This window comes from Ovis aries, chromosome 14, assembly GCF_016772045.2.
Source record: "Ovis aries strain OAR_USU_Benz2616 breed Rambouillet chromosome 14, ARS-UI_Ramb_v3.0, whole genome shotgun sequence".
In the NCBI taxonomy this organism is placed as follows: domain Eukaryota; kingdom Metazoa; phylum Chordata; class Mammalia; order Artiodactyla; family Bovidae; genus Ovis; species Ovis aries.
In genome coordinates, this window is record NC_056067.1 from 39,185,519 (window position 1) to 39,256,827 (window position 71,309).

At 47.3% G+C, this 71,309-nt stretch overlaps 1 protein-coding gene across 1 annotated transcript; it reads right to left on the reverse strand.

The window, feature by feature from the left end:
* Positions 1-353: 353 nt before the first annotated feature.
* Positions 354-28,555, reverse strand: CALB2 (calbindin 2). The gene is made up of 11 exons (XM_004015126.6): positions 28,395-28,555; positions 18,162-18,238; positions 15,283-15,372; positions 12,562-12,642; positions 7,358-7,414; positions 6,687-6,764; positions 6,135-6,190; positions 5,779-5,818; positions 5,568-5,621; positions 4,730-4,801; positions 354-1,035 (listed from the first exon to the last, which is right to left on the reverse strand). The coding sequence occupies exons 1-11, from the start codon at positions 28,486-28,488 to the stop codon at positions 919-921; spliced, it is 816 nt and encodes a 271-aa protein (XP_004015175.1). The 5' UTR covers positions 28,489-28,555; the 3' UTR covers positions 354-918.
* Between the last annotated feature and the right edge of the window lie 42,754 nt (positions 28,556-71,309).

Below are 71,309 nucleotides of genomic sequence, written 5' to 3' on the forward strand. Positions count from 1 at the left end.
TTTTCCTCATCTGTTCATGGAGACAGTCACAGCACCCCTCTCCAGGGACTGAGAGACACTGCAGGTGAGCTGTTTTTCACAATACCTGGCATTTAGTGAATTTGCAGTGAACTGATAACTGCTGTTATGATCTCAGAAACCTAGAAGCAAACACGGAGCAGAAAAACGACAGGTTGATGGAGAGCAGGTGGTGCGTGGCAAGGGTGAGCCAGAGCCCCGGGGTCCTGTGCCCTTGCTTCCAGTGCTTACACCCCGGTTGGGTGGTTCCCCCCAGCATCCCCACTCACTTGAGAACAGGCTCTCTCTTTGTCAAGAGTTGGCTCTAGAGAGAAAGTTGACCACTTGGCCAGAACTGGGAGAGCTTCCACAGGAGAACATTTTATTGTCTGTAAACTCTTCTTTGGTAAACAAGAAACCCAAAGGGAAAAGGTGCACACTGCATCAAGAAAAGGACAAGGCTGACGCCCACCACGAACAAGGAGCTTGGAGAGACAGCTACACCATTAGCGAGGTGGGGCAATGGGGCCTGGGGGGTCGGGGTGGCCGGTGGCATGGGGGAGAGGCGGAGGAGAGGGTCCACTCTGTTGGACATAGACGTCTAAATCATACAGCGAGTGAGCTCATGCATCACAGCAAAGAGAACCAGGGACCCCCGTCCGTGCCCCCGCCCACCTCCCATGAGGTTGGTGCCCCCCTGCACAGAGTGCTGTGCCCGGTCAGCCAGGGTGGGGTTGCAGGGGGCTCCAGGGGGCCTGGCAGCAGCCCCTTCTCCATTCTCCTTTCCTGCTCTGCAGGCTGGCATGTGCAGGTGGCAGGGACAGTCACAGGGATGCTCAGGATCTCTGGGTCTGGGTGGCAGCGGCAGGGCAGCAGGGGCAGGTTTGAGGGGGAGGTGGAGAAGCAGCCCCCACCCCTGTTTTACAGGGGGGGCTCACTGCAGAGGACAATCTCCAAGTCCTTGCGGTAGAGCTTTCCTGCCTCAGCCAAGGACATGACGCTCTTTCTGTAGCTGGTGAGCTGCTGGATGTTCATTTCCTGGGAGACAGAGGGAGAGGTTATGAGCAGGTTCAGAGGAAGGTGCCCCCACCCCCCCTCCCCAAATGGCCCTCCTGTTCATTCACCAGAACCTTTCCCTTATCCCATCTCAGTGCAAGTAGCTGAGAGGCATACCGAGCATGGGCTTTGGGGTCAGAAAGCCCTGGGTTAAAATGCTCTCCCTTTCACTTACTAGCTGCATTGCCTTGGGGAAAGTATTCAGCTTTTTCTAAGTCTCAGCTGCCTCATCTGTAATAAGGAATAAGTCTGCCTCACTGAGGTGTTATGATGATTAGATGAGAAATGAATGTAAATAGCATCGAGCGCAGTCCCTGACACTCAGCATGCTCGCCAAACAGCAGCTATTGACACCAGTCAGTATCTACATACAGCTTCGCTAAATTCCTCTACCTCACTGGGCTTCCATTCACTCAGTCTGCTGGGTCCCTTTGGGTAAGAAAGAGAATGCCAGGGAAACTCCATGGTTTTGTCTTTGCGCTAAGCCTCACCCAGCGGAACAAGGAATTCTAATTCCTCTCTCCTCCAGGGGCAAAGCCTACTAGCCTACTCCTTGTTCACGGACACCTTGAGGCCTTCAGAGGCTCTAAGACAGGTGACTCATGGTCTCATATAAAATGGAAAACTGAAAGTGATAGTCATCCAGTCATGTCCGACTCTTTGAGGCCCTATGGACTGTAGCCTGCCAGGCTCCTCTGTCCGTGGGATTTTGGAGGCCAGCACTAGGCAGAACACCAGCATCTGATACGCCTTGTGTTGCTTTGGATGCAAAGAGCCAGTAGTACTGAAATACAGCAAAGTCATCATCATTGGAAAATCACTTAAGCAATTTTCTTTTTCTTTCCCTTCTTCTTCCCCTCTACACCTCTTTCCTTCATCCTCCCCTCCCTCTTTCCTTCCTTTCCCCTTCTCCTCCTCTTGTATTGAACCTGTTGGCAGATCTTATTATTATTTTTTTTAATACTTCTACATTAATGGGTCATTATCCCCATGAGAAAACTGAGGTGTGAAGACTGAGGTATTGGCTAAAGGAGGGAACCAACCCTACAGCCACAGACAGTCTCAGGCCCCTGAGTCCTGAAGGCTGTGTAATTCTTTACCTGGCTCACCGGTACTCAGTGCTGGAGGGTCAGTCTTTTATTGTGTTCTTTGGTGACATCTCCTCACATGACTGATCTCTGGGTTTGTGCTACCAGCCAGTCCCAAGGCACTTTGCAAACATCTCTAACTTCCCTAAAGTTGTGAAGTTCCTGGAAATGTCACCTAGTCCATAACACTGAGGTGTGCCTGAGTGACCTATCCCTCAATCAGGAGCCAAGGAAGGGACCCCATATATCAACCACAAGCCTGAGAAAATCCTCTCATTCAGCATGGCCTGCGAAGTTCAAGCAGAATGAAGGGAAGAGGCTGCTTCCTTTCTGTGTCTAGAAGCACTGTGTGAAGCTGGGGAAGGCTTTAGCAGTTGCAGTTGTCTTAGGAATGCTAAGAACATGTCAACGTTTGAGCCCATCAGCCTGTCCTGCAGGAGCCTCAGACATTAATCTGCTTCGAAACCGATTCACTGTCCATGTTCTGCTGCTGCTGCTAGGTTACTTCAGTTGTGTCCGACTCTCGGAGACCCCATAGATGGCAGCCCACCAGGCTCCCCCGTCCCTGGGATTCTCCAGGCAAGAACATTGGAGTGGGTTGCCATTTCCTTCTCCAATGCATGAAAGTGAAAAGTGAAAGTGAAGTCACTCAGTCGTGTCCGACTCATAACGACCCCACAGACTGCAGCCCACCAGGCTCCTCCACCCCTGGGATTTTCGAGGCGAGAGTGCTGGAGTGGGGTGCCACCGCCTTCTCCACACGGCCCATGGAGGCACCACCAAAATGGCACGTGCCTCTGCCATGTGGGGTCACCTAAAAGCGGTCGTTCCCTTCCCAGCTCAGGCTATTTACAGGCATGTAGCTCTCTCTACTGATTCCTTTTTCTTGACCTCCATGTGCTAAGTCTGGTGGTTAGTGCTGGTGGAAGGTTCCCAGGTAAACCACTTTATTAATATCCTTGTTCTCTAACTTTCAGAATTTTTCTTAACCACAACACCTGACTTTTTGTTTGTTTGCACATCTCAGAAAGTCAAGCTGTGTAGCCATATGAGTTGTCTTTTGTGGGAATCAGGGAAGAGCCTAGTTAGGTGATGACCACGGAATTCAGGTCTCTCCCAAGATTTAATGCCTGCCCTCAAGGCCCATCAGCCTCAGGCGTAACGTAGGGTCATATGGAGAAAAACTATACCTCATTATTCCAATTACAGTTAAGCATATTTTTCATTATGATGCCCAACATCCCTTGAACACATAAGGATACACAAACGATTTTCTCCTAGAGTTTGGTAGCAGGAAAAAGTTTGCCAAGTTCAGGCACGTGATGAGTAATTCCTTCTTCCTAGGAAGTATTTGCATATGATTTATTTTCTGCCTCCTTCAAAAAGCTATTATAGGTAACATTAAAAAAAAATAAACAGGGTGAAAGAAAAGGATGATATTCAGGATAAAGATAAAGAGGTCAGAAGACACTTGGAAAGGGAGACAGATTGATTCAGCAGCCACGATGGATTTTTTTCCCTGAAATTAGGAGTTAAATTTAGTTCTTGCCTGACTGCCCAGGCAGTTAGACAACGTGGGGAATTATAGATCACTCATCATCTAATTAAAGAAAGCAGCAAAAAAGCTATTTGCTCAGAGAAAGACATTTTCCAGGAGGTGGAGGAAGATGCTGCCAAGACTTGTCTCCTGGTTCCTCTTTGGCCTGTGTCCTCCCATCCTGGGAACCGAGATGAGCCGCTGGGGACTGCCCAAGAGGCAACATGACCAAAGTAATGGAGTCCAGTTCCCAGCCTTTCCTTCCAGGGAACAAATTTGTCAGGGACTTCTGTTAGCCCCTTCCCCAGCTCAAGATTCTAGAGTCAATTCAGAATACCCTCAACTCCCACTGGCCCTGCTCCTCCAAATCTCTCCTAGTGTAAAAGTCTTTTTTTTTTGGGCCACATAACTGACACTTCTAAGAAGTGTGCCACGTCGAAGCTGCCATGGCCTCATAGCTGCGTTGTTGACATCAGTCAGCAGGTGGGGGCAACCCACGTGTCTGTCTGTGGACGAACAGATAAAATGTGGGAGAGACACTACGTTATTCAGCCTTAAAAAGGAAGGAAATTCTGACATATACTATAACATGGATGAACCTTGAGGAAGTCACATGAAGTGAAATAAGCCAGACACGGAAGACAAATGCTGTATGACTCCACTTGTATGAAGTGTCTAGAGCGGTGAGATTCACAAAGACAGAATGTAGAATGGTGAGTGCCCGTGGCTGGGGGCAGGCAGCAAGTGGGAGTTACCATTTACTGGGTACAGACTTTAATTCTGGGGAGACAGAAAGAGTGCTGGCCGGTGGGGATGGTTGCAGAATGCTGTGAATGTACTTGATGCCACTGAGCTGAACACTTAAAAGTGGTTAAGGTGGCAAACTTTGGTACGTGTATTGAAAAAAAAATCAACCATGAAAAGAACCCCAAAAAACTGCTGTTGCCTTGTTAGGGGTAATCAGAGGGGAGCAAGATAGACTCCTTGGCCAGCCTTCCCACTTCCACACCACCTGCGTGACAGCACCCCACCTCTGGGCTCAGCCCCTCACCTTCTTGTTTTTCTCATACAGATCCTTCAGGAGGGCGTCCAGTTCATTCTCATCAATGTAGCCACTTCCGTCCTGGAAGGGAGCCAAGGGTCAGCACAGAGCCTCAAAACTCATGCTAACCCCTGACCAGAGTCTAGCTTTGCTAAGGGTCTTTACTCCGAGCAAAAGAGGTGCCCAAATAACATGTCACTTCTGACTTTGCCAGTCACTGCAGCAACGTGAGGGCGCAGGGCAAACTGCTGGCAACCTTCCCTTCTGGTATTTTACATTTGCGTTGAAAATGTAAATGAGGTTCAAGAAGCATTTTGCTAACTCCCTGGGTGTTGAATCCCGCAATAGTATGTCAGGATAACATGGGGCTATTTACCCCAAACCTGTAGTTCTAAGGAAAACCACTGGAGTCATGAGGCAAGGGCAGCTAAGAGAGGGGTGACAGTGGTACAGAGGGCCTCTCACTCCCCACTTCCTAGAAGGACAGCAAGGTGATGGCCTGGCACCAGGGGGGCAGTACTAAGCACCTCCTGCCTTTGGGCCCCAACAGTGTAATTGCATCCTAGTCCTGGGCATGACCCTCTTCCCTTCCACGAGCTATTCTTTCCTGTACTTTGAAGGAACCAAAACCTTGGGTCCCACAAGCCACACGTTCTTAAGGACATTTATCTTCTCGTACAGCAGAAGGTGCTGCAGGGAATCCAAAGGGACAGGAAGGAACTGCATGGCCCAGACTGTGGCTCCAACAGCTTGTTTACTTCTAAGGACCAAGGTGAGCATTCTGGTGGTGGGGGGGTGACTGGGATGGGCCTCCTGCTTTTCCATCCACACTGCCCTCTTATCTTACCTTGTCATAAAATGTGAAGATCGCGTTGAACTCCTCCGAGGTCAGCTTCATGCCCTAGAAGGCCCAAGGTATTAAAGACGGAAGCCAAGCTCTGCAGAGTGTGTGTGTGTGTGTGTGTGTGTGTGTGTGTGTGTGTGTGTTTTGAGGAAGGGTGAGCTTAGCGGGATGAGGGGAAGGGAGGAATCGAGGAAAAGCAAAGTCGCTCGTTTACCTGAAATTTAAGCAGGAAGTTTTCCTGTACAGGCAAGAGTCTGGAAAGATAATGTTAGAGCAGTAATTAGGAGCTAGAGCAGAGGCAGGGACAATGAGGACCTGGGGGGATGCAGAGGTAGTATCTGTAGTTACAGAAACGATTTCTGAGCACTTCAGAGGAAAGTTCAAAAGAGAGGGAGATGGGACATTGAGGTGATGCTGATCACTATTTGATCTAACTTTGATTTGAGCTTTGGGACACCTGACCTGTCACTTTCCCCACTGGTTGATCTTGGTGATGAAATGGTAGCCCAGGGATTATCTGCCAGGGTCTTGTGAAAAGTGATGCTGGGGTGAGTGAGGTCGGGCACTTACCGGGACATCTCCGAGAGGCCCAGTTTGCCATCCCCATTCAAGTCAAACATCCGTAGCTGTTGGGGACAGAAAGTGGTGCTTGGATTACTTGCTCTGACCTTCTCTCATGTGAGACCTTGACCCGCCATCCCCTGTACTGGAGAGGGAGGAACATGGCAGAGCATGCTCATGTGTCCTCTGAGGCCGCCTGGAGGCAGGGAGCAGCATGGGTTAAATCAGCAGGGCCTTGGGCATGGCTCTCCTCTCCCCTTTCTGAGGGACAGGGCGGCAGAGGACAGAGGCCAACACTGAAGGCCCCCCTCTCCAAGTTTACCCTCCCCTGGAGCTGTGGAGGCTGTCACACAAACAGATGCTCTGGTCTTACTGTGGCCCAGGAGCATCTGGCTGAGTGGGAACCTCAGAGAGAAGGTGCTGGGGCCATGAACTGGCATCTCTCTTGCCAGCTGCCACTGGGAGTCACTTTTCCCCGGCTGAAGAATCAGCCAACTAATGACCCCGCAAACCCCAAATCCCACCGATTTGGGTCCCATGTCCTGTGCCCTGGCCACTCACTATGGTTTGGGTGTACTCTTGGAGCTTGGGTTCATCATATGGTCGGTTCGCCTTCTTCAGCAGATCAGACAGGAATCCCTGGAATAGGAAAGGCCTCTTCAGAGCTCCTGACCCAGTCTCTCTGCCCCTGACTCACTTACTTGTTCCTTCAGTCACTTGATCTTGCTTTCTGAAGCTCATCATTTGCGTAGCTTGCAGCCCTCATAATCCCCTCACCCCCTAATGCTCGTGGAGTAATCCCAAAGGAGGCAGGAGCTGCTAAATGCAACCTCATCCCATAGGACAGGTGGTAGAAACCGGCTCTGGCTCCTCAGAGAGCTCAGAACACATGCTAAGTCATGCCTGGAGATCCCTGGGTCTCGAGTTTGGTAGACATACAAGCCAGAAGGCCAAACTGCTGGAAGACTTTGAGGATGCCTGTTCTGGGCACTGATGTGCTGAGGAGTGTGAACTGGTTGTACTCTGTGACCTGGCAGCTCCAGGTTGCTGATTTCACATGGCCGAATACGTCCAACCATTCAGAGCCAGGCCTGGGTATCCCTGATCAGGCCACACACCCAACTTCCTCACCCAACATCTCCTCCCTCCCCAGGTTCCTTAAGCCCACCACCACGTGGGCCTCAGGCCCATTCTCCATCTTTCTACACCTTCCCTGACAAGGCCCATCCTACCTTGAGCTCATTGGCTTCAATGTAGCCGCTTCTGTCTGTGTCATACTTCCGCCAGGCCTGCAACGGGAATGTCAACCTATTCACAAAGGTTTATCCACACCTATAAGCTTCCCTCCATCTCTGTCTAGCGGGCCAGGCTGGGTCTCCATATTCAAGAATATCACAGTGGGATGGGGACATTGAGATAGTTTAGCCCAGTGCCTTCCATTTTGCAGATGAAGAAATGAGGGCAAGTGTCTTGGCCAAGGTCACATAGAGGAGAAAAACAGCCTTGCTGGGACAGGGTCTGCCTACTCTAACCGGCTTCACGATCATCTTGTAGCCAGGGTTAGTTTCCTTAGATCCCAGCCAGGCGGATTTTACTAGGACTAGCACTAGGATCTGTGGACCCTGTTTTTGTTGTGGGTGTATTGAGTGTTCTTTCACGGTTCTGGAAGCCTCATTCTCTGTGCGGGCCCTGGGGGCAAGGGTAAGACCCCTCTGGAGGGGCAGAAACAGATTCCGGTTACTCCTCACTGTACTGTGTCCTCTGCCCCTTGTCGCGAGGCCTGTGGCAGCCATGTCTGAGGATGGAACAGAATTGGTAGTGTAATCAGTTTGTTTAGACTATCCCAAGGCCACTCTGCCATCTTTCTGATAAAAATCATCCCCTCTTCCTTCGTTTTTTAGGAAGCTACCCCTCTCTCGTGCTCAGTACACATGGTTCAAGAAGGGCTGACCAGTCTCCAGAGGTAGACATGTGACCTACGCCTGGCCATCAGTCCCTCCCTGGAGTTTGCTCCGTTACTGGTTCTGGGCTCTGATCTGAGACCCAGTTAGTTGCTGCATGCATTGGGTCCCTGTGAGAAACCAGGGAACTGCCTGCTGACCACAGCATCTGGAGGATCAGAGAGAAACAGAGCTTCAGCAGGTGATGTGGTTCTGACCACCTCTTTCCTCTCCGTACTATCCATCTGAGCAGGTGCAGACATTACGCAGGAGAAACAGGAGAAACAGTTGGAAAGGTTAAACTGTCCATGAACTCTCCACCTCCCTAATTCCCTTCTCCTTGAAGGTGGCCTGAACTCGGCGACTCACTTCTAATGAATAGAATATGGCAGATGTGGCCATTACGGCTTCCCAGACGAAGTCATAACGGCAGTGAGGCTGCCTTCTTGTTCTCCCCCTTGGGTCACTCACTCTGGAGGAAGCCAGGTGCCATGGTGTAAGGACACTCAAGCAGCACCATAGAAAGATACATGGAGGGAGCACCTGAGGCCCCTTGCCAACAGCCACAGGTGACTGCCATCCCGGAGGGGCAGCTTCCAGCCCCAGTCGAGCCTTCAGATGACTGCTGCCCTGCTGACATCTTGACTCTGAGCCAGAGCCACTTGCCTGAGCTTTACCAAATTTCCACAGAAACTGAGAGATGATAAAATGTTTGTGGCCTTAGGCTGGTAAGTTTGAGGGGGCAATTTGTTACATAGCAATAGGTAACTAATAGAGTGGTCCTGAAAAAATCTGGTCCTGAGTACAGCTGTCCTGAAACCGAAGCCATCTGGCGGGAGGACGGAATGCCATGTTGAGGGGTGGTGGTGATGCACGTGGGTGTATCTGTGCAAAGAGGCCCAGGGAACCCTGTTTCCCTAAACTTTGGTCTGTTTTGGTGCCTGACCACAGTTCTTAGATTTTCTTTCAAGTCGTCTTCCCTTAATTTTCACTCCCTTCTCCCCTAGCCCCAAACAGCACACCTAGACACCAGCAACACTTGATTTTTCTAAGAGTCAGCAGGCACTCATTCTTTTCCCAGATTTGATCTCCTGCATCCCTAACTCCTCCACTTAAAAAAAATTGTTTTCATTAGAGTTGATTTAAAATATTGTGTTAGTTTGGGTGTATAGCATCATGATTCAGTTATACATTCAGTTTATACACACACACACACACACACGTTCTTTCTCATGTTTTTTCCTATTGTGGTTTATCAGAGGATAATAAATACAGTTCCCTGTAAATACAGGGGCTTACGCTATATAGTTTATCTATTCCATATATAATAGTTTGCATCTGCTAATCCCAAGCTCCCAGTCCATGCCTGCCCCCCTCGCCTCCCCCTTGGCAACCACAAGTCTGTTTTCTGTGTCTGGGAGTCTGTTTCTCTCTCATAGATAAGTTGATTTGGGTCATATTTTAGATTTCACATGTAAGTGATGTCATATGGTATTTGTCCTTCTCTTTCTGACTTCAGTTGGTATGATCATCTCTTTCTCTATCCATACAGCTTCAAAGGGCATTATTGCTCTCTAATTTATGGCTGAGTAATACTCCGTATACATGTGTGTGGTATGTATGTACCACATATTCACCTGTCTATGGCATGTCCCCCTTTTATTGGGAGCTGTGTGAGGATCTTTCCTCCCTTCCACCAAACTAGGCTGTGACTCTCACGGTATAAGTTTTGTCTTGTTCAGTCGCTCAGTTGTGCCCAACTCTTTGATATAGCAGTGACTCAAAAATTTTGATCCTGGTTTTATGGAAAGTTATGTTGCTTGTAGACTTATTCTACATGAAATTTGGACAGATAGCTTTTGACTTGGGAAGAGAACTTTGTTTGGGGAAAGAAATGCCCAGCACCATCAAAATATTCCGTCTCATGCTCTGAAAGCCCACCCTTGAGTTAAGCACAAAGAAATATGTGCAGATTTTCAAATATGACTTCACCAACCGCCTGCATGCATCGAGTGCATTAGAATTTGGTTTCTAGGTTGAGTCTTGACTGGGAGAAAAGTCAGATGCCCCCCAAATTGCCTGAGGGGGGATAACCTGAAGGGACTCCAGTGTTCACAGGAAGCAAGGCATTCAGCTGCCGTCAGAGTGAGAGCCTGCCAGCAGGTCTGCCTTCCCTCCCTGGGTCCACCGCAGCCCTGTGGCCTCATGCTGGGCGTCTCTCCCCTTCCAGTACTTTGTGTGCGGCCATCAGTGGGTCATTGTTCTCTTCCCATTCAAGGATAAGAGTTCAAGAGACCCGGGCTTTGTGAAATCGCAAAGAAATCTGGAGGTGTCACTAAAATTAGGAATTAAAATGTTGTTCTGAGCAGTGGGATGGAAACCATCCGAGAGCATGAGGCCTTCGGGGCTACAGAGGGGCCTTTTCAGGTTTCTAGCCGACAGAGATGGAGCCAATGGACAACCCCAGGAGGGGATCGTCCTGTAAGGCAGTGGGGTTCCTGGAAACTTGTGGGATGGGGCAGGGATTGGTAGTTAAGCTGGGCTCAGCTTAAAGGATAAAGACAGGTAAAACATGGAACCATGTCAACCACACAGAAAGAAACCACTGATGATTTAGAGGGGGGCGGGTGGGTTTGGGTTTTGTTTTGCTCCTCTTTAGGCCTCTCTATACCCTGTAAGCTGTCATCCCCGTTTTCCTGATCATAAGTGGAACAGAGCCAGTGTCTGGCTGCCACCCTATGGAGAAAGGAGCAATCAGGGTATAAATGCTCCCTTTTCTTTTCTCTTTTTTGGCCACACAATGTGGCAGGTGGGATCTTAGCTCTCTGACCAGGGATGGAACCTGTGCCCCTGCAGTGGAACCGCAGAGTCTTAACCACTAGACCACTAGGGAAGTCCCTTATCTATAGACAGAACATTGACACTCATGATAATCGCCCCCTGACAAGTTCTATGTATATGCAACTTCTCCTTCTAGACAGGCAAGGGGGGCGCTAAGAACAGAATCCAGCATGTCAAATTACCGGCTTATGGGATTTTGCCATCTTGAAAAAACCGGAGAAAATCCTTTAAAGCACCGTAAAATTAAACCCATATCTAATGCTTAGGCACGCTGCCACTTAAAAAAATGAGTCTTCTACCCTGAGAATCCATTATTTCTAACTGACTTTCCATCCGTGTGGGGAACTTACTGCCATGTGTGTTTCTGGACTGTCTCTCCAGTCATTCTTAAGCAGTGAATCACAGACAGGAGATTACCGGTGGCTGGAAATGGATTTAACATTACAAATGGCAACTGGAGTTGTGTTGAAGGCCAGTTAGTTATCACAGCAGGCAGAGTGTGTGTGTGTGTGTGTGTGTGTGTGTGTGTGTGTATATGCGGGGATGATGAGGGGATGAGTTGAATCTCACCTTGACGGACACATACGTTGAGGGGCTAGGGTGCAGAGCCCCAGAAAAATAGCAGAAAATATTTGGTAGTTTGCTGGATTAGTAATATATTTGGTTAAACTGTAAGGAATTTCCAATTTTTGTAAATAAAGAGTGATTAAATATGAGCAGTTTCTCATGGTTCAATCTATTTGAATATTACTCAGAAGACACTTGAGTTTCCTTGTCCTGTTCACATGAAGATCTCAGAGAGTCCCTACTGCAGAGATGGCCACGTCCCTTTGAAGATGGACAGTGAAGCCATGAGCACAGTCAAAGCTCAAGCCTGGAAGGTACTGGACACTGGGATTCTCACCGGCCTTTTTCAGTTTTAGAGTGGTAGCTGAATCCATCCTTTCCCAGAATGCTTCTTGGAACTCTGAATTCTAGGAACACTAATGCTATTGAGTGAGGAGAAAACATGGAAGAGCCTAGAAGCAAACTGAGTAAGCCGGTCTGTTTACTGCAGGACTTCCTAGAGCCTGTAGTATGCAAACATCTGTGTCAGACACCGACGGGATGCGGAGTGTACACATGATTTCCCAAAGGTACTTAGTGGAGTGAAGTGAAAGTCGCTCAGTCGTGTCCGACTCTTTGTGACCCCATGGACTCTACAGCCATGAAATTCTCCAGGCCAGAGTACTGGAGTGGGTAGCCTTTCCCTTCATCCAGGGGATCTTCCTAACCCAGGGATCGAACCCAGGTCTCCTGCATTGCAGGCGGATTCTTTACCAGCTGAACCACACAAGGGACGCAAAAAGGTACTTTACCCAAGCTCACTTCTCACCTATCCTCCACACTGTAATGTGCACACGCATCACCTGGGGATCTTGTTAAAATGTAGATTCTGATTCAGCGGGTCAGGGACTCGGCATTTGTAACAAGCACCCAGTTACTGGTGACACTGATGCTCCTGGTCCACAGAGCACACTTTGAGTAGCTGAGCTACTCAGAAGGGGTTTGGTATCTTCCAGAGACCACTACTAGGCATAGGGTGGGCCTGTCTCTGAATGTGAGGGAAAGGCAGGCCCCAGTGTGCAAGAGAGAAGGCAGCGCCTTGGTCTCACCTCCATAAACTCGGTGCTGGAGCCCACGTGCTGCCTGAAGCACAGAAGGAAGTTCTCCTCGGTCGGCAGGATCTGTGCCAGCTGTGGGGATCAGAGAGTGACAGTAACATTAGAGCCCTGCCGGGGAAGGACAGAGAACAGCCAGTGCCAGGCAGCATGGAGCCACATTTTGTTCCATTTTGCTTCCTTCCTTGGAAATGGGGGCTGGCAGCCCTTTAAATGGGAAGAAGGATTTTCTAAGAAGCGCTTCTGGGGGCCCCCAACCCTCTGGGTATGAGTAGCTGGAGGGACCAAAAGTGGTGCCACTTTAAAATGCATGTATTAAGACTCAAAGGAATACTTAAATGATTCCATAGATATGCAATTCTAGAAAATGCAAAGCAGTCTGAGATGGGTGGTTGCTGGTGCTCAGAGAACCCTTTTTGGGGTGATGGAGATGCTGTATTTTGATTGCGGCTGTATACAGCTATCTAAACTCATGGAATTTTATAGTTCAAATTGATGCTGCTTACTGTATATAAATTATACTGCAAACAAATCTGGTTTTTAAAAAAATGCAGGATGTGCCATTGGCTCCCCCCACCACCTTCTCTGCTCCCAGCATGCTGGAGTCACAGGCAAATCCTAATCAGTCTCAGTTAAACGTAATAATCTCATTTCCCTGGCCAGTGATTGGCTTTTGGGTAGGAGTGACCTAGTCCTGACCAATGAAATGTGAGGGGAGGTCTGCTGAGGGCACTCCTGGGAAAGGTTTCCTTGCTTTTATCAGGGACCAGTGAGGTGGGTCCTTTCTGCATCTGGATGTGATGTCTGGAACTGCTGTAGCTAGCTTTCTTATCCAGCCTGGGGATGAAGCCGTTGTGGGGCAGAGAACAGAACCAGGAGAACTGCAGAGAAGCCAGGCTGGAGACCTGGCCTCTTTCACCACCAGCCAACCCTTCTAATGGCCTTTCTCCTTAGGAGTCTCTTACAGTTTAAGCCAAGAGTCAGTGTATTATAGCCCATGAGCCAAATCTGGCTCTCCATCACCCCCAAAAGGGTCCCCTGTGTACTAGCAACCACCCGTCTCAAATTGCTTTGCCTTTTTCTGTAAAGAAACTTGCACTGGAGCGTGCCAGGGCCCATTTATTTACATACTGTTTGTGGTTGCTTTTGTGCCACAGTGGCAGAGTTGAAGAGTCAAGACAGAGACTGTACAGCTTGCAAACTCTGAACCATTGACCATAGTCTGTATCTTTACAGAAAAGGCCTGCTGACCCCTGGTTTAAGCCTATCTGAGTCAGGATGTCCCACCACCTTTACTTTAGGCTTCTATAGTGGATGGCCTTGGTGCCTTTTGCAGATCCCCTTCAACTAGGCTGGTGGGCCATCCCTCAGCTGCTGAGAAGGCTGTGAGCTAGTGGCTCATAGCTGCCCAGGAGAACTGCCCTCCACCAAATGGGCTGCCTCAGCCATCCTCCCCTCCAACCCCCATCCTGGAGTGGGCAGCCTACATCCAATACCTGATTGACATAGGGGTTCAAAGGACCACCATTCCACCCCTTATTTCAAGGTGGGACCAGCTCTGTGGCACAGTCCACCCTCCAGAGGCCCCCATGGGATCAGCTGAGACCACACCCTTGCTTGGCTTCTTCCTCTTCCCTTTCCTGCTGCTCTCTCTTCCCTTCTCTTGAAGTCCTACCCACTTGAATCTCTGTCTCAATATCTGCTTCCTGGGCACTGCCTTCAGGCACCACGGTAACCAGTCCACCCCAGAAGGACTATGTCCTCCTTTGTCATTCTGGACCCCTTGACCATGGGTGGCAAACTGATTTCCAGAAGAGCTTGGTTAGGCCTGCACACACGTGCACATGTATATGTGTATGTATAAGTATGCATATGAAAAGTGAAAGCGTCGCTTGCTCAGTTGTGTCCGACTCTTTGCAGCCCCATGGACTGTAGCCCGCCAGGCTCCTCTGCCATCGTTAAACAGGAAGTCTTTAGACTGAGGTGGCCTTAATGCCTTAGTAGCCTACCTAAGCAAACCAAAATCTAAACACCCAACCAAAACAGCCAACTGGCTTTCCCAAATAATGTAACCACTCAGGCTGTAGCCAGTCAAAGAACTTATTTGTTTGCCATGGTCTCTTCTTTATAGAAGTCTCTGTTATCTTCTGTTGGTAGGATGTTCCTAACTATTTCGGGTTGGTACTGCTCTATTTGAATTGATTTTTGCTGAAAGAAACTCTTAAAATTTTTAATATGCCTCGGTTTATTCTTTAGCAATATGTGTCTATCTATGCATATATAAATGTGTGTGTGTGTATATATGTAAACGTTATGCACACTACATATGTAAATTGTACACACACACACCCTCCTGTGGATGCCTTCAGGTGGGGCACGAACTCTCCTAACTCCCCAGTGTTCACCCTGTTTTCTGTCTTAAGTTCATCACACATTTACAGTGCCTATTGGACCCTGAGAGCATTAAAGGTCTTTATCCCTGTCTTAGGCCAATGTTTGTTTGTTCCTCTTTCTTTGTGAGACAAAGAAAAAGTTCCATCTGTTCTCTTTGATCAGCTTGAGTGCTAGGGGCTTTAAGACCACCACCTCATCAGACTCCTGGAAGGATGCTCGTGCATGGGAAAGATACAAGCAACCGATGACCCTTCCCACATAGCTCTTAGCAGCTAGGACTCAGGTCTGATGACTATAAGCAGCTTAGACCCCAGGTCTCACCTCCGCCATCTCGATTTTCCCATCTGAGTTCTTGTCATACTTCTGCATGAATTCCTTCATCTTCTCCCCTAAGTTGTCGCTCTTTGACACCTGCAGAAAGACAAAGAGGACTGATTTTGCCACTAGGTCCCCTTCAAACCAGGGATCTCTCACCCGTTTGGTGTGGCGATGATGGGGAGTTATTTTGCACCCCAGATATACAGGTTGAACCTGTGTTCAGGTGGGTTGAACCAGTGGTCTGAGTAATCAAGGCTGTACTCTTCCCTCCTCAGGGTCCTTCCTTCTCAGTGCTCTCTTCTTTGAGGCTCATGCATGCCTGCGGAGGTGTGTCAGCTGTGTCTGACTCTTTGTGACCCTGTGGACTGTAGCCCGCCAGCCTCCTCTGTCCATGGGATGCTCCAGGCAAGAATACTAGAGTGGGTTGCCATGCCCTCCTCCAGGGGATCGTCCTGACCAAGGGATTGAATCCGCGTCTCTTCTATCTGCTGCCTTGGCAGGCAGGCTCTTTACCACCTGTGCCACCAGGGAAGCCTTCTCTGAGGCTCAGTCATGTAATTTGCAAAGGGGAACATGACACGTGGAGATGCTGTGTACCACATAGGTAAACACGCCCTCTGCCTTTGGAATGGATTAAACGATAAGTCTGTCAGAAGGGTGAGGATTTATTCCCATTGCAGATGTGAGAACTCAGGTCCCAACATTTTACCGAGGCAGCTTCTAATAAGCCCAGCTTATTGCAAGGCCCCCCAGTAGGTTCTAGGCACTCCACCAGAGCAAGGGGAATTGCTTGTTTTCTTCTTTAAAGACTAACTGGCAATTCTACAATGCTTTCCACTGTGATTTTAGGCCTGGAAGAATGTGAAGAGAAAGTCTATATTAGCTGAGGGGTCATTTAAATAGTCCACTAGATGAGTGTGACTACTAAAAAGCATTGAACTTCAAAAGTTCTGTTGCGCCATCATCACCTAACTTAAATTTAAGCCCTTCTTGAAGTTCTGAGAGCTTCTCTTGGTTTGGGGTGCTGCTGATTGATTATTTGCATTAATAAGCTCTTCCTTATCCTTAATCAATGATGAATTATTTTGGCATTTGATGCCTTTTCTTTGTTTCACTGAAGGTTTTCTAGTGGATGTGTGTTTCCTAGGATTGGGCCTAGAAGAATTCTACCAATTCTTACAGTCTTTTCTGAATCCCTTCTATTGTCTTTTTTTTTCTTTAACCTTTGGGACTGGTCTCAATTTGCCAATATGTTTGCTTATCAATATTTATTGCTTTACATTTATTTACAGATGTGCATGGAATGATCCTAGACCCTATCACAAGTAAGGGTCTATTTACCCTATTTACATTTCACAACAATCCCCATGAAGCTAGCAACCTGACTGTTTTACACACAAATGGAGGCTGAGATATAGTGGCTTCTCCTGAGGTCACCAGTTAGTATAGCCAGAATGTGAACTCATGATTCCCGTTTCCAAGACCAGTATTTTTCCTGCCACTTAACAGCTGCTCTGAAAACCAGTCCAGGATGATGTTAATTGAGAGTGTTGTTGACAGACTTGAAAATCACCCCTGATGCCATCTGAGGAAGGGAATGACTAAGAGAAGGACTTCAGACTTGAAGCACTTCATAAAATCACATTCCTCCATCTACCTCATGATCCCAGTACCAGCTGAGAAGCCTGTGTTTTCCATGATCTGGGCTTCATTATCCTAGTAATGAGGAGTGATAGAGGACTGTTGATAAACAAACCCATGAATCACCTCCAGCCCTTAAGCCCATCTCTTGGACATCTTCCTCAATGGGGCCCACTGCCGAGCTCAGAACCATGCGCTCACCAGTGGGCTTGTGACTCATCTCTCAAAGGCTCCATGAGGACTTGCTAATAATCAGTGGATTAGCCAGCAGACATGCATAAGGGGAGAATGGAGAGACCCGCCCGTGAAAAGACCCACAGGAGCTGGGGGAGGGAGCTGGTCTGACTCCATATATTTGAGAGCCAGATGAGAATCACAATGGACTAGCTCCAATCACCTTGCCTTTTCAACATGTTAGACGCCCCCAAAAGGCTTTAGTGTCAGTAGTCCCAGGTTGGCACCAGGAGGGACAAGGTACCTGCCATTAAGGGGCTGGGATGTGATTGGGAGTCACTCCAGGCCCTGAAGGGCAGTCTGACAGCTGCACAAATGAGCCAGTGCGATCCAGCTCAGATACTGGTTTGGAGCAATCCTCCATTCTCCTCTAAGTCCTTGCTGAGGTTCCAGCCTCGGTTGGTCTAGAACAGTGGTTCTTAAGTAGGGACAATTCTGCATCCCCTGAAGGGGATATTAGCAGCAGTGTCTGGAGACACTTTTGATTGTCACAGTTTGGAGCGGTGCTACTGGGATCTCATGGGTAGAGGCCAGGGATGCTGCTAATCACCCTACAATGTCCAGGACAGCCCCCCATGATAGTCGTTTACCCCAAATATCAGTAGTGCTCAGGCTGAGAAATTCTAGTCTTGAATAAAGGCACTGGAAACCTTCTAGGCATCCAATCTTGAGTCATGACGCCTCTAAGCATATTAGGTAGGCTATGGACTCTTTCCTGGGAAAAAATATTTATAGACACACAAAATTTTGCAGTTTTGGGTGCATTTATCAACCTATGGTAGACATGAACACCCCTCAATTCCAGACACCCAAGGATAGTGTGGTAAGGTACCCTTTTTAGGGACTATATCAATTTTAAAAATCCTTCCAAATAAAAGAAAACTCTAAGGGTCAAGACGAGAGATGTTAGGCTGCTGATGGAATGCATGACCTAGGACAGATAATGCTCAAAGCCATGTTCAGGATGACAGAAAATTCCAAGCAAAGGGAGAGGGGACTGGGCTTACCATGCCAGAGCCTTTTCTTGCTTTCTCCAATTCTTGGAAAAAGTTTTCTAACTCTTTACCTTCAATATACCCATTTCCTGCAAAGATAGCAAAGGAAAAAAAAAGCAATGAATCTCCAAGCTAAATAGTAAGATTTACAGTGGGTGGGGTGGGGAGGTCGGGGGCTTCATGGAGAACTTATTTTCCTCACTGGTCATCAAGCAGGTGTCTGGGCCAACCCTGGACTGTTAGGGATGTGGGTCCTGTCCTCCAGGCATTTGCAACCATAGAAATCCAAGATGAATAACGGTGTTATCTTTGGAGTGTACATTTAACAGAAAGCACGGGGAGGGGCCAGCGTCAGGATCCCATGCCGCAGAGGGAGCAGGGGCTGGCAGCTGTCCCTCCATTGCCTGCTGGGCAAGCCGCAGGGGCTGGAGCTCTAACAGGGGACAACAGGTTATCAGCCTCAAGGTTTGTGGGCAGGTGGCAAGCCCTGGTCACCAGTGTGGATTGGGTCGGAGGCAAAACTTGAGTCTTTGGTGTACTCAAGTTGGAGGCTATACTAAATTGAAGGTTGTCCACCTGGAACTCAGAATGTGACCTTATTTGGAAATAGTGTCTTTGCATATGTAATTAGTTAAGATGAGATCATACTAGCCCTAAATCCAGTGACTGGTGTCCTTAAAAGAAGTCCATGTGAAGACACTGAGAGATACTCAGGGAAGGAGGCCACGTGAAGACAGGCAGAGATCAGAGCGGTACATCTCCAAACTAAGGGGTGCTGTGGGTTGTTAGCCACCACCAGAAGCCAGGAGAGGGACATGGAACATATTACCTCTCAGAGCCTGGAACTAACCCTGCCTACACCTTGATTTTGGGCTTTGCGCCTCCAGGACTGTCAGAGAATAGATTCCTGTTGTTTTACCCCCAACTGTACTTTGTCGTGGCAGCTCCAGGAAACTGATGCAGAGAGAAGAGTGGAAGGAGAAAGGCGGGGTATCTATCCCATGGTATGGGGGGCACCTGATGTCTTAAAAAGCTCCCCAAGTGATTTTCATGCCTATAGCAAGATTTGGAAACCGCTGCCTAAAGGTCAAGTTCTAAATCTGAACTGAAGCAGTTGAGGAAGTTTCTCATAGAGAGTATTCAACTTGAAAAGGAAAGGGAGGTGGTAGCTTGTGTCAGGGGCGTGCAGAGTTACACACTAAACAAAGAGAATAAAGAAGACGTGTTTACCCTGGCCTTGGTGGAGGCTTTTGAGAGGGTGGAGGGGGATGTCAGAGTGGGAGTCTATGTTCTTCCCAGCCTCCCCTCCAATGCCCCATGATAATAAGTAACCTTACTGGCGCCCTCTAGTAGGAAAAATGCCACAATATGGAGAGTGTATGGAGGGCATCATGTGAGATAAATTATGTATTTTTATCTGCAGGGAAAATATACGATTGTAACTGCGGGTGGAGGGGTGGGGCTAGTGCATGGTGGGGAAAGATTTGAGTTCCCTTTTTCCCTTAGGCTAGGGAGGTCATCTTTCTTCTAGGATGTTCTGCAAAGCTTCTTAGGAGAGCTGGAATTTCACGAGTGTGTGTCTACTGCCAGCGAGGCCAGCTGGAGTGGGGTGGCGGAAAGGGGGGCGGGGATGAAGCGCTTTCTAGACAAAAAGGCAGTCGCCAGTGGACAGTGACTCCGAGTTGGAGGAACCAGTACTTTGTGTCTCCCTGGGTCGCTCCCTGCCGTGATCTGGCTGCTCTTCTATTTCTCAGGCAGGGAGCTGAGCTCACCTCTGGGTCCAGGAGAAGCCCAAGGCTGCGATTGCAGTGGGGTGGTGTGTGTGGAGCTCGTACAGTGAGCATGCACTGGGGTTAAGTGTAGCAGAGGCCTCAGAGGTGGGCTGGCCCAGGGCTGGATGGACATGTGAGTCAGTGCCTGTGAGTCTGTTTCGCGAGTGTACTAGGAGGAGGCTGAAATAACTATGGGGCTACTTGGACAGCATGGGCGGAAGACCTCGCTGAGAAACCCCAGCTACTAGCAGAGGCAGCAGGGGCCCAGGAGCCAGCCAGGCCCCCGTGGAAAGAAACTCCCCCTGGAGTCCGACTTGTGCAGGCTGAATAGCAGCGGGCTGCATGACCCCTCTTGCCACCAGCACCTCATTCTGTGCAGAGGAACAGAAATGTGGTTCAATTCTACAGCCTTTGGTTTTTTTTTGAACTGAATAACAAGTTCAACACTGTGGGAACTATAGCCAAGTTTAGAAATAGGCCTGTTCCCCAAGAGCATTTAATGGTCTCCTGGGGTGAGGGAACCACACAAGAACAGAGGTGTCTGCCAGCTGAAGGGAGAGGGTGAGGAGCAGAGGTTAGGCAGGCTGCAGGGGGCAGATGAGGCCCCTGCCATCACCGGGGCGTGGGAGAAGGGCTTCCGCTACCCTCGCTTCCCTCAGAGCAACTCCCTGCCCATCAGGCAGGAGGCACCTGTTACCAAGGCGGGAGTAGGGGACGGGTTGGCCTACCAGCTTCCAGGGAGGACTTCAACACTAGGCAGGTGGTTCGCTTTTTCTATGACCATCTTATTTGGGGGTGGGGTGGCTGGCCACCCCACACATCTCGTGGATTGGCATTGATAAGGATGTGGTTAACACAACAGCCATCCCTTCTAATGGCCACATCAAACCACACCCTGTGAGCATTAGCGAGGGGGCTGGGTGGAGCCAGGGACCCTGCATCTTTCCTCATTCTAGGGTCGCCACCATTCTTCACCACCACTGTACCTCGGTTTCCCCAAATTTTGAAGTGAGTCAGCACTTCTTTCCAGTTAATCTGGCCGCAGACACTTGGAAAAGCTTGGCTGAAGAGTGCCCTGCCCCACGGCGGAAAGGGGTCTGTTCCTCACTGGCGTTTGTGTATACAGATTTTCTAAGAGTTGAACAGGTAAGAGGAGCCTGAGTAAGAGCTGTAAGCCTATCACCATTTCTGTGACTGTTCACGTGATGCTGAGCCAGTCAGTCTCTCTGAACTCTTGATCTTTCTTGATCTCTAAAGTGGCTGTAACTGTTTATGCTCAAAACTACTTATGCGTTTTTTTTTTTTTCAACTTTATATAGAGTCATTGTAACAGCCACACAACACGCAGCTGTGACAGGATTCTGGAAAATGTAAAATCTCACCTAACTTAAAAGCCTCATTTTATACTCTGCGCTCTTAAGGTCTTCCAAACCAATCCGTGGCTATAAACCCTTTGGCCCAAAGAGTTGCAGCATTACTGCTCAGCTTCGGAATTCTGGTTCTCAGCCCAGGCTAGGTATTAGAGTCACCCAGAAAGCTATTAAAACCAGCACCAGTGCCTGGGCCCCACCCCCAGAGCTCCTGATTTAATGGGGTGGGGGTGTCTCACTGGCATGTTTTCAAAGCTCTCTGGGCAATTGTGAGGTGCAGTCAAGACTAAGGACTGCTTTAGAGCAGCGTGTCTCAAACTTTGAGGTATGTAAGAATTACCCGGGGAGCTTGTTAAAATGGAAGTTCTAATTTGGCAGATCTGGAGTATGAGAGCTTGATGTCAAAGTGTGGTCTGTGGAATGGGAACACTGGAATTTTGTGGCAGCTTGTTAGAAATGCAGAATCCCAGGCCCCACCCCAGCCCTGCTGATCAGAATCTGCATTTTAACAACGTAGGAGCGTGAACATTTGGGCACCGCTGCTTTTGAATGTGAGCTCTCCTCCCTAGAGAGACCATGCCTTTGGTTTCACCTTTGAGGCTGAGGTGGAGGGCTGGTGTGAACCCTGAGGTCGTAGACCAGGGTTTCATTTTAAGTGAGAGTGCCTCTTTTGACAAGAGTGGCCTAGACCAGCACTATTCAGAGAGTGATCAGGGCCTGATGTGTCAGTATTACCTGGGAGCTTGTTAGAAATGCAGATTTCTAACTAACCCCAGACTGGCTGAATCAGAATTGTTGGCAGTGCAGCCTGAAAATGTGCTCTTGAACCAGCCCTCCTGTATGCTCCAGTTTGAGAAGTGTGGACCTGTGTGGCCATGCGTGCTCACCAATCTGTATTATTCTATGTTCCTTCTGTTTAAGGAAATCAGAGGGCAGTTAGGCAGTTTCAAGTTAGCTGCCCAAGAAAGCGTCCAGAAGGCCATGCCTTCTGGGTCTCTGTCAGGAGCTCAAATTTATGAAAGGGCAAGTAACCTTCTACCCTCAGCCCTGGTTTTCTCTGGGACACATCTTACCCTTTGTGGCAAGAAATGGGCCTGCTCTGGCTCTGCTCCAGTATTAATAATATGCCTTTGCACAGTGTCCACCATATAAAGAGCTCTCCAATTCCTGTCCCATCTGGTCTTCAGGACCCTGCCAGGTAAGCAGACAGGTGCTATCGACCTCACGTTAGAGAGAAGGAGTTTGAGGGGAAAGAGACTGAACTGCAGCTTACAGCCTGTTTTCCTTTGACTTGCTCCAGGGACAACCTCTGTCCATATCTCTATTTTGTTTTGGTTTCTCTCTTTGTCAGTCTTACACAGACAGACAGACAGACACAGACATATGTCTCCCAGAGGCTCCTGGGGGAAGAACCCAGTGCGCACAGCTACCGGATGAATATTCAGACACTTGACTTTATCTGTGTTTCTGCGCTGAGCTGCTTCTGGAACACTGGCTTTGGAGCTGGGTCCCCCGAACCTGTGGACATCTGGCAGCCTAATGCTGGGCCAGGTCCCAGGGGTGGAGGCCAGAAGGATGGGACAGATTGAGCAAGAGAGGAGGGGAGGCAGAGGGCTGAAGCCAGAGGCCCTGGATGGGCAGAGGCAGGATCTGATGCAATCTGCCAGGACAGCCCCGTGGGTCAGAGCTGGAGAGGCTCAGTTCTTGAAGACCCGCACGCCTGCTCTATTAATTCTGGCTCCCTGGGTACTAGAAGAGATTTCCCCAAGAGGTCTCCTTAGCCCTGGAAACCTCCCCCAGGGGCTCAGCTACTGAAAGTACTGAGGTCTAGAGGGAGATAAACAAGGAGAGTAGGGCAGGGATGCGGGATCGCTGCTGGCTGCCCTGGTGAGGCGGGGCAGGCTGAAGTGTCTTGTTTGTGCAAATGTCCCCATAGCTGCCTCCCTGGGGAGCCCCAGCTCTTCTCAGACACAGCTGCCTCCCCACTCAGCTGGCACCATCACCCTTGGAGAGGTTGGGCCATGGGGCACGAGTCCACACAAACGGCACCCTGTGCAGGGCTGGCGTGCTGTGGACATCCACATCGAAGGGCACTGTGGGCAAAACAAACGGGGGACTTGGGGGTGAAAGCGGAGGTGGGGTGGGGGCCTTATTCTTAGGGCTTACCCAGGTGGGGCGGGACGCTGCTCCCAAAGAACCCCAAATCCCGACCTCAGGCAAACACAGGACACGTGGACCCCACAGAGAAACACTGACAGGTTTAAAAGAAAACCACCCTCAGACAGCGCTGGCTCCCCCCTGTCTCAGACCCTCTGCCTGTAATGCTCCAAGAAGCAGTCATTTGCGTAAGTCCTGTGGTCATCTCGTGCACAGCGCAGGTGTGCTGCACAGTAACAGCTGTCGCGTTTGTGTGAATGCCTAGGTACAGGATACTCTGCAGCCTTTCTGGGCAAGTCTTTTCCCTTTTATTGAGTCTGATTGGAGTAGAGTTGCTTTGCTTTGTTGTATTGGTTTCTGCTGTGCAGCAAAGTGCATCAGTTATACGTACATCCACCCTTTTTTAGATTTCCTTCCCATTGAGGTTACCGCAGAGCATTGAGTAACATTCCCTGTGATCAACAGTAGGTTCTATTAGCTGTCTCTTTTATTCACCGTGCTGCGCTTAGTTGCTCAGTCCTGTCTGACTCTCTGTGACCCCATGGACTGCAGCCCGCCAGGCTCCTCTGTCCATGGGGACTCTCCAGGCATGAACATTGGAGTGGCTTGCCATGCCCTCCTCAAGGGGATCTTCCCAACCCGGGGATCGAACCTAGGTCTCCCACAATGCAGGCAGATTCTTTACCGTCTGAGCCACCAGGGAAGCCCTGTTTTATGCACAGAGGTCTTCTTTTCAGTATCTCAAAAGCCCTCTTCATTGAGAATTCCAGGGCAAGCTGCCCAGGCCTCTCTCTACCTCTGAGAGGCACTGCCATTCAGCTTTCTTCAGCTTCCTCCATCAGGGACACAAGCTCATCGGTGACTGAGAGCTGGCCTGGCAGCTCTCCCTCTGGCCGACCAGTGTTCCCTGTAGGGGGTGGGCTGGGAGGATGCTTCTGTTCTTACCCCTGTGGAGAGAGGTGGGAAGACTGGGCAGGGCCCTCCTTAGTTCTTGGTGGTCCTCCCTGTCAAGTAATTTTCAGTCCTTGGCGCCACACCGTATAGAGCAAGGCACAGGCCCTGTGCAAGGCTTTGAGAGCCTCCTGCATCACCAGGGCCATCTGGAGGCAGACAGAGGCCTAGAGAACTCTGGGCACAGGCCCACGACTGGAGAGAGATGTATTTCTTTTGGGGGGCAGTGCCCATAAAATTATTTTCTTCTTGACTCTTTTTATTATTTTGCTAATTATACAAGAAACACAGGCTCTTATAAAACACTATAGAAATTAACATCAAAAGTTAAAGAAAATACCTTTTAATTTGACATCATCTACTCTGCAGAGAAGACCACTATTGTTATGTTCTTTCTAATATTTTCCATTGTACTTGTTTCATTAATAGTAAAAATGGGCTTATACTATAATAGTGTCATGCTGCAATTAAAAAAAATGTTGGTAATACATCTTGGACGTTTTTCCATGTCAGTATAGAAGCCCCATCTCAGTCCCATCGGTTGTATAATATTCCACTGTAGAAATTAGAGGATTTATTTTCCTGTTCCCTAGGGAAGCACATTCTTTCTCAAAAGTTCAGTATCCCAAAGAACTTGGTAATAGACCCCTGTGTTCACACAGCTTTATGTATATGCAGGAGTGTATCCGTGTAGGATGCTTCTTGGGATGAGTGGGATTCCCTGCGCTAAAGTGTGAATGTCTATTGGCCTCTGGGAGAGAAGGTATCCCCACGCTTGCATCAGCTTCCAAAGTGTAGCAAAGGCCAAGGGCAGATCTTGGCTCCTCACAGACCCCCTCCTGATGGTCAGCAGAATAGGAGCCTGGTGGCCGTGTGGTCAGAACCACAGACAGGACAGTGTCAGCTTGGAACTGGGCATCTCTCTGAAGCCCGAATCCTGCACAGTGAGAAGGGTTCTGACAAAGGAGCGGCGAGGAAACAACAAAACAGGGGGCTCAGTCATGTAGGGCACGCGAAGGTTGCCCAGCCAGGCTCGCAGAGCGCGCTCGGCTGCCGTCTCCTTCACCTCTGCCTTTGAGACGACACCCGAGCCCTTCCAAGCGCATGGCCTTGGGTGGCCACCGAGGAGGCCTGGGGAGGGCACCAGGAGAGGTGGGCCCGCCACCCTCTCACTTTGCCATGTGGTATTGTGAAAAGAGCGGTGCCTCTTTGAGGCCCAGCTTCCCGCTCTCCAGACACCTGCTCCTTCCTTTCTCCACCACAAGGCTGATGATAATCTTGGGGATACTCTCTTCGTGCAAAGTCACCAGGACGCTGGCGTTTCCTCCTTGTTAGAGATGGGCCGAGTAAGGGTTAGATCCCTGCCTCGTCCTCACTCTCCTCGAGTCCAGCTTCTCCTCGGGCTCCTGGCCTCTGTTTACTAGAGTCCAGGAGGGGTGGGTTGGTGCTCCCTAGTGGCTGGGACTAATTGGGCTCCAGTGAGCTCACTCCAGAGACCTGGTGAGCCGAGTCTTCCCAGAGGTCTTAAACTCTCTGAGTGGCAGGAGAGTCGGGAAGAACCCCAAGATAAAAACAGAAGCCAGAGTTAGTAAGAGGAGGCCCGGCCAGGGCAGGGAGCACCTCGGGGGTGAGCGGGAAGCTCAGGGGTGAGAGTTCAGGAGGGGACAGATAGCGAAGATACAGAGCAAGGTGACCCACGGGATAATGCTTGGTCCTTTAGTGGAATTTCAGTTTGGCTGTAGCATCATTTTCTACCATCTCTGGCGTTTTAATCTCCTATGCTTTCCTTCTCTGTGAGGTCCACAGTCCCTCCTTGGAACTTCCCTGAAGCAGTGATCAGAGAGGGCAATGGGATGCCAAATGGGACAACGAGCCAAGAAGCAACCTAGCTCCCTTTCACGGAGGAGCAGAGCGAGCCAGAGGCACAGTGGTTTGGGAGTCTTTAATGAGTCTTTGGCCTCATGCTAGCTTAGCTATGCTCCAGCCATGCGAAGGACCCCTTTCTAGTATTAAAGGAACTGCCTATCACCTCCAGGGCTGGGTCAGGGGCTCTTCTGTGAGTGAATGGCAGGGGAAGCAGGTGTCCAGAAATCAGAGTGGGGATATAAGCACTGGCCAGGGGCCACTTTGCTCCATGACCTTAGAAAAGTCACACTTCATGTCTGTTCCCTCATCCGCATGAGGAGGGTCATGATCTGCCCAGAGCCTCTCTGTGTGGAACTCAAGCAGGTGTGATTGTGTTTTGAAAAGTACAAAGTCTCAGACAAGTGTGCCTGATTATCGAGAGTGCTATTGGTTGTCCCTGTGAGAAAAGGGGGAGAGAATAACTGTGGAGTCCTCTGTTTCTAGCTGACTCATCTGGCAGGAGGCCGGTGGTATAACCTTGGCCACTTGGTAACTTTCCTTGAATCATGCACGTCTCTGGTGCAGATAAACTGGCAGGAGAAGCCTTAGGGACTGTCATGTCACCTGGAATGTGAGACAATCTTCTCATAGCCCTTGCCCCCGAGGGAGTTTTATGGCCCCAGCCATGGACTAGAGACACAACCCCTCCTTAGCCCCATTTTACAGATTTAACAATCTACCCTTCTCCTTCAGTAATTCTTAGGCAGATCACACAGCCTCTCACCCCCAGATTTCTTGTTGGCTCCTAGGGAACAAATCTTCACTCATCAGCATACCCATTAACCCCTGCCTCTCCATAGCACTCTGGTGCAAGGTACCTGTTCAGTCACCTTTCCATCCACCCTGCTGAGGCAAGGAAGGGAAGGGAGAAGAATGGAGGGACCCTCCACCTGATCCTCTTTCTGGTTCCCACCCCCTTCACTCTCATCCCAGGATAAACACTCTGGACCACCATCCTGCCAGTGGTGTGAGATACCAGAATATTTCAGATGCCCACCCCAGGCAGGACTTCTGAGAAGGAAATAAGATCACTTAAGTTGGGGTGGGTGGTGGTGGTGGTGGTGGTTTAGTTGCTAAGTTGTGTCCGACTCTTGCGACCCCATGGACTGTAGCCTGTCAGGCTCCTCTGTCCATGAGATTCTCCAGGCAAGAATACTGGAGTGGGTTGCCATTTCCTTCTCCAGGGGGAGTGGTAGAGAAAAAAAGTCTCTAGTGATATCTGAAGCCTCTAAAAGGGAACCTCCCTTTATGCCTGAGTCAGACCATCCTAGACCCTTGGAATCCCTAGAGCCAACTTCCAAAGGTTATTCAGTCCAGCCCTGGGTTTTTGGTTAGTCAGTATCAAGACCGCACAGACCAGAGGGTCAGTCACTGAGGCATTTAAGATGGTGCCTCCCCTGACCCAGAGAAGGAAGGAGTCACCCAAAGCACCCAGGATTAGCACCCTGAAAGAATGCATCAGGCTGGCACGCCAAGCTTGCCCCCCACCACACCCACTGCTGCTGTGAGTGGGACCTGCATGCTGGTGAGGGATGGAAAATGGCAGAGGAAGCCCAGGGGATGCTCACTGCCCAGCTGTCCTCTCCATTCCTCCTCGTACCAAACAGGCTGGGGAGGCCAAGGGTGTTCCTTCAGCACCCCCCAGCTTGCCCCAGCCCCCTGGACCCCTACTGGCTAACCTGGTATTCAACAAAAGGGGAACTTGGGGGAAGAAATGAATGGGCTTCTGAGACCTGTGGCTGCAGCCGCTGAAGGCAGGCTGTTAGCTTGAAGGGGAAGGTGGGGGAAGAGAAAATGGCACGGGGAGTCTTGGGGAGCCTTGCCAGCACAGACGTCCTGTCTGGGAAAGCCCCAACTCGCCCAGAATGAGGCTGCAAAAGCCGGTGGGCTCTGTCAAGGGAGAAAAGTTCCTGACAATTGTTACTGGGCAGCGAGGTGTCTTCCAAACTCAGGACCCCGACCTCAGCAGGTTCTGCGGTCAAAACATGCTTTGGGGGCAATCTAACACCTGCCCACATCATCACTGACCCCTTCCCTCCACTGCAGGTCCCCTGGGGGCGAGCCGGCACACAAGTTGGAGCTTTACTGACCGTCTGCATCGAAGTGCTTCCAGATCTCCAGGAACTGGGTCGCCGTCAGCTCGGCCAGGTGCAGGTAAGGTGGCTGCTGCTGTGGGCCAGCCATGGCGAGCCGCTCAGAGACCTCAGGCAGCACCGCGCTCTCCCTGCCAGCCGGCTCCGCTCAGGCACTCGCCAGGTCCTGCGCGCCACGCTGCCTTTATATACAATCCAGAGGCTGCGCCCGCGCCCCGCAGCCAGCAGAGGGAGCGCGCGCTCAGAGAATCGGCTTGCGTCTCAGCGGGGCGGCGGCCGCCCAGGGGCTCTGCAGGGGTTTTCTGGGTGGGGATGCCCGTCTGTGCTGAGACCACTCTGGACCTGGACAGAGAGAAGGCTCTCTAGGGCAAAGGAGAGGTTGCCCTTGCCGTCCCTCTCCCACTCTGATCATTTTGAGAGCAGCCACCACATATCCTCACTAGCAGCGGCAATAATAAATAACTGTAGTAACAACACCACAACCAACAGTAGTAATAATAAAAGTTTGACAAATCTTTAGCCCTGGCACTTCGGAGTTCTTCTAGGACTCTCTCATGCGTTCTCTCGTCTGACCCTTCCTCAGCAGGAAGACCAGGGACCACTTTTCTGATAAGGGGTCTTGAGACTTCAAATGACTTGCCCTGCCCAGCCCTCTTTCCTTGCTATCATGGTCCCTTAATGGCCAAGGCCTGGGAAGAAGCCGAGGTTCTCTAGGCTTTACTGGGGTAGGCTGGAATCAGCAACCCCCAGGGAGTGGAGGAGCGGCTTCCACTGATTGCCCTCACCTGGGTACCTCGCTCCACCCTCTGATGCCTGCTAGCACCTAGGACAGGCCCTGGGGGCTTTCAGGCCCTTGTCCATGAACTAGATCCTCCTGTCCCAGGTCTTAGCCCCTCCCACCTATGGGCATCATGGGAATTTGCTGAGGCTGGTGGGCTCAGAGGGTCCCACATTGACCTAGGAATGATCTCAAAATGCTAGTCTCAGAGAAGATGGAGGCAGCTGCTGAGGGTACAGCCCGAGAATATTGACAGGTCTCCCCCACCTGGGAACTAGGCTCCCTCCCATTCTCCTGGGGGGCCTGAGCCTGGGGGGCTGCCCTGTCCTTGTGAACCATCCCCCCCAGAGTGGCAGCTTGTCCCCACCTTTCTCTCCTCTCCCGCCGAGTGACTGAGAAATGAATTGATGCTCATTAGCATGTGCTAATGAGTGTTAGCTGAACTGCCTTCCAAAGGGGGAGCAGAGGCAGGGAGGTGAGAATGAAAAGGAGGTCACCAGGGGAGAGAGGAACACCAGGAGGAGACTGGGGGGAGCGAGGGGCAGGCTGCTTCTTAGGGGAGGGATGAGCCCTGAGTGAGCAGGGCTGGAAGAGGCAACACAATGAAGATTCCAAAACCACTTGTGTGTGTGTGTGTGTGTTTTTTTTTTTTTTTTTGCCTAGCACAAAAGTGTTTCGAGTTACTTGCAGGAACAGAGTAAGAGAGAGAAGCTGTCATAAAAAGCCAGCTTTCCAGGCCTGTATGCACCCTCTGCCCCCATGCTGTCTGGTCCAGGGCTGAGGAATTCAAAGCCACTAGGTCTAGGGTGGTAGGATTGTTCAGTGGTTAAGAGCAGGCACTCTATATAATCAGGCTGCTTGGATCTGAACCCCAGAATAAGCTGTGTGACCTTGGGCAAATTATGTAACCTATCTGTGCTTCAGTTATTCTCTTTTAAAACATGGGAATGTAGGTATCTACCTCACAAGAATTGTTGCAAGGATTAAATGAGCTCACACTCCAGCTGCCCTTTGTGGAGACGGAGATCAGTGGCAGTTGGCTTGGCAAGAAATTTCTTGGCCAGCATCCCTCCTTGAGGGGGCTAATAGCTTCTAGAGGGGCTGGCCCGAGTGAGACCGAGGAAACGCTGCACCAGACTCTTGGCGTCCCACTGTGCTGCCGGCCCCTTTTGGCTCCGCCACTGTAGTCTGGGCTCCTTGGCTCACCTCCTGTGCCCTCCCCTGGCCCAGACAGGGGCGAGAGATCGCATCTCCGGTTCTCTAGAGATCCAAACCAGTACCTCTTGGCTGCTTTGGTCTTCCTGGTGAGAAGGAGAGAGTGGAACTCATGCTTCCTACTTTTCAGGACTGCTTAGATGGGGGAAGATGTTGGCCTGACTAGGAGAGGTCCTGAGTATGACTGCAGGGTTCCACAGTGGCCTCCAAACCCAGCATTGGGACAGCCCTGCATTGTTCATTTTCGTGCATGCTTGGAGTCTCTTTCTGGGTGGCACATCCCTCACTCCCAGATACAAGCCCAGGAGGGGTGGCAGAGCCCAAGCAAGTCCTTTGTCCCCAAGGTGAGTCCTGCAGAAACAGTCACGTTTAGTAGTGACAAGTCCCTGCCCTGGGATTGGAGAGATGTGGGTGCAAAACCTGCTTTGAGACCTGTGCTCAGTCGTGCCTGACTCTGTGACCCCATGAACTGCAGCCCACCAGGCTTCTCTGTCCATGGAGTTTTCCAGGCAAGAATACTGGAGTGGGTTGCCATTTCCTCCTCCAGGAGATCTTAGACCTTGGGCAAGCTATTTAACCTCTCTGATCCTTAGTAGAAATACAAGTCATAATGATACTGGTGGTGCAAAGTTAGTGTAAGGTCTAAAAATAATGTACTCAAGGATTTAGTTAGCAAGAATCCTGGCAGCAATAAGTGCTTACTTAAAAAGTAGATATTATTATTAATATAGAATGTTAGACATTTTTTCTTGTTGTTCTGAAATAGTAGCACACAAGGGACTGAGTACCCCACTTGCAAAGCTCCTCCCCAGGAGCCAAATATCTTGTGTTCCGTCTGCTGGGCTGCCCTCTGCTTCCAACCAAAGCTGTGGGCTGTGAAAGGAGAAGCTGCCTGGGGGAGAGGGAGGAACCTTAGTCTTCAGGGAGTGCAGCATGTGTGGTTTCTCTGAAGCCACACTCTTTTGGGGAGACTCTAGAAAACTTCTCCAGGTCATGAGGGGTGCCTTCTGTAAGGGGACACTGGCAGGCCCACCTCTTCCTCGAGCAGAATTGTAGAGTCTGCCCATGAAGACAGAACTGGTGCTTCTGTCTGACTTAGAGCTGTCTGAAGGCTCAGGCTGTCCTGTCCTGGGCCTAGAAGGAAGATGGGAGTGATCAAAAACCCCGTTCCTGGTCTCTGCAGCCCCTGGAGGTCACTGTGTTTCTGCGAAAGGTGCTTGGAGTTGAAAAGGAGGAGCAAAAGCCAGATACTGCTGGTTGATTCTTGGTGTTGAAGGAAGCTAGGGTAGAGCTGAAAACAGTTCCGATAAAACCTTCATTCAACTGTGCAAGGGGCCCTCAAACTCCCTAGAGACCAGACCTGCTACAGTTCCTGCAACCTGGGGTGACCGGATAGCTAAGATCTCCTCCTGGCCCCGGGCCCCCTGCTCACTGAGGGAGGAGACATCTCCAAACCAGCCCACCCCTCCTCTCCATGATCAGCCCCAACCCAAGACTCTCAAGTCTCTCAGCCAGTTTGCAGTAGGGGAGGAAGAGAGCTTTGAATAAGAGCAGAGTCTGGAGTTTTAAGCTGGACCTGACCAGGTTTAAATACCTGAACGTGAGAAGAAGGGCATGGATCCAGAAATTACTCAGGAATGAGAAAGAGATTCAGTGAGCATATTTGGAAGCAGTGACTGTAGAAACAAAATTCTTTTTATGTTTATACCTAAACTGAGTCTTGTGATTGTTCTTGTGCATCTGAAGTTCTGCTACTCTTCCAGAATCTCCCCACACCATTTACAACGATGACGATGAGGACCACAAGGATACCTTTAGATGACTTTAAAAAGAGGGCTTTACTGTGTCTTGCGTGGTTAAGTCTTCACAGCTATCTTATCAGTGCAAGAATTGGGCCCATTTTAAAGATAAGGAAACCAAAGCCCAGAGAGATGAACACCCAACCATGACCTGGCAGGAGTGGGATATAGGGAACATCCTGGCTTCTCTGGTATATGGAGACTGTGTGGACCAGGTGGCAAGGCCCTGATGTGCTTAGTCACTAGTCCTGTCTGACTCTCTGCAACCCCATGGACTGTAGCCTGCCAGGCTCCTCTGTCCTTGGGATTTCCCAGGAAGAATATTGGAGTGGGTTGCTATTTCCTTCTCCAGGGGATCTGTCTGACCCAGGGATTGAACGCATGTCTCTTGTGCCTCCTGCACTGAACATGGATTCTTTACGTGCTGAGCCGTCGGGGAAGCTGCTGGGAAAGCCACTGGGGAAGACAGTACATACAAAATACTTCCCATTTTCTGACCGCCGGAGCTGCAGGGCACTTCCCAGTGGCAAGGAACCTTGCCACGTCTGCTGTTCCTGAGATGCCCAGGCACTCAGCTGATGGTTGCTTCTTCCTTTTCCAGAAGGGGCAAAATGGGTATATCCTCCCTTTTGCACCCCCAGGCCACCAGCTACATCGTGAGTGCTATAGTCCAGTACCAAAGATTGGCAAGAAGTCTTGCCCTCTGCCTCAGACCCCAGACTTGCACCCCCAAGAAGGGAGGGCGGCCTGCTGACTGAAACGGTGAGATGCAGGAGAGCAGATGACAAACCACGTTCCAGCCAGTATCCACTGGGCCGAGGTAATTGGCAGAGCTGTTCAGAGCACCTGGTGTTTTTTTGGAGAACATCAGAGGGAAAAATCAGAAACCCTGTTTAGTTCTTCCCTCTGCCTGGAAATATTTCTTCCAGATATTACCTCTTTGGTCTTAATAATGTTTAGGCCTGGCTACTGGGTGCCCGAGAGCTGGCTTTGCTTCCCAGGAAGAAGGATGAAAGGGATGCAGGAGCCCAGCAGTTTCCATGGAAACGGATCAGGTGGAGGGAGAAAAGAGTCCAGAGGAACCCAGAGGTGGGAGCAGGACTTTTGAGTAAATTTGGTCTGAAGCCAGAGAATCTGTGGACAAAATACTTCCCTCTGAACCAAGGATTTGGGTCACCAGGATAGCAATATGAAGTGGAATGACAGTAGCTGGGGCTGTTGAGTGACACCCTCCCCCAACAGGCAGGGACACAGAAGAGGCTGAGAGCTCTGGCTCCAAGATCCCCCGGCCCCTTTTAGCTTGGTTTGGCTGCTAATCAGCAGCTCTGCCACATGATGGCCATGTGACCCTGGGCAAGGCCTCTAACCTCTCTGTGCTTTCCTGCCGTCATTGGTAAAATAAGGATAATTCTAATAACTTCCTCATTGACCATTCTGATCATTAAGAGTTGGAATGCATGTGAAGAATGATGAGGCCCTGGGACATAAGGAACACTCCAATGTTGTTATTATAGGCGAGAAAACTGAAAGCAGATGCTAGGGGGTCTCATCGAGTCAGTGCCGCCCACTGCTTGGCCAAAGTGCAATCAAAGATAGACAGTAAGAGATCGCATTCCAGAATGGGAAGGAGCTATTGGAAGGGATGCCCTGTCTATGGCAAACAGACTGGTATGCAGCTGTGAGGTCTGGAATTGCTGCAGCCATCTTGACACCATGAGCTAAGAGTTTAGAGTTAGAGTGGCCCAAGGTGGGGAAGGGCATGGAGTGGGGGGGAAGGCCAATCACAGAAGGCAAGGCAGAGAAATTGCAAGAAATTGGATCGTATGTAACATCATTTGAGCTGCTGAATTAGGCTGAACCTGAAGCCTCTTGGCCTTTTCAGTTTTATTAATTGATATGTACCCATTGATGTTTAAACCCATTTATAGTAGATTTTCGTTCATTTATAACCAAAAAAAGCTTAGCTGATAATCCAAGAAGAAGACAGTTTTTCTCATAAGACCTGGACTTGGGAAACCTTTGGGACCGAGGCCCCTCTCTTTCGTTTTATCCTATGGCAGCAAGCCACTCCTGCCAGGGTTCTTTCTGCGCAGTCAGCACGGTTCCTCCAGTTTCTTCTGTCCCACAGCACATGTCCTTATCGCCTTGCCTTTCGTTGTCTATCATACCCGCCTGGTCTCCACTTGTCCTCAAGAGTCATACCTTCCATTTCCCTTAGTGGCCTGGGTCTCTCAGTTTCCCTTTCCTAAATGCCCAAGAGAAGGATCTGATGGGTCTAGTTCACTTTTTTATATCAAGTCATTTATATCATAGGTTACTGCCCAGCTGTGGATGACACCCACCCCTTGATCCCATTAGCTATGGAGCCAGTCAGAAGAGGGTGAGGGGAGTTGAGGTGTGAAGCAGTACAGAGAAAGGGCTGTTGCTCTTCGAGGGAGTTGTGGGCGCAGTGGCATTACTGAACACCTCTAGCTTGGGTGCGCAGTGTGGAAAGCTCAAACATGCAGTGGGAGGTGTTTGCAGTAGACCTGCATATAAGACCGTCTGATCAATGAGTCCAAATGTAAAAACGCCCAGATAGGAGGTGTCGTCCAGAGCAGGGGTTGGCAAGCTTTTGTGGTAAAGGGCCAGATAGTAATATTTTTGGCTTTGCAGGCCACAGAGTGTCTGTCTCAGCTACTCTGCACAAAAGCAGCCAAGGATGATATGTAAACAAACATGGCTCCATTTCAAGGAAACTTTATTTACAAAAACATGCCCTGGGCCAGATGTGGCCTGTGGGACATAGATTGCTGATCCCTGAATGAATGAATCCTAGGATCTCTCTAACTTCTTAAAGCCCCAGTTTCTTCTTTGATGAAATAGGGACACTAATAGGATCTCCAGAGAAGAATAGTAATGATTCAGTAAAATGATGCATGTAAGTTACTCTGCACAGTGTTTGGCACGGAGTAGATGGATATTGGCTGCATTTATTCTCTTTATCACTGGGTGGGATCTCAGAATAACTGGACTCTGTGTATTTATTTGCTGTGGGTCTTCGTTGCTGATCTCAGAATAACTGGACTCTGTGTACTTATTGGCTGTGGGTCTTCGTTGCTGCGAGCGGGCTTTTCCCTGGTTGCCATGAGCGGTGGGCTACTCTCCAGCTGCGGTGCTCAGGCTTCCCATGGCAGTGACTTCTCTTGATGCGGAACACGGGCCCTAAGTGTGCAGGCTTCAGTAGCTGGGGCGCACGGGCTTAGTTCCCAGCGGCACGTGGACTCTTCCTGGACCAGGGACCCAACCTGTGGATTGGCAGACAGATTTTTAACCCCTGGACCACTGAGAAAGGGCCATAACTGGATTCTAGATCCACTGGTTTGCTTTATGAACCTACAGGAGTCTCTTCATCTTCTCTGACCTGATAGTGCCTCCCTCTAGAAGATTACAGATCACTAAAGACCAGGGTGAAGGAGATGGAGAAAGACAAGGCTCTGGAGGAGCGCGGAGGGAAATGTAGCTGCACAGGAATCTGAAGCTGCAGGGCCTCCGGGTGAGGCTGGTTTGGCCTTTGTTTGGGGACCTGGCAGGGAGCCCTGGGCTTGATTTGCAAACAGACCTGCTCTGTTTCCTGATGAAGGGGACTTCCTGATGACTGTGACTTTGGATCCTTTCTCTAAGGATAGGTAAAGAGTGCCTAGCGGAGCAGGGTCCCACTTCCAGGATTTTCCAAGATGTAGCAGGGAGTTGGAGTGAAATACTGAAAGCCAAGGGATGCCTTCCATTTATTCATAAGCTCATTTAAAATCAGAATTGTTCATGCTGTCAAAGATATATTTAATAAGCCCCAGCTTTGTGCCGGGCACTGTAGTAGGCCCTAGGGATTCACTGGTTAGAAAATCAGAAATAGTCCCTCCTCTCAGGAGTGTCAATTCAAATGGGAGAGACAGGTATTGATCAAACTACACAATGGAATGTAGAAGTGCAGACTGTGTAAGAGCAGCCCCCGAAATATCTAGTGTCTAAGAGAAGTCATTCTGAGAGGGAGTTAGCTGAGGAGGGAGGTGGGGGCATTCCTGGGGTTTGAACCCCATGTTCCATGGTGGAGGAACTGTAAGAAGACCCGTGGATTTGGAGCTTAGGGGGTGTGGGGGACGTGGTGGCGAAGACCCTGGAGAGGCAGGCATTGGCCAGGGTCCCTCTCCAGGGGAGATGGGTGCCTTCCTTCCATCAAGGGCGATCCCTGGAGAAGGGTCCTGGTGTGACAGATTAGCAGCTGTGAGGCGGGAGCCCTGGTTGGTGAAGGGGGTGGATGGGGACCCAGCAGCGGCTGCTGCACCCCTGACAGGACAGGTGTAGCGGAGCCGTCCAGGCAGGAGCAGACCAGGCCAGCCGCTCGGAGCAGCAGCCAGCGGGAGGACCCAGCGTTCCTCCACGTGATGTCCACCCCTCACCACGAGTTATCCAGTCATCACTGCCCTCCCTCACCCTCAGACCTTGCTCTGGAGATGGAGGTGAGAAGAGGATGGAGAAGACTGCATGCTCTCCAAAGGAAACCAACTCCTTCAAAAGTGCCCTTCTGAGCAAAACAGCAGGGTGTTTCCTCAAACTGGCAATTTTAAAGTGTGCTCCCCTATTCCTGCTCCCCCTGCCAGGCAGAGCAAAGGCATTGAGGAAGACTGATCCAGTTATCAGATCCAGGCCCTTAAATCTATTTCTCACTTCCACTGTATAATCATAAGGGATTTGATTTAGGTCATACCTGAGTGGTCTAGTGGTTTTCCCTACTTTCTTCAATTTAAGTCTGAATTTGGCAATAAGGAGCTCATGATCTGAGCCACAGTCAGCTCCTGGTCTTGTTTTTGCTGACTGTATAGAGCTTCTCCATCTTTGGCTGCAAAGAATATAATCAATCTGATTTCGGTGTTGACCATCTGGTGATGTCCATGTGTAGAGTCTTCTCTTGTGTTGTTGGAAGAGGGTGTTTGCTATGACCAGTGCATTCTCTTGGCAAAACTCTATTAGCCTTTGCCCTGCTTCATTCTGTACTCCAAGGCCAAATTTGCCTGTTACTCCCGGTGTTTCTTGACTTCCTACTTTTGCATTCCAGTCCCCTATAATGAAAAGGACATCTGTTTGGGGTGTTAGTTCTAAAAGGTCTTATAGGTCTTCATAGAACTGTTCAACTTCAGCTTCTTCAGCGTTACTGGTTGGGGCATAGACTTGGATTACTGTGATATTGAATGGTTTGCCTTGGAGACAAACAGAGATCATTCTGTCATTTTTGAGATTGCATCCAAGTACTGCATTTCAGACTCATTTGTTGACCATGATGGCTACTCCATGTCTTCTAAGGTTTGTGACATTGTACAGGAGACAGGGATCAAGACCATCCCCATGGAAAAGCAAAAAAGAAAAATGGCTGTCTGGAGAGGCCATACTAGTAGCTATGAAAAGAAGAGAAGTGAAAAGCAAAGGAGAAAAGGAAAGATATAAGCATCTGAATGCAGAGTTCCAAAGAAGAGCAGGAAGAGATAAGAAATCCTTCCTCAGCAATCAGTGCAAAGAAATAGAGGAAAAGAACAGAATGGGAAAGACTAGAGATCTCTTCAAGAAAATGAGAGATACCAAGGGAACATTTCATGCAAAGATGGGCTCAATAAAGGACAGAAATGGTCTGGACCTAACAGAAGCAGAAGATATTAAGAAGAGGTGGCAAGAAGATACAGAAGAACTGTACAAAAAAGATCTTCACGACCCAGATAATCACGATGGTGTGATCACTAATCTAGAGCCAGACATCCTGGAATGTGAAGTCAAATGGGCCTTAGAAAGCATCACTATGAACAAAGCTAGTGGAGGTGATGGCATTCCAGTTGAGCTATTTCAAATCCTGAAAGATGATGCTGTGAAAGTGCTGCACTCAATACGCCAGCAAATTTGGAAAACTCAGCAGTGGCCACAGGACTGAAAAAGGTCAGTTTTCATTCCAATCCCAAAGAAAGGCAATGCCAAAGAATGCTCAAACTACTGCACAATTGCACTCATCTCACATGCTAGTAAAGTAATGCTCAAAATTCTCCAAGCCAGGCTTCAGCAATATGTGAACGGCCAACCAAATGTTCAAGCTGGTTTTAGAAAAGGCAGAGGAACTAGAGATCAAATTCCGAACATCCTCTGGATCATGGAAAAAGCAAGACAGTTCAGAAAAACATCTATTTCTGCTTTATTGACTATGCCAAAGCCTTTGACTGTGTGGATCACAATAAACTGTGGAAAATTCTGAAAGAGATGGGAATACCAGACTACCTGACCTGCCTCTTGAGAAACCTATATGCATGTCAGGAAGCAACAGTTAGAACTGGACATGGAACAACAGACTGGTTCCAAATAGGAAAATGAGTATGTCAAGGCTGTATATTGTTACCCTGCTTATTTAACTTCTATGCAGAGTACATCATGAGAAACGCTGGACTGGAAGAAGCACAAGCTGGAATCAAGATTGCTGGGAGAAATATCAATCACCTCAGATATGCAGATGACACCACCCTTCTGGCAGAAATTGAAGAGGAACTAAAAAGCCTCTTGATAAAAAGTGAAAAAGTTGGCTTAAAGCTCAACATTCAGAAAACTAAGATCATGGCATCTGGTCCCATCACTTCACGGGAAATAGATGGGCAAACAGTGGAAACAGTGTCAGACTTTATTTTTTGGGGCTCCAAAGTCACTGCAGATGGTGATTGCAGCCATGAAATTAAAAGACGCTTACTCCTTGGAAGGAAAGTTATGACCAACCTAGACAGCATATTGAAGAGCAGAGACATTACTTTGGCAACAAAGGTCCATCAAGTCAATGGGATTGCAGAGTCGGACCCGACTGAGCGACTGAACTGTACTGAACTGAGCTGAACTGAGCCAGTTATGGGATACAGAGAAGCTGTTTCTTCCTTGCGCGTCTCTCTGAGTGATTTGTGGCCCTCCCACACACAGTCGTTCCTTGGCACCCTCACTAGAATGGAGGTGAGCACCTGCCTATTTTGTTCATCACTTTTCTGCAGCGCTTAGCACAGTGTGTGGCCCTTATACGCTCAATGAATAGCTGCTGAGCAGATGAATGAATGAATGAATGAAAGGCAGCAGGGAGGAAGAGACTCACAACCCTCTGAAAGCCCTAGAAATGACCCCTTGTACCAACGTGACCAGTGCAGCTCCTGATGATCAAGTGCCAGGCAGCAGGCCTCAGCAGGTCACCTTCGAGAGGGTAGCTGCTCACCCTGCTAAGGGCTGAAGCACTGTCTGGGGAGGAGGAGCCGCCTTCTCTTGTCCTCCCCCTCATTTGTTAATCCCTAGGCCTGGCTCATACCTGCTTCCCCACCCATCACATCAGTGGGATCCCCTTACAGGCAGAACAGAGGATGGGTCTCTGGGGAGAAGGCTCAGGCCGGAAGGATCTCATTGGGCACTTCTTGGAAACTTCAGCTCTGGCTGTGATTCCTGATGGTCTCATACAGGAGCCAGAGCCCGGGCCAAGCGCAGCCCAGCCAGTGCTGGATGGTGACAAAGGAGGAGGTCCAAGGGGAAGGGAGGAAAAGGAGGATAAAGGGGAGGGGAGGGAAGGAAGTGTGGTTTTCCAGGAGTCACAGAGATGGATAGGTCGGGGCCTCCAGGCTCACCTATCCAGAGTACATGCCAGTTGTGTCCCACTGAGACCCTTCTAACTCTGGGACTGTGCTCCCTGGCTGCTGTGAGTGTTGACTGCTAGGGCTCAAAGCTGCTCCATTCTCTGGAGAATTGCCACCTTGCCCAGAGATGTTCCCCCATCCCCAGTGGGGGACGATCCATGATCAATGACTGACAGATACAGGGTCTGGCCCCTTGCCTCAAGATGAGAGAACTCTGTGGTCCGACCTGGCTCCACTGGGGAGCTCCAGAGCTCCCCAGAGATCAGACTGAGGCCAGACTTCAGCTGAACCTATACCTTCTCCCCTCACTCCTCAGGGTTCCTGCTGGGCTCCTCCCTCAATAACTCACTTGCACAGAATCCATGTTGCAGGCTCTGCTTTTAGGTCAGACCTCAGACACACTCTCAGAACAAGATGACAAAGATTCCTCTCTCACCACTCGTTGAAAGGCCCCACTGTTTAGTCTAGGACCCCAGTTTCTGACACTAGCTAGAAAATGCATGTTTTCACAAGAGGGCAGGATATTTCCAACATGTCAGAGATTCTAACAAAGGGTTTTACCACTGCCATTCATCAGCTGCATGAACTTGGACCAAGACTTGAGATTCTCATGGTTTATATTTCTACATCTGAGGAACTGGGATCATGACACAATCTTGGAGTGTGGCTGTGAGACAGAGAGGGTCAGGGGAGCTGGCGACAGAGAAACCGGCTTTAGCATCAGATAGAATCTCCCCCCGCCCCCACAGCTCCATGCCTCGGGTGTGCTGTTAACACCACTCTTCTCTGTTTTCTTATCCATAAGATAAAAGTGATATTGGCACTAAAGCCGTAGGTTCCTGAGAGCCCTAAGTACTTGCCAAGCACTTACAGCAGAGCCTGGTCCATCCAGGGAATATTAGCCATGGAAGGTTTATATGGCACCTGCCCAGACTGGGTACCCAGTACACAGTGAGTATTGATTGCTGTTTTGGTAACAGGGGTGGTATGGCTAAAGTCAGATGCGATAACAACAACAGATACCTTTGGTGGTTTGGGAGAGGCACCTGAAGAGTGGCCCATAGTCCGGCAGATGGGACACTCAGGACTTGACAACATCGGAGGTGGGCTGAAAGGCAGACGGAGCCCACCGCATCAGCTGGCGTGAACCTGAGGCCACTGTCCGTCAGCAGCCTGTGCTGGTGGCTTGCTGGCAGGCCATTTGTCACCCTGTCATCTCCTCCACACGTGAAAGCAGATCCCCAGGGATCACAGACAAAGCATGCCAAACAAGGAGCTGATTTTTTTTCTCGAGGGCTGGAGAGGGGAGGCAAGGATGGCAAGTAGCAAAGAATGACCACGGGCATGTCCTTGCAGAGAGGATGGTTTGACAAGATGGAAAAAGCACAAATTCTGTCTTCCGCGAAGGATGAGGCAGCAAGCTATGGCTCTCGGGCAAAAGCCAGCCACCTCCTATGTTTGCCTGGCCTGCAGGCTAAGAATGGTTTTTACACTGTAAGTGATGGGAAAAAGTTAAAGACTATTTTATGAAACTGATACAAAATTCAAATTTCAATGTCTGTGAGTAAGGTTTTACTGGGACACAGCCATGCCTGCCACTGCATTCACTTACGTGTTGCCTGGGGCTGCCTTCATGCTGCTGTGGCAGAGTCCAGTGATCACAGCAGATAGCCTGTGGCCAGAAAAGCTGAAAACATTTACTGTCCGGTCCTTTTCAGAAAAGCTGGCTGACTTCTGACTCAGAGCACCAGGCTGGATAGAAGAGAGTGATGCTTCACTCCTGCTTACGTTTGCTTCCCCTCCATGATTCCATCTCTTTTCAGTAACCTTTCCCTTCAAATGCTTGGTATTTTCTCAATGCCTGGCTAAGGCAGAAGGAAGAATCTGATTAATAAATTCACACTAAGGTGTTGGTGACTTAATGTATTGCACTCTCCTTCTCCCAGGAGACGGGACTGAAGGAGTAAGTCTTTGAGTGGTGGAATTTGGGAACAGTTGACCCTGTGTATGTGTGTGTGTGTGTGTGTGTGTGTGTGTGAGAGAGAGAGAGAGAGAGATGGAGAGAAAGAAGGAGTTAGGGAAAGAGAGGGGGAGAATAAAAGAGGGGGGAAGAGTGAGAGAGAGATGAGTAATGAGAAAGGACGACAGCTGTAGAGCCCTGGCCTAAGGTATAATAGATCAGTAACTTTCTTGGGAAGGGCCTACCTCGGAATGAGCAGTGAGAGCCCCCATCAGTGGCCCCAGAACTTCTGGGGGCGGGTTAGAGAAGGCACAGTGCTTCTGATGTGAACTTTCAACCCAGATGGTACAAGGTGTCTTTGATGACCGGATGGTACTGGGAGTCTGTGAACAAGTCAGGGCAGTGGGGGCACCACCTGCTCTCAGGTGCTGCCCAGGAGGTCAGACCCCCAAGGCATGGCCAGGGGACAGGTGACAGCTGGCTCTGTGCATGTGTTGGCCTTGACACTTGCTCCGGTGCCCTGGGTACCAGATGCTTGCCTTTATGCAGAGGCATACTTTCGTTCTCTTCTCTCTGCTGCCTGGATCTGAAGGTCAGTCGCAGCCAGAGGGCAGGGTCAGCGCAGCTTGGCTACTGCTGCTCAGCTGTCCCGCAGACTGCGGACCTAGCCACCCAGACTTCAGGCTCTGAGTGGCTGGTTTCACCCAGCCTGTCGCCTCTGGTTTCTCCTACCAGAGCCACAGAGAGCTTTCTGAAATGCTTACTGGTATGGGCTGAATTGTGTCCCCCCACCCCAAGGTACATGTTGATATTGGAACCCCCAGCATCTTAGTTGGGGGCCGTATCTGGGGATAGGACATTTGAAGAGGTAATTAAGTTAAAACAAGGCCCCTGGGGCCGGCTCTAATCCAGCCTGACTGGTGTTTTTCTAAGAAGAGAAAGTTTGGACAGAGAGAGAGAGACCAAGGATGTTCAGAGGATAGACCACGTGAGGACACAGCGGGTTTTCTGTGGGGTTTTCTCGTGGCATCCCTGGAAAACCAACACCCCAGCCAAACTGCAGAGCTCACCGTTTGAAATCTGCGTCAGCTGTCCATCCTCTCAGATCTGCCCTCTGTGCGGCCTCCATGCCCCGGCCTCATCTTCTGCCGCCCCCACCTCAGCCTGCACCCACCCTCACCAAAGTCCTTGCAGTTGCCGGAGCGTGTATTGTTCCCTGTAGGCCAAGCCCTTGCACGTGTTGTGTGCTGTGTCGGAAAGCTTGTTCCCCAACCTGGCAACTCCCATCTCTCCTTCAAGACTCCTTCCCAGGGTCACCTCCTCACACCTCTGTGATGGGACCGCTAAGCAGGGCTCTGGTGGAAGTTATATGTTAGGTCCCCCGGTGACCCGTCATGTTTTCTCCTAGACTAGTTGTGTTCATCTCGGTGGCCTCAGAACTCAGCACACGACCAGACTTGGGACACAGTAGCACCTTTTTGTGAGCGCTTCCTCCGTGGCGGGTGATGGACTGAGCATCCCACCTGGATGACATCATCTAACTCTCAGCTACGACATGAGCATCATGTACTTACACCTCCTACCACTGCACCAAGGAGTCAACACTGAAATGCACCCAGAGTGCTTGACACAGTGCCCTGTGCCTGGGATTGCTTCTGTGGGCTTTGCTTCAGCTCACACCTGCTCCCTTCCTCAGGGACCATCTGAACTACACCACGTACAAGGGAAATGCTCACGTGGGGTTCAAGCCAGGCTGGGGCTTTACCTGAAGTCATGCCCTGGCTTAGCCTCCTTCCCATCCCTTCCCTTCCCTTCCCTTCCCTCCTTCCCTGATCCTTCCACCCCTGTTCTGGTCCCTCCTGGCAGCATTCCCTTGATAAATCACTTCCCCCAAATCTTTGTCCCACTTCTGGGAGATTCTAATGTAAGATGGGGTCAGCAAACCTTTTCCATAAAGGGTGAGGTAATAAATACTTAGTACCTGTTTTGAATTTTGTGGGCTGTCATAGTCACTCACCTCTGCTGTCCTAGTTCAAAAGTACCCATAGGTATTCCATGAATGAATGTGCTTGGTTGTGCTCCAATAAAACTTTATTTAAAGAAATAGCACGTGGGCTGCATTTAGTCTGGGGGCCATGGTTTGCTGACCTTAGACTAAAGACAGCAGCCTTGGGAGCTTGGTGCTCTGTCACATCCTAATTTTCTTTTTCCCCCAGAGTTTATTTTTATTTTTTGGCTGTGCCGCTCGGCTTGTAGGATCTTAGTTCCCCGACCAGGGATCGAACCCACACCCGCTGCGCTGGAAGCACAGAGTCTTCAGCACTGGGCCACCAGGGAAGTCCCCACATCCTCATTTTTATAGACAAAAAAACAGAGGTGCAGAGGAGTGAAGTAGCCTGCCCAAGGTTACACGCTGGTGAGTGGCAGGGCCCGCAGCCTGGCTCTGAAGCCGGTATACTAAACTGCCCCCTGAAACCGGGGGCTGGTGGGGGCAAGGCAAGTGCCTTCCAGGGTGAAGGAAACAGGGTACAAGTGAGAGAGTTCTGTTTGGCTTCACTCCCTCCATCTCTAGAAGTGAGTGAGTGAGTGAAGTCGCTCAGTCGTGTCCAACTCTTTGCAACCCTATGGACTGTAGCCTATCAGGCTCCTCCGTCCATGGGATTTTCCAGGCAAGACTGCTAGAGTGGATTGCCATTTCCTTCTCCAGGGTATCTTCCCGACCCAGGAAAGGAACCTGGGTCTCCCGAATTGCAGGCAGACGCTTTAACGTCTGAGCCACCAGGGAAGCCGCTCCATCTCTGGAAGGAACAGCAGCAGACATATCCCCGGGGTGAGGGTGGGGTAATGTGTCTCCTCTAAAGTTCCGGGCGATTTCTACTAAATCATTAATTGTTTCATTTGCCTTCCTAAAGCACTGGGTGGACTGAGCAGGACTCCTGGAATCCTTTGTGAAACTATGAGGTGGAAAGGTTTTAAAAATAGCACCAGGTTTTTTGACAAGTGAAGTGTTAATTACCCTGTCGATCCAGCACCCTGGCCTGAGGGCTGCCATTGTCTGCCCATGGGCTTGGAGCTCTCCCCCAGCTTTGAATCCTGAAGTCTTTGTTGGGGGGTGATGTGAGACTGTCAGTGTGTCCCGAATTTTCCAGTTAGGTCAGGGAGCTGCATCATAATAAGAGCTTCCAACCTGAACGTGATTCTGATGGGGGTGTGGCAGATTCTTGCTTTCTATACACTCCAGGGAGTAGGGTGGGGGCTGGAGGAGCCCAGGTTGGTCCCACCCAGTGACGACCAGCCCAGGAAGCTTTCTGGCTAGCTTTCTGTGTGTTTGTGTATATGTAAACTACTCTGATGCTGGGAGGGATTGGGGGCAGGAGGAGAAGGGGACGACAGAGGATGAGATGGCTGGATGGCATCACCGACTCGATGGACATGAGTTTGAGTGACCTCCGGGAGTTGGTGATGGACAGGGAGGCCTGGTGTGCTGCAGTTCATGGGGTCGCAAAGAGTTGGAGACAACTGAGCAACTGAACTGAAACTTTTCCTGAGCAAGAATATTTTATATTCATTGTAGTAAATGCTGCTAAACAAAAAGAAAAACCACCCACAATCCTATCCCCTGGGTTAGTGATTTATCAACATTTGGTTTAATTCTTTCCAGTCTTTTGCTTATACTTATACACATTATTTATTTATTACAAAAATGGGATCCTACTGTGCAAATGGCTTTGTTTCAAAGACATAGTTTGACTGTCTCTCCATGTCATTGCGTATTCTTCCACAATGTCTTTTAAAATGGCCACGCATGAGACACTGCGTACATGCATCCTAAATCTATTTACCAATTCCTGCTTACTAGGGAAAAAGGTATCTTTCCCAGTTAGTTTGCTTGTATAAACAAAGTAGCTAAATCTTTGTTCATCTTTGATGATCCCCTTATAGTTTTGGGTGTGAAATCACTGGGGCTTTGGGTAACATGTAGGAGGCTGGAGTCTTATTAATCTATTCTTAGTTACCTACAGTTTCTTGACAAGACATTCTAAGGGAGCAGCTGGGGCCTGTGTTTGATTGGACAGCTGGGTTTGAGTCCCAGCTCTGTCTGGAAAAGGTTTGAGAACCTGTGTGTTTATTACTTAACCTCAGTTTCTCTGTCTGTGATGTTTGAACAAGGGTGCTTGACTTTTTTGTGTCACAGTTATAAAGATCTGATTCTCTTCCATTGATCTGGCCTGGTCTCCTCACTGCCTCAGTTCCCTCAGGTCTTGCTTCAGATGAGAAGATTGTGAGCTGTTTATTTTCTAAATGCAGCTTTAATGAGGTGATTCAGTTCCTCTTTTTTCATGCTCCTTTCTGAGCATCTGCTGTCCCTCACTCTCTTCTCACTTTACTGGGTATGTTTCTTAGACCACTGTGTCTTCTTGGCATATGACATGTCTGTTTTCTTTTGTCTGTCTCTTCCCCCATCCTAAGAATATAAGTTCCTGGAGGGCTTGGAATTTCTTTGTTCATGGCCATGTCCCCAGTATCTGAATTACATTGTTTGCCTTCTAGAAGGTGCTCAAACATAATTTTGGGGATGACAAAATTCAAAAGTACTTGAATTTTGCATTTTCAAGTACTGAGTACAGTGCCAAGCCCGAATTGATGTGCAGTAAATTGTTACTAATCTCATAGGGGAGCTGAATGTAATGAATGAGAAGTTGAAAAGGTGTGCTCCAGGAGTTGAAGCGGTGGGGATGCTCTGAGCAGACTGGAGGCGGGAAGGGGAGGGATGTCCTGGTGACAGGCAGCCCTTGGTGGAACAGGAGTTGGGGCTGGCTGGGGTGCTGGGCATCGGGAAGGTGTGGCCGTCCCAGCCTGCTGTGTCCTGTCAGTGCCCTTCCTCTCAGGGACGCTGGCCCTCCTTGCCCCGATGCAGAGCCACCTCTCAACTAATCTCTTCCTTTGCTGTTTGGTTTTAAGGGGGAGTTGAGTAGCTGGAAGCCCATGGAAAGCCAAGGGACTTTCCCTTTCCTCCCTCGCTTTCTTCTTGAGCTACATTTCTCCTCTCGTTCACCCTCATTCTCCATGCTACATACAGCTGCATTGAACTGCTTACTGCACGCCGAATGCTCTCTCCTATCCCTGGGTTTTTGCAAATGCTGTTCACTCTGCCTGAAGCACCTTTCTTTCATTCTGTCCATTTGCTCCCTCCATCACAGCTAACTTTTGCCCAGCCTTCAAGACTCAGCTTAGGTTTTGCCTGGAAAGTACCCAGCACCCCTTCCCCAGTCTGGTGCCTCCCTGCCCCCATGCTTCTGTTCTGCTTGCTTGTCTCATGCTGCACTGTAACTGTTTCCTTATTGGCCTCCCTGACTACACTGCCTTAGTGAACACAGCAATGCTCACCATTTATCCTCAGCTCCTTGCTCAATACAGAGAAAGTGTTCGGTGCTGTTGAGTGAGTGGATTACTAATAAAATAGGCACCACTAAGTGTCAGCAGGGGACATCTCTTGGGTGGGGATGCCTGTTTACAGTCACATGGTTAATTGATGCCAGGGCCCGGAGTCTCAGGTTCTTCTCCCAGGCTGTTACTGAATTTGCGTTTGGGTCCGTTTGCCTGATGTGAAGCGAAGCCAGTCTACTAACACCAGGTTGTGATGAAAGAAAGTACAGTGTTTATTGCAGGGTGCCAAGCTAGGAGAATGAGCAGCTAGTGCTCAGAAGACCTGACTCCCCAACAGCTTTCAGGGAAGGGTTTTTAAAAGCAACATAGAGGTATGGGTTGCAGGGTGTCTGACCAGCTTATGGACATTCTTCTGATTGATTGGTGGTGAGATAGCAAAGGTGATGTTTGAGGAATCAACATCATCAACTTTCTGGTCCCAACTGGTCTATGGTCTGTGTGCTTGTGATCAGCAGTTTTCATTTGGTGGGAGTCTGGTTTCTGTAAAAACAACTTAGGAGTGTGCATCAAACGTTGTTATCTGTGTTATCAGGGAGGAACTAAAGGTCCTGTGACTGCTACATGGCTGATCTATTGTTTAAATTATTACGAGTTTCTTGCTCAATAGCTATACTTGTTACAACATGGTCACACTTTCTGATCATTAATTCAGACTTTTGAGATTCAGGCGGAGCCTGAAACCTTCCCATTTATAGAAACTGGCTACTTGGAGATGGGGGCTTGGAAGGCATGTATACCAGAGAGGATCCTGAAAGGTTCTGCTTGGTTTCAAGGCCGGTACTTCCATGGTTTCTGGATAAAGCATCCTTGTGTGTCTGGGGGAGTGACATTCTCTGCTTGGTGTGATAGTCCTATTAGATTCAAATGCTTTGGCCAATTTCTATAAATGTGAACATTTGAATCAGGCAGCAGCTGCCATGGTAACTGGGTGAATCTTAGAACTTGGGGACTGGAGCAGACAAGAGATCAGATGACTTTTAAGGGGCTCTTTTTGAATCGTGCTGGTGTTCGGAAGCTCACCAGTGAGAACTGACTTTGCTCAAGTGCCCCAGGATGCCAGGTCTCTGAGCTTCCCTTTCTTTGGGAAGGGATCTTTAAGGACTTTCACTGTTTGTGGCCTCATCATCTTGACCTCTTGGATCCCAGGTTGCTTGGGGCTCAGATGAGGCAGACTTAGATTTTCCTTGGTACACCGAGGTGGCAAGACTGGGGAAGAGATATGGTAAAACAGGGGGATGACGTCACACACACCTTTCATATTCTGTTCCAGTCAAACTTCCCAGTAACAGTCCAGGCTCATGGGTGCCTCTTTTTGGAGCTCTCTTATGTGGCAGGACAGTGTTTTTGAAATATTAACTAATGTTATTTCCCCGTGGCATTTTTTCTTCTCCCCATTCAGACTGCGTGAATGTGTGGTCAATATTTTGAAACACGCACAGCTGTGGATATTCATATAGCTGTTCAGGTTGTGTATAAGTTCACCTGCTGCTCCCTGAATTATGCAGTGTGATAGCCCTGAAAAAGGATTTAACAACAAAAGAAAGTGGAGCTGCCTCAGGGACTTTGGCATTCAAAAGCCTTGGCCTTAGGGAAACAAAATGAACTCCAAGTATAGATAAAAAGGGTAAGAGAATATTGGATAACTAGAAACAAGGATTCTTCAGCCCCAGTCTAAATAAAGATAGATGCCTTCAGCTGTCAGAGGCCGAGGAGACAAGTGCATAGAAGTTAGTGGCTCTCTGGGAAGAAGACCCTTACCCCGCTCCCTGGCCACGTCCTGGTTAGGGCAGAAGGGTATGGCAAGAACCTCAGGTCAGTTTGCAGAATGAAGAACCTCAGTTATGTGGGTTCCATTTTCCTGTGGAGCCCCCGAAAAAGAAGGGCTGTGTGGTAATTCTAGGCAGGCAGGACCTTCAAAAGTGGGTTGATTTCAGTGCTTTGGGCATTGCATCTGAGCTGGTCCGGGAGTTGTCGAAGCTGACCGAGCCCGTGGCCGGGTCAATTTTCTGGGCCATCTTCTGTGTGGATCAGCGATGAAGGTGGATGGGGTGATGGCCTGAGTGGACAGGGAACAGCCAGAGTCAGGCCTTCCTCCTCCCAGACCTTGACACTCCTGGGAACTTAGATGCCTGTTTATGGGGAAGTGGAATTCTCATTTTGGCCAAGATCTCTACTCTGGTGGGGTGAGAGGTCAAAGTAGGGATTAAGTTGCATTAAAGAAAAACAAGATAATGTTTCTTGCAGTCAGGCCTGAATCTTGGATACAAGACTTGTTCCTGCAACAACAAATTGCTTCAAGATTCACGAAAAGAAGCCTGATTGGCTGTCACTGGCTCATGTTGGTAGTTATCCACCAGGGCTGTTTCTTAGAAATACTTAGTGAAGTGAAGTGAAGTGTAGTGCTCAGTCGTGTCCGACTCTTTGCAACCCTGTGGACTGCAGCCTGCCAGGCTCCTCTGTCCATGGGATTCTCCAGGCAAGAATACTGGAGTGGGTTACCATTTCCTTCTCCAGGGGATCTTCCTGACCCAGGGATAGAACCCTGGTCTCCCGCATTGGAGGCAGACGCTCTAACCTCTGAGCCACCAGGGCAGCCCCAGGGAGCTTGCAAAAACACACAAGTGCTTTTAGGTTTAGAGAAGCAGACTGTCTCAGATGGGGTTGGTCTTTATACTCTGTTGGCTAGATTAGTGCCTAAAAAGTAACCAGAGAGAATCTTTCTTTGTGGAATTTGCTGTGTGCTTTTGGAAAAATTCCTTATCCTTTTTCTTATTTTGTTATTTATAAAAGGGGGTAAATCTCTCTTTTTGGGAGTAACTCTGAACGCTCAGAAATCCTCAGAAGAGAGATCGTAAAAGAAATAGATAGCAATGCTGTTCATTAAAAAAAGCATTCCATGATTACTTTTTAAAAAGTAGTCTTTGGCACTTAGAAATTCATTCTTTAACATTAACAGATGAAGTAGTAAAATGATGATAATAGTAATAAAACTAGTTACCTACAAAGGGAGAAGAAACAGATGGAGGGGACAGGGTCTACAGCAGAACTTTTCAGGATGTACCTTTTCTGTGCATTTGACTTGGAAACAGTGTAAATGTTGTACATGATTACAGAACCAAATGAGCTGAAGAAATGGGGAAAAAGCCCCGAAGTAACTGCAAAATGGAAATAACCTTGGTTGAGTGAGAGAAATATGAAACACTGGAACCTGATTGTGTACCAGGTTGGAAGCACACAAAGATAAATTATTTCACAGGACTTTTAAATCACAATAATTGTATATACCCAGTAGAATATATCCTAAAAACAAAATAACTAAAAAAGTAGATCTTACAGTGTTTTCAGTAAAAATATCATCAGGAATAATTATTGTTCAAAACTTTCCGTCATGCACACAGTAAAATAAAGTAAATAAGTAACGATGTTATTAGAAACCAAGATTTTCAGCATGAGAAAAGATACAAATGTTTAAGTGTAAGACGTCAAGGAAAAATTCTGTAATTTAAAATTTGAATTGGAAATATTTTAAGTTTGTGATATATTTTCTCTTAAAATACACACACGTGCACGCTTACATCTGTAAGCCCCAGAAGCCTAGAATAATGACCAATCTCGTAGCAATGCAAGGCTCAAACTCGTTTTTAAGTCTCCAAATCCCATTCAACCCTGGAAGGGGTGCCATTTCAACCAAAGGCAGCATGTGGAACTTTAGGTCCTAGTTCGAGCAGAACAACTATAAGGAAACACTTCTGAAATAATTGGAAACATTTGAAGACCTGTTTGATATTTGATGAAATTAAGCCAATTATGATAGTATCTGTGTTTTGGCTATGCTTTTAAAAAGAGGCTTTATCATTTAAAGATATATACTGAAGTATTCACAAAAGACAACTCTCGGGTTTGCTTCAAAATGTTTCAGTAGGAATGGGGGAAAATTAGGGGAAGATGTAGAAAAAAAACACTGGACATGCATTAATCATTAATTACATGGACATTCATTGTGCTATTCTCTGTACTTTCACATATGTTTGAAAATTTCCATCAAAAAATTGCTTGAAATTGAAAAGAAGGAATAGGAGAAGAAAGAAGAGGGATTCTACCTATCTCCCAAGTCAGAGGATTCTTAGGTTGTCCTCCAAGAGAGAAGTCCAGTCACCTCCACACAGCACAGGCACTCCCCTCTGCCCAGAGGTCCCAGTGCCTGCCGGGCAGGGGGACACATGACTGGTGACCCAGGCAGTGATTCGAAAATCATGGCAGTGAGTTGGATAATCCATTTAGAGCAGCTGGCTGAACTGGCCTGGTGGGAGGGCAGCTGGAGCATGAGCAGAGGGAACTGAGGGGCCATGGTCCCTCTTCTCTCTGGCCATGGCTTTTAAAAAGAACAAATTCTATTTTCAAGGCACTTTGGTCCTACTTAGAAGATATCACTGGGAAGGGCTCACCTAAGTCAGGCTCTGGAGACACTATGTGATTCCAGCTTTAAAATATTTTGTGATGCAAATTTGTTTTTTTTTTCTTCAAATTTTAAAAACAACATATTCTTTTTTTTAAAATTAATTTTTATTGGAGTATAGTTGCTTGACAATGCTGTGTTGGTTTCTACTGTACGACAAAATGAATCAGCCCCTTCCTTTTGGAGTTCCTTCTCATTCAGGTCACCGCAAAGCATGAAGTAGAGTCCCCTTTTTGATATAGTATGTTCTTATTATCTATTTAAAAATAACATAATATTCAGTTCAGTTCAGTTCAATCTCTCAGTCGTGTCTGACTCTGCGTCCTCATGAATCACAGCATGCCAGGCTTCCCTGTCCATCACCAAAACCAGCTTGAACATCTGGAAGTTCACGGTTCACGTATTGCTGAAGCCTGGCTCGGAGAATTTTGCGCATTATTTTACTAGCATGTGAGATGAGTGCAATTGTGCGGTAGTTTGAGCATTCTTTGGCATTGCCTTTCTTTGGGATTGGAATGAAAACTGACCTTTTCCAGTCCTGTGGCCACTGCTGAGTTTTCCAAATTTGCTGGCATATTGAGTGCAGCACTTTCACAGCGTCATCTTTCAGGATTTGAAATAGCTCAACTGGAATTCCATCACTTCCACTAGCTTTGTTCGTAGTGATGCTTTCTAAGGCCCACTTGACTTCACATTCCAGGATGTCTGGCTCTAGGTGAGTGATCACATCATCGTGATTATCTTGGTCATGAAGATCTTTTTCGTACCATTCTTCTATGTTATTAAATAGCACGTTATGTAAAAAGTGTAATGTTTTGTAAAAGGAGTTAGACACAACAGAATACAGAAGATATTATTCCACTTATATAAAATTCAAAAAGAATTCTTGAAGCTATGTTTGTTTAGAGATACATGACCAAGTGGTGATTTAGAGGAAAAACAAGTGTGTGAACAGTAAGATGGTGAGGGGAGTGGTTATTTTAGTGCGGAAGGAGGGGGCTGGGGTCAGAAAGGTCATGGTGGGCTTCTGGGGTGCAGACATAGGGAGTAGTCTCATGGGTGTTTAGTCCTCTCTTCATTAAGCTGCAAATTTATATCTTTCTAGATGTGTAGTATTTCACAATATAAATTTAAAAACAATATACTTTGCCTGTTGGAAATTCAGAAAACAGGGAAAGTACAAAATAGAAAAAGACAGGCCACCTATGATCACTCCTTCTGAAAGTAACCACGGTTGACATTTTGGTGGAAATCATTTTAGAAGGAGTTGACCTTGGTAGTTAAGAAGTGGACTTGGGAGTTAAACAGACCCAGCCAGATTCAGATCTTGGCCTTGCCTTATACTAAAGATAAAAACTGGGAAAATGATTAAAGTTCTGCAAAGGGGGAATAATAATAATAATAACAATACTTATCTTGGCAAGATGTCATGGGGATCAAATGAAATAATGCATGAAGAACATCTAGACATAATAAATGTTCAATATGTTAGCTATTTTTAGCTCATTTCAGTCTTTTAAAAACATGTATTATATATGATCTCTGTGTTACATGCATATACATATAATAAACATTTTTACAAAATTATGATTGTACTCTTAACAATCCTGACTTGAGGCAATTTTTCAAAAAGTAATTATCCATCACTGAACTTTTCAGAGGGACATTTCTGTACAATAAAGCCTGAATAATCTGGTGTAACTTCCAAAGCGGCCTGTAACCAGTGTTGCTCCACCCTTCTCCAGAGTGTCTGCCTAAGCCTTGGCTTACCTCACTGCCTTTGCTGGTGCCCCTTCTCCTTGTTTGCTGGTTGAGTTTCTGCTCATTCTTTGGGAACTAGCCTAACTTCTCCTCTGTGAAACGTTCCCAGCTGAGGCAGGAGGGAACAGAGCTCTCCCTACAGATTTCCTGGGCCATGGAAGCCTCAGGGGGAGGAGCCCCTGTTCCCTCTTAGCTCCAAGGCACAGGTGGAACCTTAGTTACTACTTACCAATAAGGGTGGTGAACTGGTCCCAGGCTTGTTTCCGGCTGACTGGAAGGCCATTAGAAATGAGTCTCAGGTCAGGGCTCAGGGTGGGGATAACCTGCACAGATGCTAGACCTTTGAGCAGAATTTTAAACATGTCAAGGCAGTATGACTTCTTCTTATCTTCTAAAAGCTGAAAACAAACTGCAGATTAAAACATAAGGGCTCATTCTCTCACATAGAAAAAGTCCAGAGATGGTGTTCAGGGCCTGAGAATGGAGGCTGACTCCCATCTATCTGCTTTTCTTTTCTGGGGGGCTGCATTATGAGAGGTCCCAGCTGCCGGAAACCCATTTTTCACATGAAGAAATGAAGGCTTAGAGAGCTGAGTTCACTTGCCTGAGGTCACGAAAGACGGAATTGGGATTTGAACCAGTTCCGTTTGATTTTGAAGCCCTTGTTCCTTAACTATCAGGCTGAAGGGCTCTTACTTCCCTTGGGCTTCCCTGGTGGCTCAGACGATAAAGCGTCTGCCTGCAATATGGGAGACCTGGGTTCGATCCCTGTGTGGGAAGATCCTCTGGAGAAGGAAATGGCAACCCACTCCAGTACCTTTGCCTGGAAAATCCCATGGACAGAGGAACCTGGTATGCTACAGTCCATGTGGTCGCAAAGAGTCAGACACGACTGAATGACTTCACTTTTCCCCTTTGGAAAAAAGAGGGCCTGAGAGAGTTAAAATGACTTGGCAAAGATTATAAACCAAGTGAGTAGGAACACCATCAGGACCCAGGCTCCCAACACTTGCTGCTGAGCTGCTGACGTCGTTGCCCAGAACCTCAGAGCAGCACCCTGGGCAAGCTGACTGATGGGGCCCAGATCATCCTCAGGCTCCTACCCGCTCTGTTCCATTCTAACCTAGAGGCATCCAGGCTAATCAAGGCCAGAGAAGGACTGGTGAGGTTCCAGGAGAAGCTGCAGGCTTAACAGGAGGGAGCAAGAAGCATCTTTTGATTTGTGAGCTAAACCCCTTTGATCTGAGAATCAATAAGAGTAAATCGGCTAGAACACAGAAGCCCTTCTCTGCCATGCCCTGCATGCGCTAGCTCTTGGACTCGCTGCTGTCCTCCAGCACTGTGACCCCCTCCAGGGTGGCCCCTGCACTGGCCCCTGAGGACAAGCAGGCAGCAGATGGAATTATCATTCTGCCAGCACCGAACTGGCAGTTTTTCCACTGATTCCAGCCCATAGTGTGACTTCAGGGTCTCTTCCCCACTGTCTAGTAGGGGCAGCTGTCCCAGAGTCATAGCTGTAGGACCAAGACCTGGATTTAAGAGATCTTTTGGAATATGCCAACTGGACCATAATAAAACTTCCTGGAGACACCACAGGGAACACCATAGGACTACTTCAAGACTCTTTAGCCTCGGTCAAGGACTGAGTGCTGTGACCAGCCAGGCATTTGCAGCCTGGGGCCTATCTGTCCTGTCAATCACTGAGAAGCTTTTACTGACCACCTGATCAGTTTCAGGAGCACCTAGGATCAGCAGACCCAAAGCTGGAAGGGAATGCTATAGTCAACTTGTCTACTCCTGAATCGCTATGGCAAAGCAGACCTACTGGGAACATTTTCTGGTTGTAAATCATTTGGTAGCACATCCTCAGCACTCAGTGAATAAGCACTGAATGAATGAAAATATGAACAATGCTGTAATGAATGACTTAGCCATGAAGTTCTGCAGGAAACTGAGAACTCACATCAGCTGTATAGGAGTTGAGACAAGTGTGAGCTCAAGAAACCAGCACCTGGCTGTTCCTGACACTCTCCTCACTGAGCATGTACCTGTCACCTGATCTCTTGTCCTGTCACAGGCAGGTTTCCTTGTCTCTGGTGGGTGTAGTATGGTGATCAAGACAGCGAGTTTCAGCATCCAGCACATCTGGGTTCAAATCCAGCCTCTGTCACCTGTTAGCTGGGACCTTAAGAAAATTATTTCATTTTTTAAAGACTGTTCGTCACCAGAGTGGAGCAATAGCTGAACATGTATATTCCTCCTGGTACAGAATTCTATGAAGAAAAGTAAGGCAGTTTGAGGGGGAGAGGGCATGCAATGGTGGGCTATGCTCTTATTATACAGTCTCTTCAGGGAAGACCTCACTGATGAAGTTGAGGTCTGAGCAGAAACTTGAAGGATATGGAGGAAGAGGCTTTGTGGTCCCAGGATAGTGCAGTTTAGGCGGAGGGATTATCAAGTGAGAATGCTCTGATATAGGGATGTGCTTTGATGTTGGGTACCATGCGAGAAGAAGTGAATGGGCTCAATGATGGTTTTTGGCCTGAGAAACTGAAAGAATGGACTCTCCGTTTATTGAGATGAGAAGGACTGTATTTTATTGTGGAAGAATTTAATTTTTAATATTAGCATAATTTTGATACATAGAAAAATTGTGATGATACTACAGATCCCCTCATACCCAGGTTCCCTTATTTGTATTAGATATTAGTATACAGTTATCAAAATTAATGAATCAATATTGTACATTATGTTGACAGAAGTCCATCCATTATTCAGATTTCTTTGGTTTTTACCTAATGCCCTTTTTCTGTTCTGGGATCCCATCCAGGGTATCATAGTACATTAACAGTCATGTGTCTTTAAGCTTCTCTGTGTCTGTTTTTCAACATTTCCTTGTTGGGTTTTTTAAAAAAAATGAACTTGGCAGTTGTGAGGAGTGATGGTCAGGTATTTTGTAGAATACCCCTCAACTAGGATTTGTCTCATTCCCCACCGCCCCCCCCCCCTCATAATTACGGCTGTGATTTATTTGGAGTAAGACCTTAGAAATAGAGTGCTCTTCTTATCATATCACACCAAGGGTACATTCTACCAACGTGACTTGCCATGTTGATGTTAAACTTGATCATCATCTGGATAAAATGGTGTTTTTCAGGCTTTTCTATTACAAAGCAACTTTCTTATACCTTTCCCAGGCTGTGCTCTCTGAAAGGAAGTCATTCGGTACAATCTACACTTAAGAAATATTATGATCCACCTCTTTCAGGGCAGAGTATTTTCATAAATTATTTGGAAATTCTTCTGCATTTAGCTAATCTCCTTCATTTACTTATTCATTCAATCATTTATGTTAGTATGGACTCATGGACTTTGGCTGTTATCAGTTCAGTTCAGTTGCTCAGTTGTGTCCGACTCTTTGCAACCCCATGAACTGTAGCACGCCAGGCCTCCTGGAGTTTACCCAAACTCATGTCCATTGAGTCGGTGATGCCATCTAACCATCTCATCCTCTGTCATCCCCTTCTCCTCCTGCCTTCAATCTTTCCCAACATCAGGATCTTTTCAAATGAGTCAGCTCTTTGCATCAGGTGGCCAAAATATAGGAGTTTCAGCTTTAATATCAGTCCTTCCAATGAACACCCAGGACTGATCTCCTTTAGGATGGACTGGTTGGATCTCCTTGCAGTCCACAGGACTCTCAAGAGTCTTCTCCAACACCACAGTTCAAAAGCATCAATTCTCCAGGGCTCAGCTTTCTTTATAGTCCAACTCTCATATCCATAACATGACCACTGGAAAAACCATAGCCTTGACTAGATGGACCTTTGTTGACAAAGTAATGTCTCTGCTTTTTAATATGTTGTCTAGGCTGGTCATAATTTTCCTTTCAAGGAGTAAGCGTCTTTTAATTTCATGGCTGTAATCACCATCTGCAGTGATTTTGGAGCCCCCAGAAATAAAGTCAGCCACTGTTTCCCCATCTATTTGTCATGAAATGATGGGACTGGATGCCATGATCTTAGTTTTCTGAATGTTGAGCTTTAAGCCGGCTTTTTCACTCTTCTCTTTCACTTTCATCAAGAGCTCTTTAGCTCCTCTTCACTTTCTGCCATAAGGGTGGTGTCATCTGCATATCTGAGGTTATTGATATTTCTCCGGGCAGTCTTGATTCCAGCTTCTGCTTCATCCAGCCCAGTGTTTCTGATGATGTACTCTGCATAGAAGTTAAACAAGAGGGTGACAATATACAGCCTTGACATACTCATTTTCCTATTTGGAACCAGTCTGTTGTTCCATGTCCAGTTCTAACTGTTGCTTCCTGACCGGCATACAGGTTTCTCAAGAGGCAGGTCAGGTGGTCTGGTATTCCCATCTCTTTCAGAATTTTCCACAGTTAATTGTGATCCACACAGTCAAAAGCTTTGGCATAGTCAATAAAGCAGAAATAGATATTTTCTGGAACTCTCTTGCTTTTCCATGATCCAGCGAATGTTGGGAATTTGATCTCTGGTTCCTCTGCCTTTTCTAAAACCAGTTTGAACATCTGGAAGTTCACAGTTCACGTATACTTTGCTGTATACTTTGCGTTATAATCTAGTACTACTTTAGTTTGTTGCTGAAATTGTTTGGCCATTGAGAGTTTTTTCATTTGGCTCCTGGGTCTTTTTGACATATCCCTATCATTATTGTTTTCTTACAATTAGTACATTCCAGGCTCATCTTGTATATTTTCTTCCCTAGTCTCTAGAATTAGCTATTTCTCCAAAGATCTCTGATTTCTTTTATTGAAGAATGGTATTACCAAGATCTAGAAGCCAGTTCTGCTAGTTGCTACTGGGACATTATTGTTTCTAGTCCAGGAGCTCAAATTTGGTAATATTAAGTTCAAGCCTCTCATTTGATGTCTAAGTTGAGATGTGTACTCAAATTGCAATTCTGTATAGAGGTCTGGAGTTCAGGGAGGGATTTGGGCTGCAGAGGCACATTTGAGACTCATCATAGTGGAAATGATCATAAAATTACAAGACTAGATGAAACTTCCTAGCAAGCAAAAAATAATTAACGAGAGATGAAGAGTGAGCAAAGGTGAGATGTGACCAGTTCAGTTCAGTTCAGTCGCTCAGTCGTGTCCGACTCTTTGCGACCCCATGAATCGCAGCACGCCAGGCCTCCCTGTTCATCACCATCTCCTGGAGTTCACTCAGACTCATGTCCATCGAGTCAGTGATGCCATCCAGCCATCTCATCCTCAGTCATCCCCTTCTCCTCCTGCCCCCAATCCCTCCCAGCATCAGGGTCTTTTCCAATGAGTCAACTCTTCTCATGAGGTGGCCAAAGTACTGGAGTTTCAGCTTTAGCATCATTCCTTCCAAAGAAATCCCAGGGTTGATCTCCCTCAGAATGGACTGGTTGGATCTCCCTACAGTCCAAGGGACTCTCAAGAGTCTTCTCCAACACCACAGTTCAAAAGCATCAATTCTTCGGTGCTCAGACTTCTTCACAGTCCAGCTCTCACATCCATACATGACCACAGGAAAAACCATAGCCTTGACTGGATGGACCTTAGTTGGCAAAGTAATGTCTCCGCTTTTGAATATACTATCTAGGTTGGTCATAACTTTTCTTCCAAGGAATAAGCGTCTTTTAATTTTATGGCTGCAATCACCATCTGCAGTGATTTTGGAGCCCCCAAAAATAGACCAGGAGCTGACTGTGGCTCCGATCATGAACTCCTTATTACCAAATTCAGACTTAAATTGAAGAAAGTAGGGAAAACCACTAGACCATTCAGGTATGACCTACATCAAATCCCTTATGATTATACAGTGGAAGTGAGAAATAGATTTAAGGGCCTAGATCTGATAGATAGAGTGCCTGATGAACTATGGAATGAGGTTCGTGACATTGCACAGGAGACAGGGATCAAGACCATCCCCCTGGAAAAGAAATGCAAAAAAGCAAAATGGCTGTCTGGGAAGGCCTTACAAATAGCTGCGAAAAGAAGAGAGATGCGGCCAGTGAGATAGAAAGGCATGAGGAAAGATTTTTCAAGAAAGAGATAGTGATCAGTTGTGCCAAGTATTGACAATATTGATGAGATGGTTGAGTGAAATGAGCACTGAGAATTGATCAGTGGATATAGCCATGGGGAGGTCATTGGTAATCCTAACCACTCCTCTTTTAGGCAAGTGGTGGAAACACACACACACAAATCCTGACAGCTTCAGAGGAGACAGGGAGGAGAGAACCCAGAGACATCGACTTTGGATAGCTTTGTAAAGTTTTGTTCTAAAGAAGAGTAGAGAAATGGGGCAGTAGGTGGAAAGGGATGTGGATCAAGAGAAGTATTTTTTTTATTATTTTAATTTTCTATTGGAGTATAGTTGACTAACAATGTTGTGTTAGTTTCAGGTGTACAGCAGTGATTCAGTGATTCAGTTATACATATACATGATGTAGTCTTTTTCAAATTCTTTTGCCATTTACGTTATTACAGGCAGTAGGTCCTTGCTGGTTATCTATTTTAAATACAGCAGTGCCCCAAACTCCCAATCTATCCTTCTCCTTCCGGTAACTATAAGTTTGTAAGAGAAGGATTTTTAAATTTATCCCTTTTAAAAATAGCTTACTGTGTGTTTTATTCTTAGGAGAACAATCCAGTGGAAAAGAGAAATAATGGTTCAGTAGCAACTGGGGACAATAGCTACAGTGTTTATTGAGAATTTACTATTTGCTAGCCCCTAAATGCTTTGCATGTACAATCTTATCAGGTACTCACAAAACCCTACAAGGTAAACATGATTCTTATTTAAAATACTGGAAAACTGAGGGCCAGAGAGATCAAGCAACTTGGCCAAGGTCTAACAGCTTGTGAATGGCAGATCCAAGATTCAAATCCAGGTTTTTTTGACACCAAAGTTCATGCTCTTAGCCAATATACTGTCTCCTAAATCTCTGGGAAATTCCCTCTTCTCTTTCCTTCATTTGCTTCTTTCCTCTTCAGAAGAAAGAATTTTTAGAACAGTGGACACTGTGTGGGCTGATAACCCTTTCTGTGGTTGAGCTATGGAGCCACCATACTTCTCTTGAGCCACGTAAACAAGCCAGTAATTTCTGATGATCCTCTTCTCCAGTATGGATCCCAAGATCTCTCCAGCCAGCCAGCCAGCCAGCCAGCTAGCCCAGGAATATACGGAGCACTGGATAAATGTTAGATGCTAGGGCTACAATAGAAAATGGACACAGTGAATGCCTGCCCTCACAAAACTTACCATCTCCTTCCTGAGACCTTCGCACAAAGGAGGCCAGTTCTGTGGTGAAAAGTAACAGTGACCTTTTTCTGTCCTCTGGTCTCAGGCAGGTACTATAAGGAAGGCAGAGGGGTTGGGTGTAGCACAAAACGGATAAGCAGGGACTCTGGAGAACTGAAAAGTGTGTGCCCTACCTCAAGCAGGAAGCCACTCCTGAATTCCTCCTGAATATGGTCCCTAGGCCATATTACCAGTGTTGTCAGCTATTTGTATTTTGTCCAAAGAAGGTGGAAAATTAACATTTTTATGAGAGAATTCCCAATTTAAAGATCTAGGCAACTCACTCTAATAAATCTTCCCCTGTCTGTTCTCCCTTTTTGTGCCCCCAACATCCCCCCTCCCCCATCTGTGGGTCTGATTCACTCTATAGGCTGTTGGTTTGCAATTTTTTCTTTATGGCAGCCCAGTGGATTACCTAGCTTGATAGCCCCCTTTTAGGATATGTGATTTCATCCTTGCTACTCTTTGATCTTATTAAAAATTCAGATGAGACTTTAGCCCTGCAACTATTACCACTTAAGAATAATTTCTCTGAAATATGCCTTCTGGTTGGTGAAATTACTGAAGTATCCCCAGAGAATGCATGCATAAACATGCATTTAGCTATGTGGGTGTTATTTAATTTTAAAAGCTACCTTGCTTAAGTAAAAAGCTTGAAAGAAATATATTATAGGAAAACTCTTTGGTGGTTTGGAGCCCTCTTTGATAGGAACAGTCAGAGCATGGGGACAGGACAACACAACTCAGAAACTTGGAACTGGGACATAGCCAGTCTTTAGTGTCTAGGTCACTGAATTGAATCCACCCGAAGGCAGAGCTGTCTAAAACATGTAACCATCAACCGTTGCTCAGTGGACTGTGTGAAGGACTCGGGATCTTGATTTGCTATCATATTTAGATTTTCTGTGCCACTTTGTGGCTGAGCTTAAGTGCCGCCCTTCACCACATATGTGTAAATGCCACCAGCATTGTCATTCCCTGTTGAGTGGCTGCAGACACCCAAGTAGAGAGAGGATGGGCTTCTGTATTTAGAGAGACCAAGAAGAAGCCAAGATTTAAGTTTCGATCTTGAATTTATGTTCTTTGTCCACCATGTATAATACAGTGTTTCCTATACACCATGTGTTCTTATATTGCCATAATGATTCTTATCACAGCTTTGTACCACCTGTGTTCTTATCTATACAATTTAAAAAATACCCCATATTTTTGCTTAAATAGTCAATTTTATAAGGAAAATTTATCTCACCATCATTAATCTGAAACCGTTATTACTGGCCATGAATAGAAGGTAACAGTAAGGTATGATAGAATCACATAAGCATCACAGTTTTGTAAATGTTTGTCTGTGTATTATTTATACTTATTTTGCACGCCGTTAGTGGAATGCGCGATGTCTAGGCCCTTCTGTGAGGAAAGAAGACTGCACCTGGCTTTGAGTATGTGTGAGCAGTGGCTCAGGCTCACCTCTCTCCCGTATCTCTTTCTGGGTAGCTATTAGTTCATTCATTCATTCATTGACTTGAGTCATTAGATTCCTACTCTGAACCATGCAGTTTCCCAAACCTGTGATCCCCCCTTTTCTCTTTTTATCTCTCCTGAGTGAGATTTTTTCCTTGAGTCATGAATGGTGGGGTGTATTGCCCTGATATTTTGTCAGGCTTCTTTGGCTGCAAACTGGGCTGATCTTCAGCCAGAACACACCATAACAGTGTTACCAGTTCCTTATGACTGATGTCTGCCCTGATTGCTGAGGGCATCTTGTTCAAATGGGTTGGTTGCTAAAATTTTGGAATATAACTATTAGTGGCAAGCATCAGACATTGATTAAAATTAGTTTAAGCAAAGGGGCGTTCATTGGAAGGAACTGAGAGCTCGCCGAATTTTTTGAAGGCGGAAGAATCAGGCGGGCAGAGTCAAGGTCAATCTGGAGTGCAATGATGCGGGAGACACCAGCACGGTTAGCACCTGATGCTGCCCAGGAACGGACTCCACAAAGTCGGCCTCTTGACTCACCAATCAGGACACAAAATCCAGAGAGTGCCTGACTGCCTCAGGCTTCGGTCAGCTGGACACAAGTTGAGAAGCAGAGTGCTAGGCACAGATATTTATATCTCAAAGAAAAGAAGTAAGTTCTCAGAAGGAAATAGAGGTGCTTTTAGAAAAGGGAGGTAGAGGCTGGGTGATCAAAAGGCAAGATGAATCCAAATATATTGCGTTTTCAGATCTGGCAGAGAAAAACTTGGTATTTCTAAACTTAGAAAAGCTTAAAACTTGTTTATCAGGGGAATAATTGTGGGATGGGAAGAAGATGAGTTTTGTCATAAACCATAACATTGGAAAGTAATGGCAATACTTACCCTTTAATCATTTATCAGAAATAAGTGCATTTTTCTCTCTCAGCGATTTTGTGTCTCTATTGCATGACTGTGCTGACATGGTGTCACCGACTCGATGGACATGGGTTTGGGTGGACTCTGGGAGTTGGTGATGGACAGGGAGGCCTGGCATGCTACGGTTCATGGGGTCGCAAAGAGTTGGACACGACTGAGCAACTTAACTGACTGACTGACTAAACCTGCCTATTTATTTGTTTATTTGGAGTAAAGCTTCATATTTAACGAGAAAGATCATTGTACCTTGAGTGAAAGTTTCTCATTTCCCCCGGAGTTCCTCTCTGACTTCATTTAGGTAAAGCAAATAAACACCCCTGTCCCCACAGAGGTGGCATTTAATGAATAGGATATTTATCCCAGTTCTTTCACTGAGTAGCTTATGAGAGGAAATCTTTGGCAAGATGCTTTCCAGGAAGCTTTTGTGTGGCCTGAAGCCAAGACAGACATCCCCATGTCTCTCCTGGGTTGATGCTACCCAGACTGGTATTCTAAAGCATCCAGATCTTTTGAGGCCTCCGCAGTTCATGAGCATTCCTCCTGATGAACTGACTTTTAGGTAGTACTCCTCAGTTTATCAGCCTTGTGGGGAAAAATAGTTTTCTTGATTATTTAGCATCAGGCAGATCAAACCCCAGATATCTGACTGAATTTTTGATTCAGTAGTCTTGATATTTGGAGTGCTAACTTCAGTTCTCCAGAGTTGTGGTGTGTTGGATCGCTGGAGCTGTTTTACTGTGACTAGACCAAGAGAAATGGTATGTGTGACTTTAGTCGAAGGGAGACATCAATAGTCAGTCAAGCCAGAAATAGACTGAGAATGGATATTTCTAAAGAAAAATGGATCGGTGGTTTTCTAGCTTTTGACACATATATGCATGTGTGTGTATGTATGAATATATATATATATCAGTATACACACACACGCAGGATTCATGAAATAGTACTTTGTGCAAATACACTGTGCTTTTAAAATTTCATTCTTTTCTTTTAAAAATTCTGGTCACAACCCTTTAGTATTGATTTTGCTATAACCACAATTTAAAAAAAAAACTAGTATCGATGGTCCAAGTCCAAAGCCAGCACCTTCTGCCCTATTTGCTGTTGGTGGAGCAGTCCACAGCGCTGATTTCTGCCTACTGAATAGATTTGGTATGTGAAAAAAAGGCATCTAAAAACTTCTTGAGTTAGCCACCAGGATATGCACTTTTATGCTTGGTTTCTCTTCTTTCCCATCCTGAAAAATATTTTCTGACTTCAGGGCTGGATATATTAATGCAGAACTCTGTGCAGTGAAAACAGCCCTTGCTTACTGTCAGTCACTGTTCTGAGAACTTTGCCTGTTATCTCCCTTAATCCTCATAATAACCCTTTTGCAAGAGGTGGGCATCATTCTTAATGTCCATTTAAAGATAAATAAGTGAATTCCTGAGGAGATTTTATAACTTGCTCAAGGTTGCACAGTTACAAGGGGGTGGGGTTGAAATTTCAATCTAGACTTCTCTGACTTCAAAGATTTTTAATAAAACATTCTCCTTAAGGTGTGTAAGTATGAGAGTTGAATAATTTAGATCAATTTCACAGTGTAGTATTTACTTTTTAGCAGAAGGTTCAAATAACAGTACTCAGCCTAGGGCCCAGAACTGTGGCGGCTTGTCACAGGGCACAGCTGCATAAGATGCTCCGTGTGTGACTGGCCAACACCAAGGACTAAGCCTTGGTGATGGCCCAAAACACCTCCCTCTGAACTCAAAGCACCCTGCCATCTGGAGAAATGCTTCTCTTATGTTTTGAGAGATTGCTCAACAGCAAGGCCTCCTGCAGCAAAACATACCTTCCACATGATTATCTGTTGGCTTTGAGAAAATCCAGCCAGAGAGAACACAGCCAACTCCAGAGAGTAAGAAGAGAGCACACATGTTCAAACAGCACCTGCATTTGCCATCCATGTAAATACACCCTCTAGTTCAAACCAAAGAGTTTACCATAGCTTCATAGATGGCTGGTGTTATACCAATGCAAGCTTCCCGAAGGTCACCTGGGAACTGCAATATTTCACAGTCCAGACCTCTGACATGAACCAGATGGCTCCCTTCTTTTTTCATAATAACATGTTTACTTCTTCTCATCCTCTGTCTGACATTTATGGAGTACCTGGTCAGATGAGCAAAGAAAAATAAGGCAAGGCTCATCTGCTCTTGAAGCTGATGCAGTCTCCTCCCTTCCAGAACTGCCTATCACAGGGCTTTGTGCATCGCCCGAGGCCTCACCTGTCTCTTTCTGCTCTTCTGTTCTGTTTCTGTAAACTCCTCCCTACTTTCCCCAGAGATGATCACAAATTAATGTGGGCAAGGAGACCAGCACGTGATGACAGGCAGGATTTTAAAAAAGGAAATTTTCCCTGTGTGGACATTGTAGGCTTGTCTCCCCATGGTTCTTCAGCTTCCAATCAGACATGCCGATTAGATCTCCATAAACAAGTATATCAAATGAGAGTGATTTCAAAATGGTTAAACACAGAAAGTTGTTCGGAACGCTGCTAACACTGTGAGTTAATATTTATTTTTTTACCCACTCTATGCAGCTTGTGGGATCTTAGTTCCCTAATGAGAGATTGAACTCATAAGCCCTGTGATGGAAGTGCAGAGTCTTAACCACTGGACCACCAGTGAAGTCCCATGTGGGTTAATATTTTCTTACTCTATGTTCTCCATCTATATGTATTATTCTGCTCTCAACCTGCAGTCTCTTATCTACTATACAGGATTCTGGAGACTATTTTGCCATCATCTTTATCAGAGTTGACAAGTAGCACTTACATAGTTTCGGTGGTTGATCAACTGATACTTTATAAGAATAGGTACTGTTGTCTCTTTCCATCTCCCTCTGACTGCACGTGGCAGGTGCCGAATACACGTTTGTTGAATTGATTCTTTAAAAATTGATCTGGGCAAGCACCACCATGATAGTTTCCGTGCCAAGATGTTGGCTACAGCCCAGGTCCATCTCGAAAGGGTTTTCATGTTCCTGGATGGAATAGTCTCAAAAGGACATATTGATAAAATGAGAACTCTGAGAGTCAGCAAAGCTCTCTTGATTAGAGGTTAAGGTCCTATCAGCCAGTGCCAACTGCTGTCTTTTCCTACAGTGCCCTTTGCTTGTCCTAGGATGTGATTATAGGGATTATAGGAATATAGGACAGATAGGAAAGCTAAACTTAAGGTTGTGAAATTTTACAGTGAGAGAAGGTTGAGGGACGTGTGGACAAAAGGTGACTGCTGGAGTTATCTGGAAGATGATTAAAACCTCGTTCCCATCACTGGGCAAACATCAATTCTCAATAACATCTCCTAGAATTCCACAGTCCAGACAGAGTGGTCTCTCTCCCCTATTCTCTCAGGACCCAAGAATGCCCCAAGGGTCTTAGCATTTTAGAGCTAGAAATAACTTTCGATATCACTGAATCCAAGAGATCTTGTTTTACAAGTGAATCTTGGGCTAATTGAATACCTTTGGTTGTTCGTTAATTCAGTCTCTCGTCTTAAAGAACTACTGAATGCCAGGCACTGAGCTTGTGTTGCTCCAGGGCCACAGTCGTAACCAAAACACAAAGAGTTCTGACTATCTTCTTCGCTCTTGGGTAGTTTACATTCTGATGGAGTGACACAGAGAGAAAGCCAGTCAAATAAATAAATAAAATAAGATAGTTTCAGGTCGTGATGAACACCGGGAAGAAGATAAAGCAGGGTAGACAGGGTGGAATGGATTGGGAAATCAAGGTCAACATAGGTACACTATGTATGAAGTAGATGGCTGCTGAGGGCCTGCTGTGGGGCACAGGGGAAAACAGAAGGTATGCTCTGTGTGCAGGACATATATATTAAATTAACCTTAAAAATGCATTCCCGTATACACTAGGGGCAGATGAATGCTGTTTGGTTCCGCCTATACAAGGTACCTAGATGAGTCAAATTCTTCGAGTCAGCGAGTACACTGGTAGATGCCAGGGGCTTGGGAGGTGGGCGGGGAGATGGGGAGTTAGAGTTTAATGGAAACAGAGTTTTAGTTTAGGAAAGTAAAAAAGTTCGAGAGATGGGTGATGGTGAGAGTGGCACAGCAAGGTGAATGCACTCAGTGCCACTGAGCTGCACAGTTAAGTATGGCTAAAATAGCATGTTTCGTATTATGTGACTTTTACCACAATAAAGAGAATTTTTTTAAAAGCCAAGAAACAAAGCAAAGCAAGGTAGTGAGACAGGGACTGGGCAAGAGGACAGCCCTGGGCAGAAGGGAACGCGCCTCTACAGTGAATTTTTGAATTGGGATCTGAGTCATGAGGAGTCAGCCTGGTGAAGGTCAAAGGGAAGACTTTTCTGGTTGCTTCTCTGGCAGATACCTCAAGGTGAGGATAAGCTGTTATATTCAAGAACAGAAGGAAGGCCGGCGTGACTGGGTTACAGCGAGGGCAGGGGAGGCGACGCACTGCTTACAGCATGCATGATTTTGCAAGTCATGGCCAGGGTGTTTTGAATTTCGTCCTTCGTGCCCTGGGAACCACTGGAAAGTGTTAAACAGGGCAGCCCTTTTTTTAAAGGGCTACTCTAGCTGTCTGAGGAAAACAGTCCATTGGAGGTGGCAACAGAGGAGTGTGGAGTATAGGAAAGAGACTTCTGCTGTGAGCCAAATGAGTGGTAACGTCTCAGTCATATAGTGAGTTAATGGCAGAGCCGGGGGTAAAAGATTAGATTTGTTCCAATAGTTAATGTGTTTGGTACAGTTGAACAAAAATTAAAAATAGAAGAATAAATATCATTTATTAAGTGCTTGCTATTGCCAGGCTCTGTGCAACATGCTATTTATGCATCATCTTATTTAATTTTTATCATAATTATGTAAGGTAGATTCTATTTTTCTTTCTGTTTTATGGATGTGGAAACGGAAGCGTCAAGAATTTCAGTATACTGTCCAAGTTCACACACATGGCAAGTGACAGAAAGGCAGACTGGGGATTAAAATGTAAACTAAGTCCCAGAGCCCACAAGCCACAAAGATGAGGCTTATTACTTGTAGTAAGGGCGATGTTGCCTAAAGGTTAAGCTGGTGAGTGTTGGAACCAGAAAGCCTGCATTCATATTCCAGCTCCCTGTTATTAACTCTGTGACCTTGGGCAAGTCCTTTCTTTTTCCTTCTTAATAGTATGCTTGAATTTTTTCTGTATTACATCCCTCTCCACCCTTTCCCACTGCCACTTCCGCACCATGATTAGCAATAAAACTCTGAAAAGAAATAACGACCCATGGGCTTTGTCTTTGCAAACAATGGAAAAGCTGGGAAGACTGGGTCCCCTGTTACAGCCACAACTTAGAGAGTAGATGGTGCCTGCAGGGGAACAGAAGCTGATTCTCTGGATCCCTGGGAAGAAGGAGAAGTGTTAGGGAAATTGTAAACTAGGCCCAATAAGCAGCCTTGGGGCCGAGTAGGCAGAAAGGCCTCCTAGGTTCCTTGGTAGACCTGTGGTCTGGTCTCTGAAACCCAAGTTCATTGTTTTCAGTTTGTTCAGAGCCTGTGTTCTTACACATGAAGGTCAGCAGGGGGCAGTGCAGCCAACATGTTGCTTGAGTGAGGGGCTGCCTGCTTTTCACACAAGGGTCTGAGGAAGAGTTTCTGTGCCTTAAAACTGTGCCTATCTGGGCAGGTTCTGGGTGGATGAATCCACCCTTTCTCTAGTCCAAGATCCTATTCTACCCACTTTCCTTTTGTCTCCTGTTCTGTTTGGCTTCCTCACCTCTTCTGCTCTGCCTCATATCCCCAGACCTTTTATCTTCATAAAACATGCTCCTTGGGTCCTCCTAAATATTCTGTGTGAGAGACAGGGCCAGGTTAAGTATTTGTCATTTGCAGATGAAGGCCTAAGGCGGTGCCTGGTCCCTAGCCCCTGTCCTTTCCCCCAGTGTACTCATAGGATATGAAAGCCAATAGCTGAGACTGATCTCGTTTTCTGTTCTAGGGAAGGCTATTATGGCCCCAGGGCACCACGGGCACTTTGGAATTAGAGCAAAAGCTGCCAAAGCAGTAAGCTGAGAAGGGGCTTGATCAGAGTTGTGGACTCTCTTGGGTCCTATCAATTTCCTAGGGCCCTCCACAGAAAGGATGAAAAAACAAAGGGCTAACCTTTGAATACACACTTGGGACCAGACAGGTACAGATCAATCTTTATGCTTTTTAAGAAAAGAAGCTACCAGAGCCTCTGGCTCAGGGCCCAGGTGGTTGGAGAGAGCCAGCCAATTCCAAGGCTGTGTCCTTTGTGCAGAAGTGTCGTATTGCTAGCAAGTTTTTCCAGCTCTCTAAGCCTCAGTTTCCTTTCATATGAGGGGCAGTTATAATAGAGCAATTGTGAGAGTCCACACAGAGTCCACACGTACTCTGCGTTCAGCCAGCATTGCTACTGGTGTTGAAATAGGAGGTTTCCTGTTGCCATAGCTACTCATTGTGGAAGACAGATTACATTGATGGCTCCGGTTCATGACTCCCCGTATCAACACCTTTTGTGGTTGAGAATTTCTAGTCCCTGCCCTCTTCTGACTCAGGCTCGCCTTGGGTCTTGCTTTGGGCATTAGAATGTGGCATCTGTTAGCCTCAAGCCTCCAGGGCCTTGTAGTCTTCTGCAGTCTCTTACTTGTTTTGAAACCCTGCCACTTCTGTATGAAAAATACTGGGCTGGACTCCTGGAGGATGAGGGCCACACGGAGCACAGACCACTTGTCCCAGCTGAGGCCATCAGACTGGGCTGCAGCCCATAGCCCCCCAGTGGTGTGAGAGAGGCCAATTAAGATCAACAGAGCTGCCTACCTGACCCATAGCTGACCTCAGCTACCTGAGTATGTCCAGCAGAGACCAGGAGAACTGCTCAGCTGGCCTGTACAGACTCATGAGCAATAACAAGTACTTATTGTTTCATGTTTTGAGACAGTTTACTATGCAGCAATAGCTAACTAATATGCTACTTAAAGTTTTATGTGTGCCACTTGAAGAAGGGGGGTTACGCTAGGTGAGACTATTTGAAAGGTTAGTAACTATATTACTATTTGGAAGATTACTAACTATATTACTGAGTACTTAAGAGAACTTGATATGTATAGAGTCTCAAGTTTAGGGATCATATATAAGTGGTTCAGAGTAAACACCGGAATAAAACAGATCTGGTTCCAAATCCCTGCTCTACCGATTACTAAATGTGTACCTTTGGTCAAATTTCTGAACCATTTCTATGACTCAATGTCCTCTCCCATAAAATGGAGATAATGATAGTTATTGGGAGGGTTGCTGTGACGATAAAGCAACATTGAGTGCTCAAGAAATACTACCTACTCTTCCTTTGGTTTTCAACATTTATTTATTTGGCTGTGTGGAGTCTTCGTTGCTGCGTGCAGGATTGTTAGTTGTAGCATGTGGGATCTATTTCCATCACCAGTGATTAAACCCAGGCCCCTTGCATCGAGAGCACAGAGTCTGAGCCACTGGAACACCAGGTAAGTCCCTGCGGTTTTCCTGGTAATGGTGAATTTAATCTCCAGAGGACATCTCTACATAGAACCCTATGGTTGCTGCAGGTCCAGTGGGTAACATAGGCAGGATTTTGCAATTGATTCGTTTAAAGCTTCCATAAGAAAATTATGATTACATATATATTTCCTCCCCCCTTTTAATTATAAAAGTAACATACCTTAAGCAAAGGGGAATCTAGGGGGAAATTCCTGATTCAAAGAAAATTTGTATTGTGAGCTGTGGCTTGTAATTATGAACATTGATCTCTACTTCAGTGCATCGAAGTATACCTTATTATTTTTAAGGAAGAAATGTGCACACCATGCTGAGTTGTGAGACAGGGGCATAAATCTATCTTTGTTGAAAATTATAACAATTTACCTCATATTTCATTGACCAAGGAAGCAAAGCAATTATCCACAATATATGATGTAGGAAAAAAATCATGACTATATGAGCTCTCATGTAAAAGTTTAACTCAGCAGGATATCTCTAAAGGAAATCAGGTTTTGGTTTAATGTTCAGGACAAAACTTCCTGCCATGATCAGTTCCTCACTGGCTTTCAGATGGCATTCACTG

Coding starts and splice junctions, on each gene's coding strand:
- CALB2 (XM_004015126.6), bottom strand. CDS start 28,488: ATGGCTGGCCCACAGCAGCAGCCACCTTACCTGCACCTGGCCGAGCTG. Junction 15,373..18,161: donor CAAGAAAAGGCTCTGGCATG/GTAAGCCCAGTC, acceptor GTCTTTCTGCAG/GTGTCAAAGAGCGACAACTT. Junction 4,802..5,567: donor TCTTCACATTTTATGACAAG/GTAAGATAAGAG, acceptor GCTCCCTTCCAG/GACGGAAGTGGCTACATTGA.